Source organism: Mytilus californianus, unplaced genomic scaffold, assembly GCF_021869535.1.
Source record: "Mytilus californianus isolate M0D057914Y unplaced genomic scaffold, xbMytCali1.0.p SCAF_7, whole genome shotgun sequence".
Classification (NCBI taxonomy): Eukaryota; Metazoa; Mollusca; class Bivalvia; order Mytilida; family Mytilidae; genus Mytilus; species Mytilus californianus.
In genome coordinates this window covers 63,795,792-63,867,880 of record NW_026262723.1, presented here as the reverse complement: position 1 = coordinate 63,867,880, position 72,089 = coordinate 63,795,792, and the positions used below count along the sequence as shown (strand labels likewise).

The following is a 72,089-nucleotide window of genomic DNA, read 5'->3' as shown; positions in this document are numbered from 1 at the left end:
TTTGATTGGACAAACAGTAAGTTATTACCGGTTTAGGTAATATTAATCATGATAACTTCATGCTAGAATTTAAGCGCTAAATTATAGTATTATAGTCTAGAATTGTCATTCGAGGTTCGCCTATCCGACAGTACAGTATCGTTTTCGTAAATTGTCAACTGGTAAAATGTCCGAATCCTCTCCACGTCTAGAATTGAACGAAGACCTACTACTTGAAGGAGATATACCGCAACCTAAGATTCCTACAGCAGCTGATAAGTCGTCTGATTTGGTTGATACCGTAGAGCTTTTCAAGACTATCTTAGACAGCAAATTAGGTGAGTTGAAGTCAGAACTCATCCAAGAGCAAGACAGCCTTAAGAAAAAGATTAAGGAAGACGTCACTTTAATGTTCAAGGGTGATGGTAACAGAATCCAATACACTTTTAATGAGGAAGTATTAGAAACTGTAAACAAACTGTCCAAATTCATCCCTTCCCCTAATACGCAAGCCTATAGATTAGTTCTTGATCTTACAGATAAGCTTAGAGGCCGTAATAAGAAAATTCGCATAGCTGATTCTTCCCCTGCTGGGTGGGGAACCGTAAAGGAATATGAAGCCAATGCCATGGCTTCAGATTCTGAAGATGAGAGAAAGATACGCCAAGCTGAGACCAGAGCTTTCCGTACCTCTAAGGAGAAGTCTAAATCTCGCCAGCAACCTTACCCTAAGAATCCGCCTCGTCAACAACCTGCAGAATCTTATGGTAACCCTGCTTATGCTCAGCATTATCAACGTACTCAACAGCCGCCCTTTCGTGGGAGCTTCGCAAGGTGTGAGCCTTGCTCACTCGACCTGTGCCACTACTGCAAGCAGCAAGGCCACCGGAGAAAGAACTGTCCTCTTCTCGCCAGCTTCAGGTCATCCAACAGCAACTCCACAACCTACCAAAAGTCGTAAAGTAGAGCCTGCACTTCATTCTTCAGCCATCGTGAATGATAAGTATTTATATAATGACCAATTTTCAATATGTTTTCACGATAACGATCATATAGAATCTTTTCTAGAACAAGTTCAATATTTTGAAAATTGTCAGTCATACGACAATTTTAAAGGGGTGAAAGGTAGATTAGCAAGTCATGTAAAGTATTGGGAAAATATAGGCGCTTGTCCTTTTGTGCTTGATACAATCAAGAATGGTTATGTTATCCCATTTATAGATACACCTTTTAATATGTATCACACTAATAATAGATCAGCAAGGCAGAATAATGAATTTGTCACAAAGTCAATTGAAGATTTAGTTCAAATAGGTTGCGTAATAAAAGTGCCTTTCCAACCATATGTGGTAAATCCATTGAGTGTTGCTACTCAAAAGTCCGGTAAGAAACGACTTATTTTAGATATGAGTCAATTGAATAAACACATAAAGCGCGAAAAAATAAAATTCGAGGATTGGAAGATAGCTATACAATATTTTGACAAAAATATGTATCTGTTTAAATTTGACCTTAAATCTGGTTATTTTCACATCGACATCTGCCCAAAGCAACAGACTTTCTTAGGTTTTCAGTGGGAAGGTCAATTTTATTGTTACACTGTTTTAGCCTTCGGAATTACTACTGGTCCGTACATTTTTACCAAATGTTTAAGGCCACAAGTAAAATTTTGGCGTGATAACGGTATAAAAGTTGTTTTGTATTTAGATGATGGATTTGGCATGAGTCCAGATGAAAATACATGTAATGAGCAGTCGTCCTTCGCGAAAAGGTCTTTGGTTGATGCTGGTTTCCTTATAAACGAGGAAAAGTCTGTATTTAAACCTGTTACTGAGTTAGAATGGTTGGGAATAGTATGGAACTCGAAAAAATACAAATTGTCTATTACTCAACGTCGAGTTGGCGATTTAATTTCCTCATTGAATGTCATTTCGACTAATTTTCCTTATATTAAAGCTAGATCTTTAGCTCAGGTCGTAGGCAGAATTATTTCTATGGCTCCCGTAATCGGAAATGTGGCTAGAATCATGTCAAAGTTCTGTTACATGGAAATTGAAAGTAGAATCGGGTGGGATAATCCCATTTCAGGGTATAAACCCGTCGAAGTTTTATCAGAGTTAAAGTTCTGGTTAGAAAATGTCACTCTGATTAACTGTCGTTAATTAAGTCATTACAGTAAATCGTCTGCTGTTATATACTCAGATGCTAGTAATATTGCCGCCGGTGCATATACCGTTGAATTAGAAAATAAGATTTTCCATAAGATGTGGACATGTAGTGAAATGGTGCAAAGCTCCACCTGGATAGAGTTAGCCCTATTTTCTTTTAAAAATAGTTTCACGGGAAAAACTATAAAGTGGTTTACTGACAATCAAAATTGCGTCAAAATTGTTAATTCGGGAAGTATGAAAGAAAATCCTCATATTATAGCAAAATCGATTTTTTCATTTTGCATTCAGAAAGGAATATCAATTGATATTCAATGGATTCCAAGAATAGAAAATGAAAAGGCTGATTATATCAGTAAAATGGTTGATTTCGAGGACTGGGGAGTCACACATATATTTTTCAATTTTTTAAATGATATGTGGGGCCCTTATTCGATTGACAGATTTGCTAGTGTCGAAAATAGAAAAGTTTTCAGATTTAATTCCTTATTTTAGCAACTTGATTCTGAAGCAGTTGATGCGTTCTCTCAAGTTTGGACCAATGAAAATAATTGGCTGGTTCCACCAATTAATCTTGTGATTAGATCGATTAAACACATTATAGCTTGTAAAGCTCGAGGCACGTTAGTTGTGCCTAAGTGGACTTCTGCTGCATTCTGGCCATTGATATTCGATAAACATTTGATTTATCAAGATTACGTAAAAGATGTTATTATGTTTAAAAATACTGATGGTATTTATGAACAAGGTTCTAATAAGAATACGATATTCGGAGTTGAATCGTTTGGTTCGCCAGTTTTGGCTGTTTTGCTAGATGCGTCTTAGACATGGCCCTAATATATGTAAATATATTTTAGCAGGCATGGTCTCTTTGTTACATGGCCCTAGTATATGTATATATATATATTGTAGCAGGCATGGTTTTTTATGTTGACATGGCCCTAGTATCGGTAATGATATTGTAGCAGGCATGGTCAGTTGTTTTACAGTACGTGGCCCTAGTATCTATAATGATATTGTAGCTGGCGTGGTAATATTGAATATATATATTATATTTTACTCTGTGTATAGATATTTGAAATATGCGAATTATTCGTTCTCTGTATATGTATATAAAATGTTATTGCAATTTTACGTTTTTCAGATATTTTTTCAGTAGGACAGTGGTCAGAGTTTAATTTACAAGTTGCCTCTAATAATGAGCTGAGCAGTTTGTTCAACCAGTTACCAGATTTCCTTCTTTCATCCAAGGCTGAGAGTACTCAGAAGAAATATAGATATGCCTTCAATTCATGGTGTAAGTGGACTAAGTCAATATTCTTTTTCACCATTGCCGGCATCTCATTTGCATATTTCTTTATATTTAATTCATTTGTCTGAAACTGCAAAATCTGTTTCTAAATTAAATGATGCTTTTTACGCCATAAAATGGGCACACAAATTAGCTGGCGTTGCTGATTCCAGTGAAAATAATCTAGTTGCATCTGTTCTCGAAGGGGCTCATAGAAAAATAGGTCATTCAGTTATTAAAAAAGAACCTATCACACCACATATTTTGAAAAATATTGTATGTAAATATGCTAATAATACTTGTAAATTAAAAGATGTAAGAATAGCATGTATGTGTTTATTAGCCTATGCTGGTTTTTTAAGATTCTCCGAGTTAGCTAACTTGAGAAGGTCTGATATACAGTTTTTCCCTGCTTACCTTACACTTTATTTAGTCAAGAGTAAAACTGATGTATATAGGGAAGGGAGAGATGTTGTCATTTCAAAAACAGGGAATGTTACATGCCCGGTAGATGTACTTCAGCGTTATCTAAAGTTAGCTAACATTCCGGAAGAATCTAATGAATTCATTTTTAGATCAATTTGTTATTGTAAATCTTTGAACATATACAAACTTAGAAAGACTAGTCATATTTCCTACACTAGAGCCAGAGAGTTATTGTTATCAGCACTTGGCAGTTTAGGTCTTGATAAAAGACAGTTTGGCTTACATAATTTGAGGTCAGGAGGAGCTACTGCCGCGGCAGAAGCTGGAATAGATGATCGATTGTTTAAGAAACACGGGAGATGGAAAAGTGATAAAGCCAAAGATGGCTATGTTAAAGAGAGTATACAAAATAGATTGTCAGTCTCAAAACATTTAGGCTTGTAATATTTTCTTACTATTTTCTATTTTCATTTATTTATTTATATATATTTTTTTCTATTTTCTATTTGTCCCTTTCTTTATCATTCGAAGCTTTCTGTGCTGTCGGGGCGAGCTGATAACCAAATAACGGTGTTGAGTTTTTCTTTATAAATGATTTATGTTCGTTTGAAGTATTGAATAAGAACATAATAATAAATAACTACACAATATTTGTCTCATTTAATTTGTTACTAATCAAGAACACTTTCCACAGGAAAATCATGCTTGCAATATTTAAAAAAGTTTGGAATATATCTTTGATTTAATACGAATATAATTCTATATAGGCATTGTGTGTTATGAAAAATTCGAGTTTTCCTTTGTTGGTAGCGAAAAACCATTCTTGTTTAATATTGGTGCAGGTACATACAGGGATTTAAGTTGGTAAAATAGTTTGGGACGAAAATTTAAAAAAAACTTTGATTTTCAATTTTCGCAAGTATCAGCACAGTTGAACAAAATACATTTACGTTTTTACTTATATGCTTGTTGTGTTCTTTGTGACTGGTAAACATAAACACAATCTGAAACATGTGAAACAAAAATAACTAAAAAAGTGAATTCCTGTATGGTATTTAAAATCATTGAAAAGGAGGAGAATGGTACAGTTTGAAAAGTAATTTAGTATTTTTGTGCAGACAGCTTTTTATTAACATTATTTTGATATTATTTTTTGATTTTTGTTTGGAAAGTTAGTGCCTATCAAAAGACATGTTATGTTGTAGTGAAGTCACTGGATTCCCCTCTCTTTTTTTTTGAGAGAGAGAGAGAGAGAGAGAGAGAGAGAGAGAGAGAGAGAGAGAGAGAGAGAAGTATCTCGTGTCATGTTGATGACAGCTTATTGATGGTCTATATTGAATTATACTTTTCTAAACTTTGGGCTATTAAGAGCCTTTTACATTTCGTGAGTGTTTGTCGTTTTAATGACGACCACATGCGTACATATTGATGAACATTGGGTATCTGTCTCATTGAAGATGACATTTCATCTCGATAAATTCATATATATATATATATAAGTGGTACTTTCTTACTTTTTTTATATAATTTTCGGATTTAGAGTTCTTGAGTTTCAATGGTAAAAATAAGGAGGCTTAACGTATGATGTTGTCATTTACTATGCAGTATTTTATACAGTACATCTTAAAAGTATGTAGATTAAAACGCTGCGGAAGAAAATGTTGACTTTCAAATCAATGCATACATGTAAACAATTGGTAAAATGTAAAATCTGCAAACTAAATTTTTTAAGCGGTGTGTATATCTACATACTTTTAACCAATTACAATCCTTAAATATACAAAAACAAAATGTTGAATCAATTACAACCCATGGCCAGTGTCAGATTGGTTCATATTGATCATTTCTCTGAAAAGAGCTAGAGGGAATGAAATACCCAGACGTATCCACGTGTTATATTTGATATATGTTCTGTTGATCAGTTGTTCGATACCCTGAGGCAGACATTTCAGCTAATGGCAAAATCTCAAAATATTGGCCTGCAGCAGATAAATGATGTGTTGTTTCGTTGTAAGTATTTTGATCTCGACGTACTGTCAGACATGTGTAGGAAGCCTTTCTCAATTTTCGCCTTAGAATGAAAACACTAAAAATTGATATTATTCATTAATATGTTAACCGAGTATGATGCCTCTATAGCAAACCTGTCCAGTAGTCATAAAGCTGAAATAAATCCTTTTGTCTTTAGAAAACCAAACAAAAAATTGGCATTTAACTCAGTTTTTCCCGAAAGGGTATGCAAGATAGATATTATAAAAAATTTTATCGTTCTGGTTGAAAGAATTTTCCAGACGATTTAGGCATTTTATCTTGTGTTACTATTTTTGTTGTCAGAGGTTACATTATCTTGATACATTCAAATAAGCTACTGCGAACTTACAGCAGTAATAATTATTTGTCAGTAGGAAAAATTTGATCGAACTGATTGACCACATACTAGTAATCACATTTAGTATGCAACTGTTAAACAACTTAAAATCAAATTGAATGATATATTAATCTACATTTTAGTGTTAACAAAACTTTCAATTGGTCGAAATATTAAAAACTTTCTACTCCAGGAAAATATAACCTTAGCTGTATTTAACAAAACCTTTTGCAATTTTGAGTGCTCATTTCTATTGAACTTCGTACTGCATTAGGCCTTTTAACGTTTTTGATTCGAGCGTCACTGATTAGTCTTTTGTAGATGAAACGCGCGCACCTGGCATACAAAATTATAAGCCAGGTATCTTTGGTGATTTGTTTTTGCATTAGCTACAAAAGGAAACATTTATATATTTAGCATTACACCTTCTTCATTCAATACCTAAATATTGTGTTAAACTTACACAACTAAAAGAACAACAGTAATGGATCCTAGGATAGCAGCTACTCCAACAGTAAGTCTGATGCACAAATCTATAATATTAATGTAATTCGTAAGTATAAAACAATGAAATTTGCAAAAGAGATGCGAAGGATACCAAAGGGACATTCAAACTCATAAGTCGAAAATAAACTGATAACGCCATGGCTAAAAGAGAAAGAGACCAACAGACAAACAAAAGTACACAAATCACAACATAGAAAATTAAGGCTTGAGCAACACGAACCCCACCAAAAACTAGGGGTGATCTCAGATGCTTCGGAAGGGTAAGCAGATCCTGCTTCACATGTGGCACCCGTCGTGTTGCTCATGTTAATACAAACCCGGTAATAAGTCTAACTCAGTAGGTCAAATTTGGGGAAAAGGAGACGGGATTGTAGTTACGACATTTGGAACATATCCGCTATCATCTGTAAAACGGATATTCCATAACGGTCAACCAACTCGTGATGGCGTTGTGAAATTTACGAAGTGATGATTTCAACTTCACCACTTGGAACTCATGGTTTAATAGCTTCCTTGTGAGCAGCAACCCTCTATCAAGGAAATCATGATAGGAAATACAAGCCCTGGAATATCTTATCAACTGGGATATATATCAGGCAGACTTAACTGTATCTGTTGTATCCTTAATATCAAGTTTGATGGGATAGATGCGTTCAACATAGCACCAAATTTAGATTTATTTAGTGAGAGAAATTCAAATATATAGCGGAAAGTAAAGTTAAAGAATACTGCTAACTTCTTTTGTTTCTTCCTAAGAAGTTTCTGTATGAAGTCAGCCTCATACGAATAAAGGAACAAGTCGGCAAGAAGAGGGGCATAGTTGGTTCCCATGGAAATGCCGATTGTTTGTTGAGAAACACGTCCTCCAAACGTAAGAAATATGTTGGCAATCAAGAAATCAAGCATCTTGATAAAGTCAGTTTCAGATAATTTTTTGTTTGAATCAGAGTGATTTTTTTACAAAGTAGGATATATCCCTCCCTAAGACAAGATACTTGTATTTACGTTCGCCATTCTTTTTTTATGAAACAAAGCAGGACCAACTCCTTCAATTTGTCTTTTGGTTTGGAATGGGGAATACTTGTGTAAAGTATAGAAAAGTCAAATAATTTAATGCTATTGCAAGATGAAATAGTCTTACATTGTATGTACTCTAAAAGATCCTTGGAATTTTCAAGTATCCACATCTGATTCACGCCACCTCTAGAATAGGTAGTTTCATAATAACTTTGAAGCCCGGCTTTTGATTGCTGATAAAATTGATGTTAATAATTTAAAAAGAGGTTTCGTGGAGTACTTGGAAGACCCAGCAATATACCGTTCTTTGTAAGGACACTTATGTAGTTTAGGTATCCAATACAGTGATTGAAGATCCAGTTTTTCATCTTTGGTTGAAATTCCAAAGAAACATAGAATAGACCTATGATTATCCAGGATTTCCTCTTTAGTAAGTGTCGTGGGGGTATATGTTGAGTTTCCAAGTGAATTGGCAAAGTGCATCTTGACAGACACTAACTGTTACTTGTATTCCAAAGTTTAAATTGTTCGGTGTGTTATATGTAAAAATTTTTTTTTTATAAATTTGATGCGTTCAACTTTGTTACTAAAGAGAGATAAATACACTAATTTTTTTTTATGAAAAAAGCTTTATTTAAAAAAAAAAAGTACAGTGCAGTATTATTTTAAATAATATTACGTTAAATGAAAATATATTTGTCCAATATAATTTACATTTAAGTTGAAGTCATATGTAAAGTGCCAAAACGATGTTTGATCGACCAGGCGTCGGTATTGCACAAACAGATATATCAATAAAACATACAGAATTCATCCCGAAGAATAAACACCATGAAGAACAATATCCCGGCTTTTGACACAGTAAATGAAAATTCGAATGTCCACTTGGCAAAGCAAATGTTTTTCTATGAAGAATCCGAGATAACATTTCCCTGTATACGAAAATAGGAGAAAATAAATTAGCTTTTTGTTATTTTGAATAAAAAAATATAACGTTAACGTCAATAAGTCAGCAATCAATCAATTAAACAAAAAACGACATATAGAAGTTAATATACCATTTTTAAATATAGTCTAATTCTTTTAGCCGAAAGGACACTGACACCAACATGGGAAAAACCGAAAGTACGACGAAAAGACAAACAAGTCTACAAAACAAACTAAAAACTGGGCAACTCGGATCCACCTATCTCAGATCTCAGGTGCTCGGACGGGTAAGCTCCTGCTCTACTAGTAGCAGCCGTCGTGTAGCTTGTACAAAACTTGTGATTAGTCTTATTTTGTGATTTTGAGGAAATGAGGATGGGATTGTCGTTACGACGATTGGGAAATATCAATGGTCAAACTATAAATTGACCCCGTTCCCTGCAATATGTAAAATAATTCAACACAGATCTATATTCATATTTTATTCAAATTCTTATGGTTCTGGACAAAAATCTATATTAAACAGCCCATTTGGTTCCTAAATTTGAACGAACACATTAACATGCCGCGGAATATAACTTGTTTGAGAAAATGTATTTATCTTTGAATTTGTTTAATAGTATTAATGTCTTCCAAATAAATATAATCAGCAAAGTCATGAATTATGAAATTTGACCGACGATGCAGCCTATAAAATACATTGCAATTCATTTACTATTTTTGTTCAGGTTTGGCTGTGAATGATGATGTTAACCAGCATAACAAGTGTCCGAATATTAAACTGACATTATTTACGACAATATATATTTTCTTCATAAGGAGAATGCACAGTGAGTATTAGTTCATAAAACATACAGCTCTCAACCTAGCCCGTCACTCATTGTCTGTCGATATTGAAACATGAATCATATCATGCTTATTAAAAGCTTCCAAGAAGATTAAAACTAATGTTACAGTTAACATAAGTGTCCCTACCAACAAACTTTGAAATAACATAATAATTCTTCTCGGAAGGTCTTGTTCCAACCATAAATGATTGCATGCGACTTGTCATTAATACATGATCAAGATTGGCAATCTGGCATAATTCCTATTCCTAGAACGGAGGAAGTCGTTTTGCACATTAAATCGGACGCAACTTTGTTTACTTGAAGTATGATGAATTGTAAATCGTTTACTTAAATAATTACAAACCTGTAATTAACGTTGCGCTGTATCTCGACGGGGTGCTTGTCATATCTTCGGTGTAATCTGCATATAAAAGAGCAACATTTGATATAAACAAGAAAAAGTGACGATAACCACTTACAATATATTTGTACCCTGATAACAGTTTGATTAGTACAAAACAAATACGGACTCTAATAAGACTATTTTTGAAACTGTTGATTCTATTCTATAATGACTATATTAATTTTCAGGTTCATTATTCTATCCATTAAATTCACAATCATAAAAAAACTGAAAAATTATACATTAATATCAGATAATAAATCATTGTTAAAAATAGATAATTATAAAAACGAGAAAAAATATAAATGAGATAATAAAATATTTTTGTCGTGATTTTCCTCCACAAAACTAGAATCGCACTCACATAATACCACATGAAATGATACTGTACTAACATATAGTCCTGATTATTTGGATATTTAAAGAAAGCAAATTATGTGAGTAACATCAACTGATACTGACGGGCATCCTAACTTGGATGAAACACATCTACACGAGGTGAGATAAAGCGTTTTTGCAAGTTTTAATCCTTTCCAGTATAAGCTCCAGATTACAAACGGATAATACAAATCAGTCCTACAAATAAGTGCATTAGATTTATCAGTTTACAATTGTTCAAATAAAATCAGAAATCAGTTTATATATTTATTATATTTACCAAAGAAAATTTAAACAGACAGAATTATCTATAATTATGTAAAGTTAATGATAATTAGTTCTGTCAGGTTCATTTAATAAGTTAGTTAATTAAGTGATTTCGAGATGAGTTGCTGATTGTCAAATATATTAGGCCGATGTATACCTGCATTAATGCTGTCATGAACGTAATGCAAATTTTTTTGTCAACATGCTCAACTTTTATTTGAAATGTCCTGTGCTTTATGTCTTGTATGTCGTGCGTCAATCGGAAACATGAATCATTTCTAAAAACAAAAACACTCAAGAACCACATTAATTGCACGGTGATTGTACTTGTCAATACCCAGTTTCTAAGTCACATACAAAAATTGTGATATTTTTCTGACATTGACCTAAATATTGTATATGTATAACAACCACGAGTCCTACATTGCACGTAGTCTTTTATAATTGGATAAAACCTAATATGTAACTACCCTTTTACATGTACTTGCAATTTGCAATCTGATATGATAACCAGCATGTAAATATGTTTTACCACACGTTAAACATAACTTAATCGGAACCTTATTTATCAAATAGAACGTATACTGTATCGTGAACTTGAATAATTTCAAAAATGTATGAAACGGTGCACCGTATCTACGGGGTAAATTTGTGGCGTTCCATATGGTATCTTCATATGAAAAAAAAAGCAATTCATGTATGTGTTACAAACATGAAACAATCATTATTAAAACTGTTTGATGCCATTACTGATGCCTCTTATAACATATAGACACTGGTGTTATCTAACAGCTAGATTTGGAACATGTGATTCTTTGTTCATAATAGAACATTTTGCAAGTCTATAATAGTATCAAATGTAGTCATATTGGTATATCCTATTCTTATAATAAAACGGGAATGTTGTTCTACATAAGAAAATGCCTGTACAAAGTCAGGAATATGACAGTTGTTATCCATTCGTTTGATGTGTTTGAGCTTTTGATTTTGACATTTGATTAGGGACTTTCCTTTTTGAATTTTCCTCGGAGTTCAGTATTTCTGTGATTTTACTTTTTGTTTATAGCCATCACAAAACAAGAATGCACGCGTTGTCGTGCTAAGGATACACCTACTCGTAAAAAGTATCAGAAACAGAAAGTGAGTCGCCTAATCAAGTTAAGAAATGCTACTGGCCAAATATGAAGTCTTTCTGTTTAGTAGTTTTTAAGAAAAGTGTGACTAAAATATTTGTTTGCGTTTGATATGTTGAAAAATTCGAAGTATCGGCAAATCGGAAGTATATGTCATAGAGACGAAAAAAACAAAAACTAAAAAAAAAATTTAACGTGGGTCAAAGCCCGGATGAATGACGAGGTGAATGCAATATGGTCCGAGTACACAGTTATCGTCCTTTGATTTTCGTTGTCCACAAATGTAGTCCCTAGTGTGGACAGTGTGTTACTTGCTATTTTTTTTATACCCCTTCCAAATTTATTTCTCTATGTTTTATGACTCAAATAGCAAGTAGGGGGGTGAAATGACACTGTAAAAAAATTTGGGTCATGAATTTTAAAGTAAAGTAGTGATTTGGTCCAGCTGAAAAATGTTAAAAATTAGCACTTCGGAAGCTGTCAAAAGATTTGAAGACCCCCTTAACATAAAATTTTCCATATTTTGAGTTAGAGCCGATGAAGTTTTCTATAATTTTGATATAATTTGTCCCAAAAGTAGAGCTTGGAACATAAAAGTTGAAGTCCATAATAAAGACCTCACTAAATTTATATAAAAAGCACTTAACCATGTCTATTGTACAATGTACCTGTTTCATGTCACATAATATCTTTCTTTTCTTCTGTAGGATAGCAAGTGGTTCAAATATAAGCTTGTTGCGACTAAAATTGCATGCATGTTTTTCACTAAGAAGTGAAAAATCTTTGTATCAGACCATACTGTCAGCAAAAAAAGTTGAATGCAAGAGTCTTTTTGTGCTCAGATTTATTGTATCATGTCACCTGAGTATAGAAATGATAGAAAAGACACAAATTTTTATTTCCTATAGCTTCAATATGCATTTTCAAATGTAAATATGTGCTACGGCCTAAATTGACCCTAAATTATTTTCAGTCTTACTTGGCCTAAGACCCTTTTAAACTAATATGATATGTTATTTGTGAGTTTTCTTTCCATTTAAAGTACATTAAATATATATGTAAGGATTATTTATAACCAAAAAGCTTTACAAATTTAAAATTGCTGGAAAATATTACATCTTCATGTAAGGCCCCCCTTCATTGGAAAACCTCCATTTTTAGGCACAGGCTCATATAAATTTGACTTTTTAATAATTATGATAAGTCTGATAAATCAAATGAGTACTCAATTGCTTTTAATACATAATATTTTATATATTAAGGCATTTCAAAAGTATTTTTTTGCACTATTTAAATTTTTTAAGCCCCAAATGTTGATAGTTGAAATTTTTCAATTTTAACGTCTACATTTAACACGCAAAGTTGAATATAGAATTAGTCATATTGTCTATAATATATATATATATCCTATTGCCATGAAACTTTGTAGGCAGTCTTATAATTTATTAAGCTTTGGTCATACCAAGTTTCATTAAGATTGGTCAACTTTTTCTACCCTATTAGGTCCGAGTACACAGTTATCGTCCTTTGATTTTCGTTGTCCACAAATGTAGTCCCTAGTGTGGACAGTGTGTTACTTGCTATTTTTTTTTATACCCCTTCCAAATTTATTTCTCCATGTTTTATGACTCAAATAGCAAGTAGGGGGGTGAAATGACACTGTAAAAAAATTTGGGTCATGAATTTTAAAGTAAAGTAGTGATTTGGTCCAGCTGAAAAATGTTAAAAATTAGCACTTCGGAAGCTGTCAAAAGATTTGAAGACCCCCTTAACATAAAATTTTCCATATTTTGAGTGAGAGCCGATGAAGTTTTCTATAATTTTGATATAATTTGTCCCAAAAGTAGTACAACACACTATAAAAATATTATTGAGAAAGCGCAGGTGGGAATTTTTTAATTTTCATTTATTGTCTAAAAGAAATGCACTACGAAATAACTGTGTACTCGGACCATATATTCCCAAATTTAAGAGTGAGAATACAGTGAGAATGTGCATTTCTTATTTTCCCACGGTGCATGTTTTCATTAACCAAAATTTTCCATATATTGTACATTGACATACTGCAACATGGTTAACTAGTCCTGTCCTTTGTTATGGTAGTTTGTAAAAAAAATAGACAAATCTGAAAAAAGTAAATTCTGTCAGTTTTCAAGTAACTCATTAACTATTTTCGTGCAGAGCTGTTGATTGGATGAGATATTATACTGATGTACATCTTAATCACTAGATTTTGTGTGTGTCCCAAACGATATGTTTTTCAGCATGATTAACGACAATGACAATCTTTCCTACATTACGTCCACAAATAATGCATATTCACCAATGAAACTCACTTATTGCCTATACTTTATTTCATTACTTCTCGTCCTTCGTCCATTCATCTAAAGTATGAATCATATCATGTTTCGTAGCGACCATTCGAGAAATCAAACTATACTTGTGGTAATACTTAAATTCATTAATATGTTTGCAATTATATTAACTTTATCAACAATCTGGCTGTAATACTAAGTGTCCTAAAGCTGTAACAGTATGTTTGTACTTAACCTATGTATAATTCCTCTTTGAATAATCTCATCTTATTCACATTAAATATGACATATCGTTCCTACATACAAAGGATTAGCAATCTAATATGACCTTCAGAATATGTAACTTACTTAACTTTATTTGAACATGTTCATACGTTTTATATTGTAAATTGTAAATGTCAATAATTTCATACCTGAACGAAAAGTTGTATCGTATCCATCCTTGAGAGTGACAACGTCTGCATAAAAAAATGCATAATGTGCTATAAACATGTAAAAGTTATATACATTTTATATGCTTTTTTGGTAATATTATTTTACATTTTTTTACAATTGTATTTATTAACTGGGATTTTTTTTTTAAACGAGTGATTATATTCATAATGTAATACTCATCTTTTAGAATCTTTTGCAATACGTGTATGCGTTATAACAAGTAAAATTATTTACAAACTATATTGGTTTTAAAACTAATACCAATAGTGATGCTACTTAAAATTTAGACTCTAATATTATTGAACGGCCCATTTTGGAACGAGTGTTTATTTTCAAAATGAACAAAAATTTCAAATCTATTTTTGTATCAGATTTAATAATATTTGTTTATCCTCTCCTAATAACAAAACAGTATATTGTATAAAAAATATAGTTCAATAATCACCAACATTTATTGATATGTGCTTTTTCTGACCTAACTACTTTTTGCAGTTTTCAACATCTGAAGGTAACAGCTACCTTCATTCATGTAGTTTATGATGTGGAGTAAGAATGATCATTGATAAAAGGTTTACAATATATGATTATGTCTGTTTGGGTTGCACACCCTATTTTGTCAAGATAACGGAACTACAACCAACTGTAATACAAGTGGGTGGATTAGCAAGCTTTAAAACCAGGTTTAAACACAATTTTCTTAGAAAGATGCCTGTACCAAGTCATGAATATTGTTTTTCACTTGTTCCGTTGCTTGAAATAATTCAGGATTAGAACAACAAGCTTTTAAACATAGAAAAAAGAAAAATCTACCGTTATTTTTTCGTGATATCACTCTATAGTAGGTTTTACTATAACCACCTTGCGACAGTTTACACGTCCACTCTACAAATAAATTTCCTGTAATATCGATATATTTAAAGTTACTTTTTGATTTTTATTAGTATATTTTGTTCATCTTTATTTGACTAAAATCTTTATTCATTTTTATTTGGATATAAAATAGTGTGTATTTTTAAAAAGTAACCAAGCATTGTATTTGAACCGACTTCAGAATTGGGCACATACACGTTAAACATTAATCAGAATCGTCAAAATCATCTAAAAAGTTGATTATTCAGTCTGCCAGATAGACAAAACATTCCATATTAGAGAATTCTTGATGTCACATGTACTTTATGTTAGACACTAGTCTGATAATACTGTTTTAACCGGTTTACAACTTTCGTTCCGTAACGTATAAACTATATGTCAATTCCCTCCTTAAATATAATGTATTAATTATGTAGCCTGTGATAAATTTTAACTCTTTTCTCCAAACACAATTACAAGCATTATTGCTTTCTTAGAGTAGGTCTCAAATTGCAGAACAGCATCATTGGCCGATTGGTCTAAGTAGTTTGTGTACAGTGATCACTAGTATGTTAACTCCGAGTCTCTTTCCTCTGGCAATACTATTAAAACAATTGAATTTTCTATCCTTTACACAAGTAATGCCCATTTCAACACTAAAAGAAAAATTGAAAGAATTTATTCTGCTTTGTTTCATAAAAACAGAATGGACAACGAAGATACGAAGATACGAATATCTTTATTTAGGGAGGGACTGATCAAACTACCCTGATTCAAACAAAAAAATCTTTGAAACTGATTTAAACAAGATGCTTGATTTGTTGATTGACAACATATTAGTTACGTTCGGAAGACGTGGCTTTGAAAATATAATCGGCATTCCCATGGGAAACAACTGTGCTCCTTTTCTTGTCGATTTGTACCTTTATTCATATGAGAACTTCATACAGGAGCTTCTAAGAAAGAATGAAAAGAAGTCAGCATTATCGTTGAACTTCACTTTCCGCTATAGATGATGTCCTCCTACTAAATAATTCAAAGTTTGGTGACTATGTTGAACGTATCCATCCATTTAAACTTAGAAATAAAGGATACAACAGATACAGTAAAGTGTGCTTCGTATCTTGATCTTCACATAGAAAAATTACAATGAGTGTCAGTTGAGAGCAGAACTTTACGATAAAAGAAATTATTTCAGCCTCCAAATTGTGAACTTTCCATTTCTATGTAGCAACATTCCAGCAGAGCTGCATATTATTCAGTATTTATCTCCCAGTTGATACGATATTCCAGCATTTCCAATCATGATTTCCGAGATAGAGAAATGCTGCTCACAAGGAATCTAATTTGAAAAAGAGTTCAAAATGGTGAAGGTGAAGTCATGATTCTGAAAAAATTATGGACGCCATCACGAATTGGTTGACCGTTATGGAATATTTGTATCACATATGACTACGGTTATGTTTTACTTGTCGTAACCACAATCCCGTCTTCTTTTCCTCGAATGTGATTAACCGAATTAGACTAATCACTTCGTTTGTACCTACATGAGAAATACGCTGAATGCCACATGTAGAGCAGGATTTACTTACCCTGCCAGAGCACATGAGATCACCCTGGGTTTTGGTTTGGTTAGTGTTGCCATGTCTTGAGTTTTCTATGTTGTGTTTTGTAGACTTTCGTTTGTCTATTTTGTCGTTTTCGTTTTTTGCCATGCATTGTAAGTTCGTTTGCGACTTATCCATTTGACTAATCCTTCTCTCTCTTGTCAGCTTGAACCCCGTTAGTGGCGAGAGTTCGACTCCGATCTAAATTGAAAAGGATTGCCAATTTTCCTGCAGAATGTCATATGATATCTCTGGCTTCTGTACTAATTTAAAATAGCCGCAATGATATAGCCAATGTAGCTGAAATTGACGTTATACACAAAACAAACAAAACATCAAATATCACTTGTAAATATATTACAGACAAATCCAATCATTGTCATTTGGTGCTATTTGTCATTACATTTTATTGTTTATTGTAATAAAAGCCAAGTCGATGGTTTTTTTCTTTTAATTCAATGCACATTTGTCATCCCGGGGCCTTTTATATAGCGTTCTGTACTTGATTGGTTTTGATCATTGATGAAGGCCATGTTGTTTTTCACATCTTTGGCATTAGGTCTAAATGGATAATTGTATAATTGACAATCTTACCTCATCTCTTTATTTTTAAAAACAATGTGTCAGTCATTATATTTCAAGAACAAAATTGTGGATAGTAAACGATAGTACTTAAGTCAACTAGCAATACCTAACTTTTCAGTATGCCGAGATTTTACGGGTTTAACAGCCTTATTTTGACTTAGATGAGTGAATGTAAGCTTATATTGCAACTTTTGCATCCCAACAGATTAAAAAATGACGAGTATAGTACTTTCCCGGGAAATGCTTATACTGTAATGAAATTTAGACCGGAATACATTTTACAGGTTGTTACCAAATTTAAATCTTACCGATTCGGAATATGATGCTGTCATCCATGTTATTACACTCAATATTCTTAAGTTTTCGTTCGCAATATTCCATTGTCTTTATATGATGTACACCCTTCGCTATTAGAAGGCAATGCAAAGAGGGCATACTGTTCTCGGATAAATGTCTTCTTTCGTTTGTTTTAGCTAGATAAATGAATTTTATAGAATCAAATGCGTTTAAGCATGAATTGAAAGAATACTGTTTTGTTTGATATTTTGATGACATAGCAAAATTCCAGGACGATGAAATTCGTAAACACTATAACAGAAGAAGCCAAGAATTTTTGTTTTAGATACATTAATAATTTGAATTGTAAAAACTTATCAAAGATACCGGCTCAAACAGTTGTTCAACCAAATCAATTAAGAAATTGAAGAGTTTTGAAAACAAACAAAAACTAAAACATTTGTTCCAATTCTGACTAAGACTGTCTATCTATACATAGGGATAGAAAAACCTTACGTGTTACAAATAGTTTAAATATTTTATGAACAGTACATTTACAGAAAGTGATCGAATCAATGATATTTCATGTCAGAACAGAAGTGTTAATTACTGGACTGGTGATTACCTGGATGACAAAACGCCAAGTAGGAGCGTCTGTACAATTTTTCAAAGAAACAAGGCCTATAAGTAGTACACTAGATGTACGTTTCGTCCACAGAATCATCAGTGACGCTCGATTCAAAACAGTTGTAAAATCAAATTAATTAAGAGACCGAACAGCATAAAATCCAAAACAAATGTACCAAATCTGTACAATGGGATGGGAAACCCATTAGTCCTAGAATAATTAACACATTGTATGACAAGTAAGTTTACTGAAAATAATCGCTTCAAATATATTTATGTCAGAAAAAAGCGCCGAATACCGGTGGTGGTAATATCTTCGGAGATGAAAGTCCATCAGCAGTGACTCTTGTTCATTCGAAATCAATATATAGCTAGATAATAATGGCTTTATCTAATCATGAGTATTTATCAGTTGAAGAAATGATGTTTAACCTTCTTTTGAATACTACTACCTTAATATTTGATATAAAAATGTGTTGTTCCCGATTTTACTGTTGTCATATTTTCAATTGAGATTCCAATTAAAGTTTTTAAGTCAATGTGGAATCTAGCGATCACGAAAACTAATTGAAGAAGTTGCAAAATATATATATTTATATATCTGACAAGCAAGCAGTATACTGACCTATATTTCTTCTATGAAATGCAAAGAATAACAACCCATTTCCACCCTGACAGTAGATATTATAAACCATTGAACATTCGTCCAAACAGAAGTTGCTTGATGTGTCTAGACTAACATTGAGATTACCAACACACTGACAAATCAGTTTCTAAAATGAAATTGTAAAAATAATATTTTACAATGATAAATCAGATGATTCGGTTCGAAATGTGCACCACTGTTAATTATTATATGATATTTGAAAAGACAGATAAATGTGTAATTCAAGCGGCATGAAGGATAAGAATATCACCCAAATATAGTTTTAGATTCGACCTGTTTTTCTGATCTGGTAAAATTTGATCCGTTTATAGAAGTTGTTATACTTACGGCCCATTTCAATGGGAAAATGTCCCTAGAAAGTACATGCACATTTAAAATCGCCACGAATCTAGAAAATTGTGAATTGATTCAACAGAGACTACCACTGGTTTGTTTTGTTTAATCTGTTTAAGACATGGAAATGCTGGTTTTTCTTTAATTTCGACTTGACGTGGATAGTTATACGTGAAGGGACATGGCGCCATAGGCAAAGCAGTATCTAACATGTTTAAGCTTGCTTGATAAATTTAATTTTACAAGAATGCGTTTGGGCAATTGACGTACCTTCTTCTCTTGCTATACAATAACAACATAAGAAATTATTTCCCGATTAACTGGTAATTCTTTCTTTTAGGGCTACATTCTTAAGTGATAGTAACTATTCCTCTTCTCTATACAAAATCACGCTTAAATAGACACACTTGAAACCTGCTTTTTGTTGCTTGCATACTAGAAAATGCTTACCCTGTCGACAGACCCGACCTGGATCCTTTTTGAGGTCATGCGATTCCTTCAGTTTTTTGTCACTTGGAATTTTTTTAAATGATTTATGAGATTTGAACATCGACAAACTACTGTTGCCTATATTGATAAGAAGAATGAAAGTCCAAGTCTATGGTGTTAAACCGAGTTTTTGCTGGACCCTTTATATTTTACAACAATATATCCAAACGGAGTTCACATTAAATAATATTCAAAGAAAATTGTGAATTTCTGACGGCTGCTAGTACTAGACCATATAAATAAGAAGATGTGGTATGAGTACTAATGAGACAACTCTCCATCCAAGTCACAAAGTATAAAAAGTTAACAGTTATAGGTCAAAGTACGGCCTTCAACATGGAGCCTTGGCTCACACCGAACAGCAAGCTATAAAGGGCCCCAAAATGACTAGTATCAAACAATTCAAACAGAAAAACCAACGGTCTATATAAAAAAAACGAGAAACAAGAAACACCTATGAACCACACCAACAAACGACAACCACTGAACAACAGGCTCCTGACGTAGGACAGGTGCATTAAAATGCAGCGGGTTTAAACGTTTTAACACGCGCCAACCTTCACCCTAACCTGAGACAGTAGTGTAACATTACAACATAAAAAGACACACTATAAAATAACAATTGAATAGGCTTAACTCGATCAAAAAAACATTTAAACAAAAACAAGTAAACATACACTGAACGAATAAATTTGATCTATGACACAATATAAATACAATATTAAAACGTAGGTGCCTATATAACATAGACGTTACAGGTACTAACAAAAAAGGTGTAAGAAGAGTGTCAATAAGACAATTCTTTCCTGGGAGAAAATGGCGTTGAATAAAACAACGTACACAGGTAATTTAAATATAATAATTTTGTTGTTAGGAGTAGGGAAGTAAACATGTTTTACAAAATTAATAAATTTGTTGTTCAGAGTACAAGTACAGAAGTGAAAATGTTTCGTCATACTAAATACTTATCAAAGGTGGTACATATTGAAAATAGTGAGACGAGATATAACACAAAATAAGGAAACATTGAATTACAGAAATGCAATACAAAGTGTGTCAACAGGTCAAATTAACACGAAAGTACGATTTTGAAGTACTCGCAGTTACTGAAAGCTAGTTAAAAACCAAAAACAATTAACAATAAAAAAATCATGCATGAGAGACTAAAATCAATTAAAACACATCCCAGGGATTTGGTGTTTTGACGCCATGGACAGTCAAAGAAGACATGACTTGTGCAATGCCAAATAAAAGTATCAACAGGCAGTAGGATCGTTAGAATATAACCTTATAATAAATATGTATCATGTTATATATAGATAAAACAGTCTTTAAATAGAAAATTAACGTGGATGTGTATTTATACATCCCAAAAACCATTCGAAAGAATACAAGTTTAGTTATGTTTTAATTTGTTGATGACAAAATCGATGTTAGTACCAGTATAGATTTACCATCAATACATAAAAAACACTGTCAAGAAAAACATTTAAACAAATATACATTTGTACATATTACAAAACAGCAACAAACGAGTTTTCCTACTTTAGAAAGGGACATTGCTAACATGTGGCGAGGTGAAAAAGTCATTCGAGTACTCAATTCTACCCAAATCTCTAATCTATTATCACGAAAGAAAATCAGAACAACGTATATTTAGAAACATTAGGAAAAACTATATAACAGTCATAATATCGGTATAATGGACGGCAAAAATCAATATAATTACCCAAATACCAAATTACCGTTTCTGAGAATGTTAGCAGTTACTGAAACCAAACTCAAAGCACTTAAAACAAATGCTGCTATCGTTGTCCTGCATAAACAGTATTTCCTCTTGAAATGTGTCCGGATTTTGATGCATTTATTTTTCTTTGTAAATTTGCAATTTTTCATAATTTTGTGTTAATTCATAAAACCATTTAAAAAAATTATGAATAAATACTAGCAAAATTAGATGTAATATTTGATATCACTCACATTTTCATATTGCATAAACTCACCAAAGATACCAGGCTAATAATTTATAACTATCAACCTGCAACAGATTCTGTCTCGAAAATCATTCTTATCCGATATTCAGAGGTCAAACATACACTTTATTTTACGGAGACCAGAATATGTTCATTATGTGTGTCTTTACCAGAATTTCGAACATTTACAGGTCGTAAATACGAGTTATGTGTGACATAATTTATTAACTATAAGATGCTTTGATGATGGATAATTTTGATAACTAATATAACAACAACTTATGTAATATACAAATAATAATTTTAATAATAAAAAAAAATCAGAAAATATAGACACCAAGAAAATTGATAACATATTAATTCAGAATGAAAATGAAGTACCTTTCGGTTTTAACAAATGGCATAAAATGTTCAACCTTGAATACGTTATGAGCCATTCGAGTTATATGTAAAATAATAGATAATAAAGTAAAGTACACAGTTGGAAATTGTTATAGGTTAATCTACCTTGTAAAATTATAATGCAACAGTTAAATATTTGCAATATTTCAAATTGTCATTATTGTAACATGTGTAATACCACTGACTATTTTGATCACATGTTTTTTACATTTGTATTTGAAATTTCTAGATGATTTCTGGAGTAGTTAAAAAAAACTCCTCGAAATTAATAATAATATTCTAACAATGAAAAAATTAAGTATGGGGTTATAAAATAAATTATGAACAATAGTGGTTTGTATTCCAAATTATCGTATACCAATGGAACTTTCTTTGCTCCTCGAATCATTTTCATTTAGAAAAAAAAGAGAGAAGAATGACGTTTTAAACTTACAAAAAAGTTCTTTGTTTTTTTCAAAATCACGAAAATAATAGTGTCATCTTTCATTTTAATTTAACTGAAGACCGGGTGAGGAGGTTTAAAACGATTTTTAATATACTTACAAAGTACACAATATACGTTGCACTTTCAAAATACGAACACTCTAAAACACACTCATAAAAGTTGTTTGTGCGACGAAAATTGGTTTTGAATACTCGACGAAATGCTTCTTCAACCTTTGTCAGTGTATCAAACTTTGAAAAACTTCCATATCCACAACCATTTTATCCAAATATGAAAATAAAGGAATAATACAAACAAGGAGCAGTCCATGTTTTTTTTATAAGCTTTCGTTTAAAGAATTTAAAACATAAATATGTTGCATGTTTGATTTTCGTCATATGTGTGAAGTGATCAAATTCATAATTACATATGACATTATGTAAACGAAAAATTCCGACGAAAATTTGAATTCCTTTACCCCTTTTCTGTTGTTACATAAAGGCGTTTATTTTTATTAGAGTAGAATTATCATGACCAAAGCTTATTTGTTACACTACCTGCAAATGAAATCCAATGAGATACATTCCTTGGATCTGGGAATGGAACTGTATAATTATGTGCCTCATTGGTGTTCTTTTTAATCCAAGTTGAATAATTAGAGATTAAGTTCATATTCTTTACTACTTGTTTGGTTGTTTGACTTTGAGCTGCTGTAAAGAAAAACATTTTTCATATACAAAATAAATTTATTAATATTAATAATAAATCAAGACTATGACATAGCTTCAAAATAAAATTCAAATGTTGCAATTTGTCTATATAATATTCAAAATGGATTTACGTGTTTTTAGCATAGGTAAACTATTGTTTCGTTCTATTGAAGTCGTATATCTGTGACAATTTAAAGAAAAATATCACGATATGAAGCAGACCTGTAGATTCAGTATTTGCATTGATGTCAAGTTTACTTATTAGATATATTATTAGAATTGCAATCACTTGCTGAAATGTTACTTGTTGAATGACAGAACAATATTAGTATATCTGAACTAGAAACTAAAACAATTGACAAGATAGTGTTTCATTTTGTCTTTGAGAAGATTTCCACTTCAAATAATTAGAAAAAAAAAGGAAAAGCTCCTAACAGGGATGTTCATTTAAGATCAATTTGAATACAGATAATCTGTTAATACTTTTGCAAAATCCCCATTTTTTCGATTGAATTATAGATCTTCAGAACTGTTGTTTTATTTTTAAGAATTCCCATCTGATGGAAACCGGTTGTTGAGTATATCTTATCACAATTTTTTAATGCCAGTTTTTGCGCTAAAAGAATGGTAGTAAAAATCCTCGAAATATGTTTCTCATACATACAATTTTGCCATACTACAGGAAATATTCAAACCATCTACATGTACTTAAGATTTGCAAAAATGGTTTTGTAAATGATATGTTTTGCAATTGGAAACTCTTAAAATCAAGTGGGTGGAGAAAAATATATTATATAAATAAAAAGACAATGCCACACAGAATAAGAAGATTAAATTAGTCTCGTTCATTTTTTGCTGATATTATTTTTATATGATTCGCATATCTACAAATACTTGAATGTGATTGGTACGTTAGATATTTTGTCCTTTGTTTAGACTTTGATAGACCATTTAACCGATCTATTTTCGTCACCTATGTAAACACTTTACATATCAATTTTACTATAGTATATTCATGCGCGATACACATGATGGAATACAGGGTTTCCAGATAGGCAAATATGAAAGAAAATAATAAAAACTTGGGTTGAAAACTATATGGATTTAACCCATTTTTTCGAGAGGTTTATAATCACAGAATAATAAACCGACAAATGTGTTTTATTCTATAATTATTATAGTTATCTCCATGTCTTCCCGTTGGAAATTCAAATAATAAGACAAAGAAAAAGATGCACAGCGTCATAGAAAATGGTGGATTCGACAATTTTTTGTTTTGATCAGGTCATCAATGTTTGTATAAGTTTCGGTTTTTCCAATATTTTGACCTCGAGCATCACTGATGAGACAATTATTGTCGAAATGCACATACAATTGGTTTCGTTAATGTTATTACTTCCTCTGTCGATACCTATGCGACATTTAGGTCCCCGAGGGTATCACCAGCCTAGTAGCCAGTACTTCTGTACTGGCAGGACATATGAATATTATTTGAATGAAATTTGATGTTGTGGAATGTTTCAAATGACTTTGAATTTAGAAATATATCTGCCTCATGCAAATCTCGTATTCCTTGTCCGGATTTTGGCACACTTAAGATTCTTTTTGGTTTGACCAGTTCTTCAACGTTTGTATTAGTATCGGTTTTCTAATATTTTGTCCTTGAGCATCACTGAAGACATTTATTGCAGAAATGCGCATCTGGTGCAGTAAAGTTGGTACCGTTAATGTTACACTTCCACTAGGTCGATATCTCTGCTGGTGGACTATTAGTCCAAGAGGGTACATGTATCACCAGCCCAGTAGCCAGTACTTTGGTACTGGCAAGAAAATACGGATGTTTGATTGAAATGCTGTAATCAAATTTTTGAAATCATTTTAAATTAAGGAATAAATTTTCCTCATGCATGGCTCTGATTCGTTATGTAGAGTTTGCTACACTGTATGTCCTTTTTAATTTCATCAGCTCTCCAACGTTTGTATAATAGTTTGAACTGGATTTCATCGAAGAGACATTTCTTGTCGAAATGCGCATCTGGTGCGGTCAACTTAGTATCGTTAGCGTTTTTTTTTTTTATTGAAAACCAGAGCCTGAATAAGGTGATTTTGTAGATACAGAGTGCAGCTAGTCGAAAGATGGTGTACCTGGTATTGATATACATCTCCATGTCACTGAAATGTTATATTTTAAACCTGTTTGCGGTAAAAACAAATAAAGTATTTCAAGCAATATGAAAGGAAATGACGAACCGCAATTGTTTAAATATGAAATTAAAACGCCTAAAAATTATATGTAGAAAATGTCATATCCATTCAAAGAAATACCAATACTTCAACACAATCAGCTGCATACATTATGACAAAGTCTGTAAAGTAAACTATGTATAAATTTCCAGAAGTTGAAATTAAAACTTGTCATTGTTGTTAGATATTCTTTCCCTGATTGTGATATTAGATTGAAATAGTCTATTTAAGATTGTATATAAAATATGCAGACCAATATTACATGTTTGCACCTCTTAACACAGTGTAATGAATTCTATAATAAACTATTAAAAAAAGGTTTAAAAATACGAAATATATTTATCCAATTTATTTATATTGTATTGTTTTTTTTATTTATTAATTTTTCTACACCTTCCGAAGTTAATTGATAAAACAATTTGACCGCCTTTAATGATGGTTTATTTCTTTTATTATTTTCCCTGTCCATGCTTATAATATTAAGAGCTGTTTAAGGAATATACCTGGAAGCATGACCCATGTTCATGATAGCATATATCAATAGACCCGGCACATATGTACTCTTCAGCATATCATATTTGTATTTGTTATATACGGTAAGGAGTATGTGTAGGCAAATAGGTAAGTCCTATAAATTGGCATAATTGATCACTTTATGGTAAAAGCATGAAACTTTGCAGTGTTAATTATGATGCAAATGTAAATTTATGAATATGGAGCCACAAATAAAAAATCCAATATGGTTGCCAAATTAAAGATGGCCGACATAAGATACTGGGACTACAATACCATACACTTAATGAGGTCTACCAATATGCTAGAGTTCACTACATATTCAAGTAGGGTATCAAATGAAAGCCCAGGGTATGAAATTTGTAAATATTATCAGGTTTGTAGCTAAGTTGTTAATGATTATTCCCACAATTGACACATATGCTCCCTAACCCATTCAAAATCGACAAAAATGCCTAAAATATCTATTCCTTGTTCCCAAACACATTACATATAAACATTAATTGAAAAGTTGATGTATTCTGATTGTAATGGTAATAACTGAATATATTTGGTTGCATTTGACCTATTTGAAGTAATATTTGTAGACGGAATACGAGGAACATAGGACATGTTCAGATTTGAAGATTTTCCAATTTATTTACCTCATTTTGCATTTGTTTACCCAAATATTAATTTAATCATTAATTTGATGATTATCATTTTGTAGAATACTGTTTAAGCTTTATAATGAACATCGAAACTGGCTAATTTTAATAGGGTAAAACCTTTAAATATTGAAAATATTACCCCTACGCCAACATATTTCAACTGAAAACTATGAATTTCGAACACTGAACACCTTTTATCATTCAACTAAACAATAACCTGGTATAAATCAGTAGTATTAACATTCAACAGATGTATATTCAATCATTTGGCTCGCCTAATGCCATTTCTGTTGCTTCGGCTTTGAAAAAGAGGAACATTTCGGATAAAAAGATTTTCCTGAAGGTCTCAAGTTTATCATTTTTATCCTTCTGAAATAAAATAAAAAAATATGTTTTGATACAAAAATAATAGGCCTTCTTGCATGCAACTATGTATTTGCCATCTTATTTACCCCAGGGATCTATTATTTTCTTGTACAAAATATTACGGCAATGGAGAATATTACTCCTACCCCTTGCAAATTTGAACAAAAACACAAAAAATTAACAAATGAAGGATACAAATTTCATATCTAGACAATGGTTTGATTCATATTACTTGCATCCAAATTAAGCACAAGCATTATTTACTCTAGATTGTTTAAATATATTTCAGACAATTTCTGATTTTCAAACTTTTCAGATATTTTTCAATCTTGTCATTTTTATCCATCTGAACTCAAAATTCTGATGTTATTCCCAAAACTTATACATTTCTTCAGTGAAATTAGTGTCTTGAAAGGCAAGGTGATTAAGTTTTATGTCAAACAAAAACTTATCAAAATTGAAAACATTACCCCTACCCATGCAAATTTGAGCAAAAATGAAGAAATTGATTGAGAAAAGCTTAAAATCATAAAAATAAGTATGAATTTTTTCAAATATCTTTCATTTATATAAAATACTTATATTCAAAGCATCCCAGATTGTATATAGCCGTTTCTGTGACGACAGACTATAACCAAGAAATCGGACCATTTCAGATTTTCAAAATGTTCAGATTATCTCAATTTTGACTTTTTCACTTATCTGATAGCTAAATACATTTGTTAACATTGCATTTGGTGGTCTCAATGAATCAGTAATTTATTGGAGTTCAATATAACAGAAATCTTAGATTAATTCTGCAGCGTAAATCACTACAAAATTGGAAATAGTACCCCTCCCTCAAAAGTTCCTGATTAAAACATGTATAATGTACATATTATATGTATGGAAGTGGGGTATTGAAGTCCTTTAATCTGCAATTTTATTAGTAGAATTGATCAAAGTTCTGCATACATTTGAAAGCAGATACAATACATTATGTCTTGAGGCCATCAAATTTTATGTTAACATAAGTATTCACTTCCTATAAAGATGAGGGGAAAAAACAAAATGCGAGATAACGGGGGAAAATCCGAAATGTCAATTTTCTCATACCTGACTACAAAAATGGCTTTTGTTAATCTGTATTGCTTAGGATATAAATATTCGAGATTTTGTACGAGAACATATTTGATCTCTAGGGTATAAAAAACGTAAAATACATTGTGGCATTTATAAAAGCCAATAGCTTTTGAGTTAACAAAAGCTTTTTGATGTTAGATGGATATTTATGACATTTTATTTTTAAATCAGAAAAATCTTCGAATCCGAAATTATCCATTTTTATAATTTCTGTTTACAAAAATAACTTTGAACGATCTAGTCTTAAAATATATGCACTTAATATTAAATTCATTCTTCCCTCAGGCAAAGTTGACCTCAGACGGATTTGGCTATTATTTTTGGGTCTTTTTTATCATATAGCTTCGATTTTTATACATTCTTAGCTTTCAAATATTCGACTATGAGCGTTCCTGATGAAGGCAAATAAAGAAAAGCGCTTCGGACGTATGAAATTTATAGTGTTGTTTTCATTTTTTTAAACCACAGTATTCTTCATTGGTTGTATTAAGCCTTTATTTTATGACTTTTATTCTTTTTTGCTCAAATGTGGGATGGGATGGGGTAAAATTTTCCATGTTATATTTCATACTATCAGGAAATAGATCGCTTGCGTTTATAAAATATATATTGTATTCCTCCACATGGGAAAGCCAATAGTTTTGGACATAACATTTTATAGTTCATACTATCAGGAAATAGATCGCTTGGGTTTATAAAATATATATTGTATTCCTCCACATGGGAAAGCCAATAGTTTTGGACATAACATTTTATATTTCATACTATCAGGAAATAGATCGCTTGGGTTTATAAAATATATATTGTATTCCTCTACATGGGAAGGCCAATAGTTTTGGACATAACATACGTATTTTGATTTTAAATGGATAAATATGACAAAATTTAAGAACATCTGAAAAGTCTGAAAATCCGAAATGTTCCCTTTTGCCCAAACTTGGGCTACATAAATAATATTAATCTAGCCAAATGGTTTCCAAATATATCTGTTTGTACATAGTTACTACTAATTTTTGCTAGATTGTACTTCGTTGGAAGTATTTAAGTTGTTCAGTTGTGAATATTCACAGTTTTTAGTTGAAACTTTAGGGAGATAGGGGTAATATTTTTCAATATATGTAGTATTAATCCTATTAAAACTACCAATGTCGGGTTTGATGAAAACTTAAACATTCTTTTTTTTTCAATTGAGATCAACATAACTGTTTAAGCAAATGCAGATTGGTCATCAGAGGCAAAAGAAGGTGAAATTTGACAAATCTGGAAATTTGAAAATATATTTACAATTTCCTCATATTCTGACTACAAATCTTTTTTCAAATCTAAAAGAAAACCCACCAATTATGTCCACTACTTAAATAATTATAAGAATACATCAACTAATGAATTGTTAATATATTTTTGATATTAATTAACAATTAAAAGAACATTTTTAGCATTTTTGCCAATTTTTAAATTGTTTTTTTGGCTCCATATCCAAAAATGTTCATTAGCATCATAACTAACACTGTGCAAAGTTTCATTCTTTTACCATAAAGTGATCAATTATTCTGTTATCCACTAGACTAGTGATGGTAAATGTTAATGCGACAGCACCCAACGACAGTATTAATTTTCTATTGTCTGTTTAAACTGTCAGATTTGTCAAATTTCACCTTCTTTTCCCTCTGATGACCAATCTACATTTGCTAAAATAGTTCTTGCAAAGTTCCCCTTATTAAATTATTTGAATTGCGTGTTTTTTTAAAAACTAATACAAATACATCATGTTAGAAATAAATACAAAATTATCACGGATACCAGGCTTTTATTTGGTATGCCAGACACCCGTTTCGTCTACATAAGATACATCAGTGGTACACGAATCAAAACAGTTGCAATTTAATTACGTCTAGTCCACATTTATCCCCAAAATTCTGCATGGTCTTCCTTATCTACAAATTAATCGACGTTCACTAACGAACTTGTCTGGTGAGCTTATATATTTATATTGTAAAAGGTATGTAAAATGTACACTTACCAGAATTTGAAATAAGATTTATCATAATAAAAATATATGTACACCGGCAAATATTTGAAAGCATGGTCAAACGTTTTTTAAATAAACTTCTGTGAAATGTACATTTAATCAATAACGAGGTACAACAGTATCCGATTAAATGAACTAAATATACCACCTGACTATATTGTATTTAGACGTGCCAACTTCCTAGTATGTGCAATAGGTCAAATAGTACAATATCTAATATTCTACAATAGGCATGTATTTTTATTCAATAAAAATTTCTAATTCAATCACAAACATATTACTTGACAATATCAATATTACTTGAAAAAAAAAATATCAATTTTGTAAAATCAACTACATGTACACAATCTTCGTGAACTTGTTTTTCTAATGTTACAAACATATTAATTCGAAAATAAAATCCAACGATGTTAGATTTTAGTTGTTTTATTCTAAATACCAGTAAAGATACCCATTTCATTTCTTTGTTTTCCTCATCAAAGTTTTTGTTTTATTTCAAATCTTAAATTATTATACGTATCAAATGCTCAATACTTCAAGCGCTGAAAGATAGCTTTGAAAACATGACAAAAGGAAAACACTCTTTCCCACAGAGCATCACAGTCCCAATACTAACATGATAAGACAAACTATGGAGTCTATGACTGTTTAGGTGATCGCATATCATTGCAGGCAGGTGCTTTTGAAGGATAGTTGTATGTCAAGATAAAATTAGAATACATTGTTGTTATCATTCGAATGTTATTGTTATAAGCAACCGTCATAAGTTTAACCTTTGCATTCGGTCTAAATCAATAAATTTATTGGAAATAAAAATATTTTTTGTCTGTTCAGATAATCATTGAGGATTAAGTAATATCTACTGTATAGTAATTTTATCTGGGGATTAGCCACATGGGGTCTAAGGCAGTATTTTACATCATAAGTGTAGAAACTATATCTCCCGCCTGAGGTCAAGGTCTACATGATCAGTGAAAGCTATGCCCAAATAAAGAAGTGGATTAGCCAGCCATTGGGAGGGCCAATTAAGATCATATTATTGCATGAGCTTGGACATGCAGTCATTCAGCTAAATTCTCTCAAAGAAAAAACATCGTTTATTTGAAGCTTAGAAAATATTTTGTAACTTTTTGCAAGAAAGGATGATCGCTGTGTATAGCTGAAGCTGAAATTGTGAGGTTGTAACTTGTTGCAAAAAGAGGTTTACTACTTATTGTATGCAGATTAGTATTTGAGATTCAGAGAGTCGACTGCATTTAAAGACATTTCCAGATCAGATTTCCAACTACTTGTGAAAGGAAGGTCCATCTTTATTGAAAGTACAGCTATATTTCAGGTAAAAGCGAACCTTATTCATTTCAATTTTTGCCTTTGAACCATGATCCGGCGTGCATTAATTTTTGGTCACTCGTTTATTCATAGATTGGAATCATTTGTGTTTAGAAATAGCTATCAGGGATGGTTTAATTTGGGTTTTGATGGTACAAACATTCAAGTCGAGTATTTCGGTTTGGGTTGAAGTACGCTTCGTCTGGGTCCAAAATGTGTTCAACGGCAATAACTTATCAAAATTATTGATGATTATAAGACTCATTGTGTTTTTCCTCAAATCGGCGGCAATGATTTATCCGCTGAATCAAATCCCGCTAGATTAGCGAGAGATATAATGGTTTTTGCCGATTACATAATCAAATGCTATCATGTTCGTCACGTGATTATAGGCCAGTTGCTGCCGAGGTACACCGGGGGACCGGAAGACAACTATAATAACAAGGTTATAGAGGTGAACAAAGAGTTACGAAAAAATGTATATCAACGTTGCGATATTAGCTACTGGCAGCACAGGGGGTTTTGGAAAAACACTTTAGCACTGTTTTCAAATGACAAGGTACATTTAAATGCTACAGGCGTAGACAAATATGCAAAGAGTGTTCGTGCAGCTGTTGGTAGTCCAGCTCGAAGTTAAATATTTCTTTTATCACTTTTATGTTGATATTGATGCAATTATCTACTATACAAAAAAATGATATGTAGAGTCTTGTCATGTGGTAACTAGACAAAGTGTTGAAGGCCGTACCTTGACCTATAATGGTTTACTTTTATAAATTATAACTTGGATGGAGAGTTGTCTCATTGGCACTCATACCACATCTTCCTATATCTAAATATTATGGTTATATACAGAAAATATAGTACTCCATTACTACTTAATTTAATATATGTTTCTTCTGTCTTGCTTTGGTTTATTATGGTTGTGACACAAGAATGGTTGACATTACTATTGTCTTGTTATTGTTACATGGTTCAGTTACATGATATGTTTTACATGTGGATTAACTATTTAATCATTGTACATGTACATACATGTGTATTGACTTTAGTTCAAGCAGAGGAACATACTTAATGGTTTATTACTCTATATGGTTGTGTCACAGTAGGGTAAATTGGTTAGATATAATGATGCATCCCTACCAATGGGGCCATCCTCGTCCTGTCAGTTATTAGAAGCTTTTTCCACGGCACTTCAATGGATTTTTAAAGAGAAATTTCACATTCATGGGGTATCTTACTTGCTTGATGATTTTTTCTTTGTAGGAAAATCTGGTACTAATAATTGTTTGACATCATTGCACACTTTTATGTGCCTTGCAGAGAAGGTGGGGGTTCCCATAACAATTAAAAAAACTCCCAACAACCTGTCTTATAATATATGGAATTGAAATTGATTCCGTATAGATGGTTGCTCGTTTACCTGAGGAAAAAAATCAAAAAATTCACTATTACTCAGTAAATACAAATGTAAACGTAGTGTAACTCTAAGCGAGTTACAGTCATTATCGGGTCTTTTGAATTTTGTCTGCGGGGTTATTATTCCAGGTAGAGCTTTCTTTCGCAGATTTTTTGATTTGACTATAGGTCATACATCTCCACATTATAGAATAAAGTTAAATTCTGAGGCAAGATAAGATCTTAAATTATGGGATATTTTTATTAAGGATTTTAATGGTAAATCATGTTTTTTATATAACGAATGGGTTTCCTCAGATGTTTATTAAGATGCTGCTGGGACACATGATGGGTTTGCTGCTGTTTTTGGCAGTAAATGGTTTGCAGGTGAATGGCCACAGGAGATAGGAAATTTGCCCATTACAATAAAAGAGCTTTCCCGATTGTTTTGGCAATTGATATTTGGGGTGCTTTTTTAGCCAACCATAAAATTTTGTTTTTAACCGATAATGCAGTGGTTGCTGCAATTATAAATAAAACATCTTCAAAAGAAAAGAATATTATGAAATTGGTCCGTAGATCGGTGCTAGCTGCTTTAAAATACAATATTCATTTTCGAGCTAAACATATTCCTGGAAAGATCAATGTAATTTGTGACCTGTTGTCACGTTTTTCTTTTCAGAAAGTTCATCGGATAGCTACATGGCTAAATTCTTTTTCTATGTACATTCCACCTCAATTTTTTAATCTGTAACTGATCAATTCATTACTGCATCCTTATCTTCAAATACAGTTTCATCATATAATAGAATGTTAAATGCGTATCAAGAGTTTTGTACAAACATTTTTCCTAGTAGTCAATTACTTCCATCTACTCATGTCATGCTCGCTAATTTTATTTCGTATCTTTTTATTAAAAATTATCAACCCTTTACGATTGCTTCATACATTTCTGCTATAAGCCATGTGATTTTTACAAGACCCGACAGATACCTTTTTTTGTAAAAAAAAATGCTAAAAGGTTTCAAACACTTACGTAGTTCAGTTGATACAACGTTGCCTATAACCTACGATATTCTTTAGAAATTAATTCAATTTATTCCAAAAGTGATAGTAGGATATTATAATCAATTTCTTTTGAAAGCTATGATGTCATTGATATATTTCTGCTTCTTACTGATTGGAGAAATAGCCATTACAAGTGATAAAGAATTATTTAAAGTCATTCAGAGATCAGATGTGAGTTTTGAACAAGTGGACAATAACACAAGTCATATGACAGTTGTTTTGAAACATTACAAACACAGTAATATGCAACAAAAGACTTTATCAATTCCTATGGTTAAAGGAAATATATCTTGTCCTGTAACTCCTATTTTGGAGTATTTACGGTTGTCAAATCATGCACTAGGTCCTCTATTTAGATTTCAGTGTTGGAAGCCTGTTTCATCATTTCGCTTTAATTCCTCTTTAAAAAGTTTATTATTGTTTGCTGGTTTGGGTGCAAATCTTTATAAGGGTCACAGTTTTAGAATTGGGGCTGCAACTTCAGCAGCTGCTAGAGGAGTGTCCTTAGCTATGATTCAAAACATGGGTAGATGGAAGTCTAATGCCTTTCAGCATTACATAAGACTTAATAATTTTTGTATGTAAGTAAATAACCTTCTTTCCTCTTGGTAGTAAATATTTGTTTTTATTTTGTCGAACATTCTAGACTAACTAGTAGAGGTCAATATGGTTTGCTCTACAGTTGTTCGTACATTTAAGTATATTTGGGTAGAGGTCAACATGTCTTGCTCTACATTTGTTTTTCATTCAACATGCCCAATACATTGTGTTTTGTGAAATACTGTTATTTGTTTGTTTTTTCTTTTTATATTTTAGAATTTTTAAGTGAACATTTTCAAATGACTATTATTAACTATTTGTTTTTATTTTCACATGTATTTTTGTCTATATAGACTGTAGAAGTCAACATGGCTTGCTCTGCATTTTGGTTGTCATAAATGGCATTTTCCCAAGATTAATATACCGTACAATTATGAACAAGTCATATTTGTCTTCCCCAGTTCTGGACAGGAAGTCCTCGGGTGGGGATCCCCTTAGGGGATTTTTGGCATTTTCTAAACCCCACCTTTAATTTTTAATGTCATTGTCATTTATTTGCTACTATTAATATTGTTAATATGTCATTCTCAATTAATGACAAATTTTGAATAAATGGCATTTTGCTCAACTTGTATATTAACAGCAAACTTAGCTCAGCCTCCCTATAGGTTTGTTGAATATGGAGGAAACAAGGACTTACCTTTATGCCTTCACGTAGAATAACATCAGTAGGAAGAGTTTATATCGCTATACACTTGTTGATCTTTACTGTGTTTTATCCCACAGATGGTACATATAAATATGATATTATAATCTAAAACGTTTCTAGTATTTTGAATTCTTCTTCATCAATTTAGATAATTAATTTTGGGTTGTACATAGCTCTTTGGTGGTTTTGCATTTAAATGACCAATTAGAAACAGCTATCACTGAAACCAATTTGCATTAAAAAAAACAAGTACTCGAATGTGCGCATAGAATATTTTTTGTAGGAAAAAGTAGTTATACAAGCACTATACTAATTATGAATACTGATTTTATTTTTCCCTCCTTTTTCCAGTATCCTTTTTGGTGTTTTAGTGGGGTACCTGCTTTTTTTAAAATTAATATTTTAGAAATATAAGCCACTGGATGTTCTGTCTTTTCGTTCAGTTAACGGTCTTTCTCTGTGAACTGTGTATGCTTTAAGTAGTTGTCACTAGACTTTACGCAGTTGATACAACAATCAATCAATTAGTCAATATTTTCCTATTAATGGGACGAGGAAATGCATTCAAAATAATTTTTCTAATGATTTCATTATCTTATTGTTATTACATGTCCTTTCTGTAACATCGTACACATTTCCCTTTTATCCCTACTACTCTGAAACTGCACGGTCAGTTGGGTTTGAAAGCAAGCAACATGGTATACATGTCCATCGAACGAGTTTTTGCAGCTACCTCTCAAGAATTTTCTGGGAGATAACACTTTCAATTTGATATATTTCAATTCATACAAATACTTTTTTTTTGGCGGGGCGGGGGGTTCTGCAACCGAATAATTTGCTTTCGTTATATGCTTTCATTTTGAATAAAAGCAACCCATGTCATATGAAAGCAAAAGCAACCCAAGACTATAGAAATAATAGCTCCGGCTTGCAAATTTCTAATTAACATTTTTTTTGCATTGTTCGTGTACTTCGTGCAAACGATTATGCTTAAAAAAACACAAACTTGATTGATTTGGTGAAAAAAATAGTTCACAACATACCTTTTAAATACTGATAAAAGGCATAAATAAATAACAATAATTATTATCCCATGTACAATTATAATGATTGAAATTGTCATCGCCCGTGAGTATCATAAATCATATAAAGCAATGCCTTACTAGTTAACATATTCAATTTTCGTCTTTTCGTGCAGATTAGATACATTGATTCCTAAACAGTGTGTAATAAATATACAACAGTAGTGTTTTACAGAATATTTCATCATTGCAACAGATTATCACATGCAACCGATATAAGACGATCTCAACCTGGCTTACTTTAGAATATAAGCTTACACAAAGAAGTGTTACCAGTTAGAAATATTGTATAAGTAGAATACAAAATTATTGTGATATCGTTTCTGTAGCTCTATTGATGGTATAATTGTTATTTTCAGTAATTGCATATGCTGGCCGCACTTACATGAAACGTCAACCAACCATTTATTTTGTAATTCATTCTACCATGAAAACAAAACTAGCTCAAAATTTCGGTTGATATTTCATGATTTACCTTACGTGACCCCCTATTATATATACACATGTACGAAGATGAATGACTTGGAGCATGATGTCTGAAATATCAACAGTATGAAATTATATTTTGCCAATGAGACTCGTTTTGAAAATAGTCAAATACATCTCATATTGTATGTAGCACAGACACATATGACAAATATTATTTTACTCTAAATGCATTGTGTAAAAAGGATGTGCATGTAAATGTACGTGAAACATCAGTCTTAAAAAACACATGCGTCACTATACGTTTCGTTGGTAATATGAAATGGACGTGAAATGGTAACTTCACTTATTTGTTCGTAATTTGATATCCTTGGTGACTGGCTGGTTGATGACGTCTGTACCTGTCTAGTGGATGACGTCTGTTCCTGCCTGGTGGATGATGTCCTCTTATTGCGCTTAGAAACTTGTTTTCTTTGCCTAACAAATTAGGAAATTAAGCATTGTTAGTGTTTTGCACGGAATTAACTTTCAAATATTTAAGAGGTTTACAAAAAAAGAACCATAAAAGCCAGGACAGCACTGTCTGATTGGAAGTTTTTATTAATACTACCAAAAGTAAATTATTTGACATCTAACAAACCTGTTCGTGCATTTTTATTGTTATTCAATGCAAAATAATTATCTAAGATACCTGGGACGATCTCATTTCATAAAGAATCTCTTTTGTTTACTTATTGAACCTCAAACTTATTAACCCGGTATAGGTCTTTAAGTTCCTGATCCTTTTGTTGTCTCTAGACTTTACGCAGTTCATACAACAATCAATCAATTAATCAATCTTTTCCTATTGATGGGGTGAGGGATGCCTTCAATTTATTTTTTTTAATGTTGTCATACCTTATTGTTATTGCCTGTAATTTCTGTAACATCGTACACATTTCCCTTTTATCACTTCTGCTCTGAAACTGCACGGCCAGTTGGGTTTGAAAGCAAACAACATGGTATACATGTCCATCGAACGTTTTTTTGCAGCTAGCAAACAAACAAAAGCAACCCAAGACTATAAAAATAATATCTCCGCCTTGCATATTTCTAAATAACATTTTTTTTGAATTGTTCGTGTACTTCACGTTTGTGCTTAAAAAAACACCAAATTTGATTGATTTGGAGAAATAAGTAGTTCACAACATATCTTATAAGTACGGATAAAAAGCATACATGACAGGTTAATCAACTGTCCATTTATTTTGTAATTTATTGTACCATGAAAACAAAGCAAGAAATCCCAGTAAAAAGCAAAAGTTGAGGTTCAATTTACTAAAAGTTAATCGGGCATGACTAATTAGACACGCCCTCTTAGAATCAGGGGGTCCGAAATAGGATCAGAAAAAAAAACAGCCAGAGAAATACCATAATTTACAATTTCAGAGAATCCAAGAGCTTTTGGTTGATTATCTGCGATCAATAATCAGACGTTATTTGAGTGGAGGGGGAGGGGTAAGAGCTTAACTTAAGATTTTGATCATGGTTCATTTTTATTCTAGTATGGCATACGTTTTACCTCTAGCCAACGCTCTATCTTATTAAAGTGTCGCTCTAAAATTGTTATCATTTGCGTCATGGCGATCCACTTTGCATCTCGTCGTGAATATGCATGACATATTTGCGACTGGACATTAAGGGAGCAATCAATTAATCAGCTTCATTTAGTGATGTTTAATCATTATTCTCCTCATTTTTCTCTTTGCATTTAATTTTTTTTAACATTAAATAACATAATTGAATGTCCACATCAGGGGTTACATTGTATCCTATCCAGCCAAACTAGGAGGAAGGGAGTAGAACAGAAAAAAATCTTCATTGAGTGGCAAAAACTCATATCTTGAAGCGTACAACGACGGCAGTCTCGTCTAGGCGACAAAATTGTCATAAAAGCAAAAAATGAATAAAAAAATGTTGGCAACAATTTATAGAAGGATTCAACTTATTTTGGCCGTTTTATTTATTCTTTAGATTTTGTCTTACTGGTCGGTTTTGATATTTTTAAGTTTTTTTTTTATCTACAATTGCCCTTGCAAAAGTCGCAAACAATGTGTTAAAATCAGCCATGCGACTTATTTGAAGATTTAGCTGATCTTTGTTGTTGTTTAGAGATTTCAATCATATAACTTGTACGTAGATCGTATTTCCCCCTCAAAGAGTTATTCAAATGGTTCTTTAACGTATAGATAGCGTGAAACTCTCACTACACCAGGCAATGGATATACGACATTTCTATTTTGACCGGACAAAGGTGCGTATTTATACATCCGAACAGCCAAACGGACACACCCCTGTAGCAAGGGTGGATATTTCTTTATCCAAGTCAATCCTTTGATTTTGAATAAAAGGAGATAAAGGTATACATTAATGCGACGGCAACTCAACGACACAGACAAATCAAAACATTAAGAGTCAATATACGGTCTTTTGTATAGAAAGATGCCTATACAGAATAATAAGCTCAAAACCGCCCCATGACTAGAAAATACGGAGTTAATTTAATAATATTTACCGTCAAAGATATCCCAACTGGCACAAGTGTTTGGTTGAAAAATATAACCTGCCCTTTTTTTAATTTTGATCGGTGGAAATTAAAGAAGATGTAATATAAACCAGTAGAAGAAAAACATTTCACTGTTTAGTAACGGTAAAATAAATGATGATAATAGATGACGTCCAGCGGCAAATTAAATGCATATTCAGGACGAAAACGTGTAAATGTTATATGAATATAATCCTGCTTTGTACAAGACGACACGCTGAGCCGGACTGTTAACGTGTAAGTTCACAAGCTAACAGTTCAGGACAGGACAGTACAGGAAGAAAAGTCATCCTACCCGGACAAATTTCTAACTCACAGCCGACCAGTCCGTGCTCTTACTCTTAAATGCCGCGTGTTTAGCGTTGAAACAACAAATACCAATTTTAACGTCTTTGTTTGACCCTATGTGGGTTCAAACCAACGACCGCCTGCTCTCGAGGCGATCACACTCCAACGAGACCAACGAGGCGAGCGGTAGTATAGAGTATCATACCAAAAACTCAAGTACAATAAACAATACAGTTTCACAGAATTGTCACAGTTACTAAAGCGATCTAAAAGTATCTAACCTAAATTAGATGCCTTAAATGATATTGGAAACTACTTGTAAATACTGATGGCCGACTTCAGAGTAGATTTCATTGATCAACGCTCTCTGCAAATTAAAAAATCTTGTACCAATTATTTGAGAGGTTCGGATGTGGCCAGCTGTTGCAAGGCTAATTTCTGCCCTTATTCAATATATCCTCATTTTCCAGTGATATTGCAAGTTTCACGTCCAACCTCACTGTCGACCTCCTATTGCAAGACCTACTTGTTGTATTTAAAATTTATGTGTTCTCGTCATGAACATGCATGAAATATTTGCCACTGGGCGTTAGGCAAACAACAATCAATCAACTTCATAAATTATTCATTGTACATAGTACACGAAGACCGTGAAGAGCTTGTAAATCGCTATAATGTAAAATTCCCATTTAAATCACTCAATAATGGTGCAAAATTTGTTATGGTATTTTTTGTTTGCCAATTTTTGCAATTTACTACATAACTGAAAATTTATAATTATTTTTTTTTAATATTTTTTTACTGTGGTTCTTATCTTCTGTTTTATTACGGTATATTACATATGGTCTGATGTTTCTTGTTTCTCATTGGTATATTTGTTCACGTGTTTCCCATTATATCTTTTGTATTTTTTCACTATTTTGACTCGACGTTCCTTTTTTTAAATGACATTGACTCCATGTTACAAAGAATAGTAACATCGAGTCAATAGAATTTCCAAAGAATATGAACATCGAGTCAATATCAAATTCAAACTTACACTATTTACATATGTAATATATAACTTAAGAACTTTCACTCAGTCAATACGTTATATATGGACCTGTTAGATTATATTGAATCTCAGACTTCGTCCTCTGTCAATATAATCTGACCAAGTCCATATATAACGTATCGACCTCGTAAAAAGCCAATAATTGATAATTATAATATATGATTATGTCGCGATTATAAAACTAAGCAAGGTAAAAGTTTTTTTTCAAGGTGTTTATGCTCCATTTAGACGTGAAAAGGAAATGGTGGACGACTAAAAAAAAGTATTTGTTTTCATATAATACACTGTATTTCAATTTAAGAATGATGATCAACCTTGCGAAAATATCTCATCTATACACGTTTTGGTCGAGCCTCTCAAGCCAACATAACTTGATGCTGAAGGTGTTACATTTAGGCTATGTAATACGATTTTGTTTCATTTAGGTTTACAGGCATAGTTTTTTATAAAAAAAAAAAACAAACAAAACAAAATTGATTAATTAATTGGACTGAACAGACTACCCTAATTATTTTTCGTTTGCATGTAACGTAGTACAGGAAAATTACAGAATCAAAACCAAAATTAACATTTACCTGAATATTGTGAAGGACCTTATGCATCTAGGTCTGTTCGAATAGAAGTTTTGAAGCAAGCTATTTAAAAAACTATAGTTGTTGGAAGAGTTTACTTATTGTTTTCATATGGTCTGGTCTTTACGAATCTATTTCATGATTACTGACAGATTAAGAACATCAAATATATATAACAAGAAGTTTTTGTAGAACATTCATTGGTCAGTTACAAATGAGGTATGTATAGGGTTTTGATTTACTCATTTATAAAATAAAAATCGTTATTTTAAAAAGTTGGAATTCAAAAATATAAATTATTCCCTTAATTTTATAAAACTACCCTATGGTGTTATTTTGTTGCTAAAAAATTATAATAAATAAATAACTAAATGATGTACTGCCATTTAATCGGTCCGTTTCCAATGCAATTTGGTAACTGTTACTTGAATATATCAGTCTGAGTACTGTTTAACTATTATTTAAATTGAATATATTTAAACTCGTCCAATTCATGGGAAGTAGGCTTCTGCAAGTGCTTTTTACGTACTTTTCTTGTGTTTTTTATGGTGTGTAAGTCAGTAAAAGTTCAATGATTAAGTTAATATTGACATTAAAAGACCTTCTTACAAAAAGGGCTGTTCAAATCCCCTCGCCCTTCAGGCGCGGGGATCTCAACATCCCTTTTTGTTCGAAGGTCTTTTAATGTCAATATTAACTTATCATTGAACTTTTACTATTACGAATTCTCTAATAATGGTCAATCATTTATATATTTCGTTCTATTTTTCGTTGGTTAAATTCTAGTTTTTGCTCTAATATTATATACAGACAGGAAGAAATGGATCATCTTTATCTTATCGGAACAATTAATGCACTTGTAACTATTAAAGTAAATAACCATAAACTATAGCAATTGTAAAACTGTTACAGTAACTTGAAAATTATACATTTTTACAACAAGGTTGTCAGTGGACTTTAAATCTGGAAAATGTAGAGGTGTCAAATACATTTAAGTACTAGTACATTTCAAACATATGATATTAATTTTGGTACTGACACTAACGTTTATATAAATAAGTAATTTGAGACTAAAATATAGGCAGCCAAATGAAAATAATTAATGTTTGGGAGCATTATAATCTATGGGACATAAACAGTACATATTAAGCGGTCTACGAACACGATTATATCGTCAAATCCCACACTATAATAGGATGAAATGTATCACCTCCACATTCAATGGGAGGTCCTTTTACCAAAGTTATAGAATTGTGTTTTTGTCGGATTCTTTTTAAGGTTGTCTTAATTATAAATTCTAAATCCCTATAATCATACGTTATGAATTAATAATGAAGATTTATCATATAAGTATACCTATGATGCCTCAAGTATAATACAACCCAGACCAGAAGTACTAGCATAAATAGAACGCAGTTGCAAATTATCATGGCGTAGTTATCTGTAATGAAAATATACTTTTATTATACCGTACATTGACATAAAACGCATTCTAAAATATAAAGGCAGAAGAAATTATAATATGTGTTGCAATAAGCAAGAAGCATACATGTACATATATGTTTGAGCATGTATACTTTCACCTAAAATAACGTGTGGACCGAAATGAGTGTGATTGAATGAATGAGGGTCTGGATGGGGTTTAGCGAATCCATATTGACTTCATGTATTCAGTACGTTATGATTAGTCAAAACTCATACTCGTCAACATCTTTTTAAAGAAACAGGTTCATATTACCTCTAACACGAAATGAAATATGTACAAGAAAACCTTATAAAAATATTTGCCAAAAATGGGAATACAATTTTAAAACCAAATTATTCAAGACCAACACAACCGTATGTATTCTAGAAAAAACGATTATACCAACACAAAATGAATTTAATCATTACACACTTGTCTATGTGTAGCTACGATTAATGGTCATGGATACCATTAACTTGCAGTAGTTTTATATAATTATTGGCACATGCATTACTACACGTTAATGATTTAAATGTGATTATTTTCATACGGAGCTAATTTCAGGGCAACGAAGTACAAAAAAGTTTGTCATACCACAAGGGTCCATGCATATGTGTTTATCCTGACCTTTGACTTCTGAATTTTGTATACTTTCTGCTACTCTTTACGTGTATGTATCGTTCTACCATGAATGGTTATTTTGGTAGTATATAAAAGGAGTGAATGTAAATAAAGGATTAAAATACAACAGGCGGATTTTATGGTGACTTGTCACTTACCTTTCTAACAGTGGCAATTTGAATACACATAAAAGTAGTATGCTCATATTTTATACCTATATCCCCGTTTAGGAATCTCGTCTGTGTTTGACGTGATATTTCCATGACATTAATTTTTATCAAAATTGTTCCCTTTCTTGTTTGTTTCTGTTGTAAATATTTACAGCTAATATATTTTGGCGTGATCTAAGGATAGTTGTATAGACATTTGTCAACCGATGAAATTTGCCTTTTGACCTGTACATTTTAGTTATGGAAAAAGTATATTTTTGAAACTCTTATTTTCGTAGGCACTTTCTTCCCATTTGTAATTATGCACAAAGTCAAAAGTACAATTATTCAACCTTTTGAGATAGAACTAAATAAATAAATCATTACGCAACCATGTACAAACTCAAAGCATCCCCGCAAATGCTTGTCTATATTAAATTTGAATTACCGAAAATCGTGTTCTGTGAAGAGAATCATTTTCATACTTTTGCAGTGCCGACTTGCAGACCAACTTTCGCTCTATTGTCTGCTTAAAATTTACATTTCGAATATCAGGTTTACATTAAACGTAAAACCAGATTGATAATTAATACACTAAAATTCATTTTAACTTTGAATAATTCAAGATCAATAAGGAATCTGTTCTATCATTCACTTACCTGCTCTAGTTACCTTCGAATGTACAGGTGTTGTTGTTGCAGTGTATGTTATGCTGTTTCTAATAGCAAACGTAGTGGTTGTATTTTCTACAAAACAGAAAAAAAGTTTTACCGAAATAAATTTTTTCAGCTTGTCACACTTAAGGAGTTCTTTGAAATGTATCACTACTATCATATTCATTGCCGATAGTTACAAGGACAATATACACTTCTTCTAATGTTTTTCCTTGGTGTGTCTTAGGTGTATGTAATTTATTAATTATAACGCTTACATGAAAACGAAAATTTTGCCCTTTTTACGATTTTTGAAACAATGAAAGATTGATCACACTGCTTGTTTTCATTCGAGTAAAATTAATTTTCGTAAGGTTGCACTTCTCTAGTAAAAATGAACCAAAAAACATAAAACCACCACTTTATAAATTTCATGCGTTCGAAGCGCTTTCCTGGATTTACCTTCATAAAAAACGCTTAAAAGCCGAATATTGAAAGCCAAATATGTATAAGAACCGAAACAGTTAAAGAGCTATATGATCAACAAGATAGACACGACTGCGCCATATAAAAGGTTATCTAACATAAGACTTAGAATTAGAGGTAGACAATTGTGCATATCTTTGACGTCACGACAACACATCAAATTAAATAACATTAATGCATTTTTTAAAAGCAAACAGCATATTTATTGTCAGTTTGTTGCATTTTAACTGCAGCAACCAGTTTATTCAGAATCTGCAATATACGACAAGTAAATTAACTCAGGGTTGGAGACCACAGATGGTGGCTGTCATTCCCCGAGGGTATCACCAGCCCAGTAGTCAGCACTTCTGTGTTGACATGAATTATCATTGATATGGTCATAATTATAAATTAACTGTTCAAAACTTTGAATAATTTTTGAAATACTAAGGCTTTTCTACCTCAGGAATAGATTACCTAAGCAGTATTTGGCAAAACTTTTAGGAATTTTTGGTCCTCAATGCTCTTCAACTTCGTACTTTATTTGGCCTTTTTAACTTTTTTTGATTCAAGCGTCACTGATGAGTCTTTCGTAGACGAAACGCGCGTCTGGCGCAAATACTAAATTTCAATCCTGGTATCTATGATGAGTTTATTTCTAGATATTTACGAAAACTTGTACTGTTAGCTGATTTCATGAAGCTTAAATAGTGCCTAACTTCAAAGAATTAAACGACAGTATTCATAAAGGTGTTTATAAACTAATCATAAGTACCGGGGTTAAAATTTTGTACGCCAGACGCGCGTTTCGTCTACAAAAGACTCATCAGTTACCCTCGAATAAAAAAAGTTAGAAAGGCCAAATGAAGTACGAATTTGAAAGGCATTGTAAGTGATCTGTTTGATGAAAATTGAAATACAAGTATATAATGTGGTGTAGGAAAGATCTTTTGAGATATTTTGTAGAAATAAAATCGAAAGTGTAGGTCCCAAGTTTATTTTTACATCATTTTTCATCGTGTTTAGTCTAAGTCAAATGTGTTTTTTCCCATTCCACTATCTAGTAGCATTATGTTTAATCTTATATGTACATGTAGGCTTGGACAGCTACTCGATCATTCACAACGAGAGATATGCCAGTTAGAGTAATATAAAAACCCAAATTAAAACAAACCTAACCAAATAATAAATACACACCGTTAATTGTTCGTGATATCCCTCTAAAGTATTTTTTCCCACTAACATCTTGCTCCTTACTACAAGTCCATTGTAAATACTTATTCCCTGAAATAAGATTGTATTTAAGGATATTTCATTATCGGAAGTTAGAATGTTTTTAAATTTTTTTATTGAGATTAACCTCTTTACAATATACAGTTTGCATTTACACATATTTATTGAAGAAATTGTAGTTGCTTTTTTAAGTGTTAAACGTTGTATCGGAAACGATTTCAAAAGGTGTTGTACTTTATCATGTTCATTGAGAATCGTCACTTGCGTCTAAGTTCTCATGCGATAGATTACTGCCGGAAGTACGAAAACCTTGCACAACGCAAAGCACAGTTACACGTACAATTGCTTTATTTTCTGAATAATTTGTCTTGATAAGCACATTTGTAAATTGCAAACACAATAAAGACAGATGTAATTGGATCACAATGAAAAATATACATAGTAAATCATTTATTACTTCAGAACAAACATATCAGTAACTAACGATATTTGAGTTTACTTACGTTACTAACCTATCGACTATGCCTGGTAGTCTTCTAAGATTTAATAGTCTTAACTGAGATAAACAACGGTGCATACAGAAACTTGCATGATGATATGAACAATCGTATCTGAATGAATTAACAAATTCGACTAGTATTTTCGCGGTAATTACAAATTATAAAATACAGGTAATTATACATGTTGATACGGAATACGAATACTTACTAATTCGGAATATGATGCTGTTATCAATACCATCACAATAAATATTCCTCATTTTACGTTTGCAATATGCCATCTGCTTTGTTTTATATATACCTTTCGCTATGGCAAGGCAATTCAAAGATGTCAAATTATACACATCAAACACAGACACATTAAGTCTTTCTACCGTTTCAACTAAGTAAATAGAATTTAACAAATCAGCTGCTGTTCAGTATATGGTACATTCAAACAATACCAATATCATAGACATTATGAGTTTATAGTAATAATAGAATAGAAAACTGTAATAACTTAGATAATAAATCAAAAACTCGTAGAAGTTTAATATAAAACGTCTAACTATCTGCATAAGACTTGCAAGGTGGCACAGTAGTATTTACTTTTCGGGAACTAGGTTGTTCTTTTGAGTACCCTACTTAGGTCAATGTGTCTGAACAATTTGATTGGACAAAATATACAGCATCTACTGAACTATTTTCCCACGCTGAGGGACGAATCGGGTGTACACAAATATGAAATGATTTTACATACAGGTGAAAACGAAGTTTTGAGAATTGTTTTAAATTTTGTATTCACTGCTTGACAAAAGACCTAAAAGCACTAGTCACCTTAGGGTTATCAATATAGCAGAAAAAGTAAACGGTCTTCATACATATTCCGAATATTATAATGAAAGTACTTCGGTTAATTGTGTGTGTAGCTTCTGGGTCGGTGTTTGAAAGTGGCGAAATTTCTAAAAAGGCTACATGTATCAAGATCCCATTGCCTAGGAAATACTACCGTCTCACCTTTAACATCCAGATAACAACATAACATAGCTCTCCATCAACACGACTTTTTATCAATTAAATTGAAATTTTCCTTCGTTTGAGTTATTCTTCTCTTATATGTGATGCTAAGCGTCAATATTATTGATTTCTATTTGACCTTCTTTTTCTCCTTTTAAAAATGAAATTCAAAATAAGTTAATTATTTATTTAACATGGAAACTAATGTTTATAAAAAATAATTGAAAAGATTGCACATTTTTTTGTATTTTACAAGCAATCAGACTGATTATAAGTATTATTACCAAGCTTATAAAGCGTTATTTTCTTATACTACAAAGACATACGTGTCTTGCCTGTATTTTTTCTTTCAATTGCAAAGAATAACAATCCAGGATCACCCTGACAGTAAAGGTCATAAAACAATGTACACTCCTCTAAGCAGTAGTTGGTTGTTGTGTCCAGATTTGTAGTCAGATTAACAATACACTGACAAATCGTTTTCTAAAAAGAGAGTTGCAAAGACTTATAATTAGAAATGTGACGGTGTATCTCGAAATTTAATCCACATTATATTATACTTGAATCTAGAGATTAATGTCTTTTTTAGTTAAATCAACACCGAAACTTACATTATTTCTCGTATTTTAAATTTTGAACTACAACATTTGTAACTGGTCATAGGGAGTGCCAAAAAGCAATACATTGATTGCAACATCGACAATGTTGTTACATCTATCAAATGACTCACTGGATAACGCACTAGATGCAAGCATCTGAAGTAAACAACTATCCATTTATCCTTTATGTATTATTACCATTTTGGCGTGGAAGCGTATACTGGAGTCGATTTAAAAAAAAAATATATAGTTTTGGAAAATATTTTTAGAAAACTACTTTTTCGTTTTTAATTCAGAGATCGTTCAATATCGTTATATAGAGAAAAAATATGTAATTCCGGTGATCTTTAAAAACGAATTAACACATTTTAATGATTTTAAATGCAATGTCCTGGTTTACTTTTTATTTACAATTGTAATTTCAGTGATCATTCATGTTATATTCAATATGTATGCCATTTTTATTGAATAAAAATAATAGCGCTGCATATCCACTGTTTAAAATGATTTTCATCGGTAACTAAGAGTGTAAACAGAAATCCTTTCCTATTGAGGAGAAAAAACGTGCAATAGTTTTATCCTATATATGAGCTTCGAACACCTACATGTCTTAATTGCAGCGAGACTTGTGATCGATGGTATTTACTGAAGCCTGTGAGATGTTCTGATTGATATATAATACAAATTAAAACAAAGTAATATAGACAATAAGGCCCATAGTTAGTCCACTTGATTTTAGAGAATTTGATATCGTTTGAAATCAGACGCAATTAATGAATTTCAATATAAAAATAAACGAATCTTTTGGTCATTGTTGAATGTCGTACGGTGAACTATAGTTGTGAACTTCTATGTCATTTGGACACTGCTGGAGAGTTGTCTCATTGGCAATCATACTACATCTTCTTATTTTTATATCTTTGACGATTCTTATTTCAAGTAATCGTTTCCCCTTGGACATGGTTATGCTCCCTTCATCTTTATCCATAAAATATATAAAGGTATTAAAAAAAAAAAAAACGTTCGCAACTCTCAAAAAAAAAAAATCCCCAGAAATGGCGCCTTAAACTACCGATCATTCAGTAATATGATTTAATAACTAATAAGGACAAAAGGGGTAAATGAGATCAAAATTGAGAGAAGTACAGATTTTAGGTGATTTTTCTATATACTCACAAAGTATACACTATAATTAGCACCTTCATATGATGAACACTTGAGAGCACAGTCATACTTGTTTTCTGCGCGAAGTGAATCGTTTTGAAACAATCGTCGAAAAGTTTCTTTAACCTTTGTCTGTGTGTAATATCTGTCAAAACTTCCATATCCACAACCATAGTATTTACAATATGAAAATATAATAAAAACAAAAACAAGAAATAGTCAACAGATATGGTATTTTATCAGTCTTTGCCATAATGCAATTAGTATACCTAATAATATTCTAATTTTTAGTTTAAAAATTGAATGATGAGATATACATAACATATCATGAACAAGATTATCATATTGTATATGAAAATTCAAGCAACAATTACTTTTATGTCCTTTTTTGGTTATTAACCTATTTAAGCTAATGGAATGATAACACAGATTGTATTTCATTATTGATACATGTACACCAAAGCAACACATTATAAATGTTTAGATTTTTGCTGAACAAGTTATTTTTTAATATCGTTCTATCAACATTACTTTAAATACCAGTTTGATAACAAAAAAACACTCTATTTGTTTGACTATCTATTTTTTTCCTATGGTACGATATATTACTTAATAGAGATAACATTACGTCTTTCAGACAAGTGGAAAGATGTAATGATATACAAATGAGTTAACTTTCTGTAAATTATTTTTTATTATTTTATGACTAAATCACAAGTTTCAGTTACTATTTGGACGCTTCTTTTTTAATTGTTTGGTTTTAATAAGTAAAATAAGTTTTGTTGTTAGAAAGGTTAACCACGTTTTACAATAGCATAAAAACCACTGCTGTTCTTTCAGTTTGCCAAAGTCATGAAGGCGTTCTACCTCTATTGTTTTAACTGTCGCATTGATCTAGTTTTATCAGAGTAATATTATTATGACCAAAGCCGAGTTGGTGTGATACCTGCAAAAGTAATCCAGGGAGATACATCTATTTTTTTTCGGGATGGAACTGCATTCACGTTTGTAGAATCTGGAATTTTTATGTTTTTGGTCCAAGATGAATATTCCGAGATGGCATTCGGGTACCTTACTATGTTTCTGGTTGTTTGTATTTCGGCTGCTATAAAGATACAACTTAACTAAAAATATGTTCATTATACAATACAAAACAAACAAAATGATAAGTATGACTTTCAAAGAATTGTAATATCACCTCTTTTATTTACGTTATAATTAAATATACAAATACATGTTAGAGATTGTTTTATTTTGGTTAACGGTTCACAATCAGTGCGACAGGATATATATATCAACCACATCAACACATAACGTGAAAAACCGTATACACCTAATGTCCTTTTAAGTCGTTTAAACCAGTTTCTGGTGATTATAATTTTTCGAAACCATTGAACCAAGGTATCCATATATACTAAACTACTTCCCATGTGCATGTTTTACATTTGCATTATGAACTATAAATTCATATCATAAAATCGACAAAAATGTTTCATTCGGTGATTGTTGATCAAAAACTTGGCTGCTTATTAACTTGATGTTTTTGTATCAAGTTTCCCGATCGTGACATTGATACACAATCAACACATACTCATGGAGCACGTATAGTTAGATGATAGGGCGGTGTTTATTTCTTGTTTTATAGTTCCATGCGTTCTAATGTGTTATTTAAACTTTGAATACCGGTTGTGAAATGATTTGGTTTATCAAATTTGTTCACTCAGAATCGGTTAATACGATCTTCCTTCCATGCTAAAACTTGCAGTGAAATGAGAGTTGTTTTGCTCTGTGTTGAAGGCCTCAAGTGACTTTGAGATGAAGAACAGTTATAAAAGCGCTCTTCCTTTGCTTTATGTGTGTTTTTGCTGTGCATGTACTGATTTTGTCTCATGGATGGATACCGCATATCCTTTGTTTTTCTATTGTTTACTTTTACTTCTATCAGAATTTCCCCCTTTACACGTGCGCTGTCCGATTGCAGAATGTCTAATGAGAGGTGGGTCTGGTCACTTCATACGGAAAAGCTGTCGGCGAATAGGAGTATGGGAAGATAATGATATAATAGCAGTACATTTCGAAAGATTTGGATAAGACAAAGGACTTTCTATTAAAAGAAAGTCTATTTACACATTTTATAGTAACAATTAAGCATTTAAGTATTTAAAACATATTCATCTAATTTTATAAATGTGAAGGATCATGTGACTTTTAATATACATTGCAATGATTGTGACAGTTCGTGTAGTTGTTCTAACTTTAAGGACGGTTTTATGCTTTGAATTAATCATGTTAATTGATGACTATCAGATAAAGTCTTTTTAAGTCACTCTCCTTGAATCATGATCCATGTGTATGACAGCTGAAAAGGGAGAGGACACTTTGCATAAAAATGATAACAGGAATTAACAGATATATTTGATAGAACAACAGTTAACCCATCAATACACGACTCTTCTGAAACAAAGACCTTCAAAACGAATACAAAATAACAATGAAGGCACAACATGTGGCTAGATTTAACCTTTTTACATGCGCACTATTAATTTCACCAGTAGTTAAACGCTCATCTCACTGAAGTAAACAATGCAATATACACAGTGATAACGAAAACATAAATAACCCTTTGAAAGTCATTTTCCTTGATTCCGTGCTGTTTCATGTACATCCCTTGAATTTTCTTAATAAATCATTGTATTTTAACGCTTATGGTCTATGTATGAGTTGCATGTCAATTAGACAACAACCTAACGACAGTTTAATGTTTTACTGTCCTAAGGATCCTTTATGAACCTTTCTTAAAATTATCCTTAATGAAGAGTGACTTTTTTATTTAACAAAATGTTTTTCACAATTGAAAAAAAGAAGACACAAAAAAGTAAAATAACAAAAATACCGATTCCAAGGAAAATGCTAAACGGAAAGTCCTTTATCAAATGGCAAAATTAAAAGCTCAAACACACGTACATCAAACGAAGGGAAAACAACTGTCATATTCCTGACTTGGTACGGGCATTTCCTTATGTAGAAAATGGTGGATTAAACCTGATTTATCGCTAGCTAAACAACTCACTTATATGACAGACGTATAGAGTTTCATTATATTGGATACGGAAAAGTGTTCTTACCATAAAAACATGAAAAATCAAATCAATACGGCAGCAATATATCGACAAAATAAACTCACTTTCAAATCAAGAAGTGATAGAGTTTTTCTCACACTATAAAGAAATATATATTCAAAAACGAAAATTTTACTCATCCGAAAAAAAAAAATGTCTGCCTGATTCTTCTTCAACACTTTATCCCTTCTAAACGCCAACGATAGACAAAAGTTAACATTTATAGGTCAAAGTACGGCCTTCAACACGGAGCCTTGGCTCACACCGAACAGCAAGCTATAAAGGGCCCCCAAATGACTAGTGTCCATTGAATGAAGAATTTAAAGGAAGTTGTTGTGTAAGTAAAAGTATTAGAAGTAAGTATTTTTACAGTGTAAATATATATTGCATTCCCCAAAGTTATCTATACTAAAGCTTGTCCCTTTCAAATCCTCTTTATATCTCATCCAACGATCTGATATAACAATCAAAAACGGTATGTTACATGCACACTTACCGGGATTCAAAAGAAGATTTCGCATCATAAGAACGAAACAAAAGCGGCAAATGTATGAAAGCATGGTCGAGACTAATTGAAAAAAATTACGTGCGGAGTACATTTTATGAAATCGAATTAGAACTGTTTCCGATTAAATGATGTGTGTAAACCACTTGAGGATATTGTTTATAGAAGTGTCAACTTCCACTGTTCAAAAGGTCATAACAATATTTAACACGCAGTTTATGCGTGTGTATGTTTTGGAAAAATTTCCTCCTTTAATCATTAACATATTATTAAGCTATCACTTTTACTTTTTCAGTTTTCAATTTAACCGATATTATGGTATAGAGAAAGTCCAAATAACTGGCCATTCCTGGTAAATAATGGGCGACGCCCATTATTTCCCAGGAATGGACAGTTATTTTGACTTTCGCTAACTTAAAATACACCTGAAATATTAAAAACGAATCTTCAGATTATAACATTTTAAAGAATTTTATTTAATTTTGTAATGATTTTCTTTTCATTTTCCCCGTGTTGTACCAAAGAATCCGCAGGCAAAATTTAAGATCAAGCTGACCATCTACTCACTTAACGAAGTATTTATGAACAGTAGAATAATTACTATAAAAAGATCTTGAATAAAGTTCATTCAGATTTATATTTAAAGTCATTGGATACGCACGTCTTTCTTGTAGTGGGATTGAAAGGATATTTATTTGTGTCTTTAAGTGGTATTTCGGGAGAGTTAAAAAAAAATCTAGTATTTATGCATATATGTTAATGGATTATATGTGTGTTTTTCGTTTGATAAATATTGGATGTAGAATCGTCTGTGAAAAGTGAAATGGTACAACTAGAATGAATTTCCAGGTATGTAACACTCTAGTATAGGTTATTTAACTAATAACGGTGTGCTCGATTTTAAGTCATATCGAAAACAAAATGTGACTCTATATTTCAAACCATTTTATTCGATGAAATAAAATGGAGCAAGAAAACAGTATTTCATGCATAACCCAATATTTCGTCTTTCTCTTTGCGAATTACAACGAACAAAACTTTTATGCATTTTTTTGAATAGCAATACAAGCAAACTGAAAGTATTTTTCATTCTTCCCTATATTATCAGAAAGGAAGCAAAAAAGTTTTAGAAACAAAAATCCGCATGATTAAAAGCATTTCTGGATTCCGTTTTGTATGTATTTAACTTTAGTGGACAACTACCTTTTAATTTCATTTAAACATTTATTTCAAGATTAACTCCGTTTATTTGCACTGCCGATATAACTGTTATATTTGCCACTGGACATATAACAACAGTGAATGAATTCGATTATGTTACGCGTTTCTGTTGAAAATTGAATAAAAACGCCGCCCAATATTTAACACAAACTTTATTCAAATGGTATACATACCCCCTCAAATTGTATTCATTAGTACTATATTTAAATTATAACAACGAACACTCAAAAATTTTAATTTACATATATATAAAAATGCAACAAACGAATTTTGCTGTACAAAATCCAAATATTTCAAGGAAATGATATTCTAAACGGTAAAATTAAAATCAAATTTTTATGTGAAATATATTTTTCTCTTACTTTCATTATTGAATCATGTTATTGTGTTCAATATTACAATAGAATTCACTGACTCACACACAGTTAACACATTTGCTATTTTGTAGATGCACAGTCGAGTACCCACTTGGATACTATCCGTGACAAAAGTTCAACCAAAATTTGCATCGGAAAACATATTGTGGATTATATTGTTGAATTTTAGTGAATACGATACTTTATTTACACGATGGAATTACGACTCGCAAATAAAAGCTGTTTGTTAATAATGAGATATTTAGTGTTCATTGTATTACTACGATCCCAATTTACAAAAATCCAGTATCAGTCGTTTTAGTAAGATTTCATCTTCATTCAATATCGCGTTACGTCCTCTAGAATTATTCCCATGGGTGAACACTTTTTAAGAAAGTGCCATGGAAATATCCTAAGGGCCAAACGTCCGGATGAATGAAGACGAAAAATAGAAAATAACTCTCCATTCCGGAAAAATAATGGAGAGTTTGAACAAAAGATTTACGTCACAGGTGTATTTTAATTTCACTTCATAGGTGGTCCTCCTTGTATTTACATATTTTATCATGACTTATATATATCATACCTTTAGCGCTGGGAGATGAATTTGAAAAAAATATAAATGGAAGAACAACTTTAGCACAGAGCACATCATGCCTAAGATTTAAATTTTCAGGCAAATTTTTGCTCTATACAGTTGAAGAGAGATCAGTTTGATAAAATGATAATGGTATTCCCAAAGATATTGGACAGTACACAGACTGCAACAATTAATACACCAACACACGACTGCTCTTAAAATAAGACTTACAGACAAAGAAAGAAAAGCGCGTGGTTCAGATAGCCTGATGAGGGTTGATTAAACTTATTTGGCATGGAACTAGGAATTTTATCAGAAATTAACTCTTATTCTTACATAGCATTGTGAGCAGGTGGTTTTGATGACGGTTGTTTTTCAAGATCAAAGTTTTCATATGACCGCATGTAATAAGAGTTCATTAACGTTTGAACATTATATTCAATGATTCTAAACAAATGGTGGTATCAATTACAAAGTTTCGTCCTTCTTGTATCTATAAGAAACCCAAGAGAGCTAAATCACAGTACTACATGTAGTATCTGGCACCCTCCTACGGATCCAACGAAACGCCAGTTGATGAAAAATCTCTCACAATGCCTGCACACATTAGGACGATATATTCTCTGTAAACAAACCAGATATTCTAAATATGTATATATTCGAAATGTGTCCACTTTAACATACTCTTACCAAATACCCATTATATATTATTAATAGTGAACGAAGTTTTTATTTTTTGGATTATGATATACTGATTTCTCGTGGTTATCTTCATACCAAAATTGAAGTCGTCAATTTGTAAGTTTTACAGACACCTTTATGATTTGGTTGACCATTATGGAATATAAAAGAGAATTTAGTTTAAACAATATTTATTCAGATAAATCAACATTAAACCATATTATACAAATGAAATAAATATTAAGGATTCAGAAACAAGCAATTTGCTTTTACAAATCTGTTTGCTTTTACAAAAATAATACACTTATTGAACAATACATAAATATAATTACTGGCATGCTCTGTAATAAATATATGAATATGAAAAAAGTGGAAAATACTTAAGAGAAGAAGAAAAAAAAAAGAAAAAAAGAAACATGAATTTTTGTAATGTATACAGTGTGAAATGCTTGGGTTCCTATTGAATGATGAAGCATTAACATCAAGGGTTAAAACGTTTACTTTTAATAATATATTTCTGCACCAAACTAAAAAAAAGACTATTTTGCTCATCTGAGAGTACCGTTGATCCAAAAAGCAAAGTTTTTGTGTCAACTTGGACAGGAAGAACTGAAACAGAATCTAATAGTTCATGTCTTAAATCAGTGTATATGGGACAAGATAACAGGAAGTGAGAACATCACCACAACGACAATTAGAGGTTTCTCAACATCTTACGAACGAACGAAAATTGACCTAACTTGACGTAACTTGCCGTAACAAGAAAAGAGGGAGCATTCATTTATTTCATTATTTTGGACTATCGGCTGTGATCTTCTTCCCTTTGAAATGTCTTTTACATAAAAACAAATATATACATTCTGGATTTTGTAAGACCATTTTGAGTCGTAGACAAATTATATTGACTTGCCATGATATATATAAAAGAGGGGCGAACGATACCAGAGGGACAATCAAACTCATAGATTGAAAACAAACCGACAACGTCATGGCTAAAAAATAAAGACACACACAGACAAATAATAACACTCAACACACAACATAGAAAACTAAAGACTAAGCAACAAGAACCCCACCAAAAACTGGGGGTGATCTCAGGTGCTCCGGAAGGGTAAGCAGATCCTGCTCCACATGTGGCACCCGTCGTGTTGCTTATGTTATTACAAATCCGGTAAATAGTCCAATTCGGTAGTAGGTCACATTCGTGAAAAGGGAAGGGTATTGTAGATACGACATAAGGAACATATCTGATATCGTCTGTGAAACGGTTATTCCATAACGGTCAACCAACTCGTGATTGCGTCCGTAAAATTTACGAAAGGATGATTTATGATATCATATATAATATATGAAATACAATTTACGGTTTAATCAAAACAGTTGAAAATCTAATTGATCAATAAATTATGGCGAAGAATATAAAATATTTAGACCCAGGACAGCAATCGTACAAGAGATTTTGATAAACATGACAACATCATTTCGAATTTTTTAGTACATAGCTGAAAAAGGGTAAATATAGAACTTTGGAATGGAAGGGGATAGAAATCTTTTTAAATCTTATCAAGGATCAGATCAATGGAAGAAGGTCTTTCGCAAACATGAGATAACACTAATCTAGGCGTGAACGCCTCTAGTTTTTAATTTGAAAAAAAACATCCTCGGGATAACTTCATTGCCCCAACTCTAAAATCCAAATGATCACTTCTTGAACTTAAATGATTATAACTGATTCATATTCTAGCTAAACTGATAAACTCAAGAAGATAACTAAAGGGAAACATTGAAATAAATATTTGAAAAAAAACAGTTAACACTTTAAAAAGATGTTCTGTAATGTATTTAGGTTTTTTTTTATTTGTTTTGTTTTCATGGCAGTTCTTATTCTCTTTGTGTATGTTTTATAATCGTACACATTTTAGTATACATATAATTATTTTTTTTTTTTGTGGAGTTTTTATGGCATACATAAATAAGGCCGTTAGTTTTCTCGTTTGAATTGTTTTACATTGTCATGTCGGGGCCTTTTATAACTGACTATACGGTATGGGCTTTGCTCATTGTTGAAGTCCGTACGGTGACCTATAGTTGTTAATTTCTGTGTTATTTGGTCTCTTGTGGAGAGTTGTCTCATTGGCAATCATACCACATCTTCTTTTTTATATGTATGTTTTCGTCGGTTTTTATTTTTCTCATTTTTTCTTTTTACTTTGGGAATGGAATTTAAAGAAAATGTACCTTTTAAAAACTATGTAACTATCAGTTTGTTGGTGCTGTAGCACTCATACTTTCAACAAGAATACACAAAACTCTATAACTTTACGATTGATCGAGAGCACCTCTATATTTCTGTAACTTATTTCCAAAAATAATTTAACAGCAAGTCGGACCAATTGGATCTAGCGCACATTGAGACTTTCCTGTTGGGTGCATTATTCAAAGAGGCAGAATTTACCCAAACTGACCCTACTTTATTCGTTCCATATTTATATAGGTGTGGATATAATAAATGAAAAATACTAAACTTGTGTAATCTCAATCACTTTTCAATTCCTTTTACAAACGCTAATCTCGTCGTGAAAAGCATGGAATACTTGCCACAGAACGTTAAACATCCAACAATCAATCAAATGAAATGCAAACCAGACGCACCGATTGTTTTTCACAACATTACAAACTGACAATGTTCTTTTTTAATGGATAAGGGAGATAAATCGAACGCATATATTCGACATGTAAACAAACGAAACTCAACGTAAGAATACGTAACATTCAACAACAGAAAATAAATTGGAACACCGATGTTCAACCACAAAAATAAAATTCAAGGTTGCAAAAAGACTATGCAAGTGTTAACTGTTGTCTTTAAACACACTGCAATATCGGTAGACACCTATCGTGGATTTTATTATAACAAAATTACTGCTCCTTAACGATACGTTCGTACAGTTTCGTCCGTTCGTAAGATGTTGAGAAACCTCTATTTGGAGAGTCTACTAAATTACGAAGGAATAGGTGATAATTCAATGAACTTGAATCCATTCTTAAGCGAGCATGAAGAATTTGACCAAAACGATATCCTATATATAATAATACGTTGGGGCCTTAATATTTTGGGTACGAATTTGTTTTTTGAATAATGATAGAGATTCACATTTTCTTATGTTTAAGTTAAGAGTGTTCCATAGTTTAGTTGTTGCTGGGATGAAATATTCAGAATATAAACGGGTCCGTGTGTTGACTTGTGTAATATTATTTCTTTGTCTTGTGTTGTGATCATGTCTTCATCCTACTGAATCGGGCAATAAGTCTCTTAAATACTCTGGAGTTTTATTATTCAAAATTTTGTGATAATGAATTAGTCAATGATTGCGTCGTCTTTCAGATAATTTTTCCCATCGAGTTTCAACATATAAATTGTTAATACTGGTTGGTAAGTTTAGTACCCCCCGTGACGATACGCGCTGCGTCAAGCTGAATATTTTCAAGTTTAGCAATCAAATTCTGATTTTGAGAGTCCCAAACGACATCGGCATATTCAAGAATTTGGCGAACAAATGACATGTAAATTTTTTCAAGTGTAAACCTATCAAGAACATTTTTCATTTTTCTCATTATATTTATTCTTGTAAGATTTAGAAATTATATATTCCAGGATCCGTTGTTAGAAAAAAAGACACCTAGATGTTTGTGTTTACTTACTGTTTGTAGCTCTTGGGTATTCATGGAGGATGAAAGGGTCTATTTTTTTTTTAAATTATCATACTTTCAGTCTTTTGGGCATTTAAATTCACAAGCCATTTGTTTGACCAATTATACATCTTATCTAGATCGTTATTTAAAATTGTAACTGTTTCTGTTGGATTGTCAACCATAATATATAATGAAGTGTCATCTGCGAATAGCTTAATTTGAGCTTCAATGTCTTCTACAATATCGTTAATAAATATCAAAAAAAGGAGAGGTCCCAGAATGGACCCTTGTGGGACGCCTGCATTTACAGGTAACCGTTCAGAACTTGAACCGTTAATAACCACCCGCTGGACTCTACTTGTAAGATAATTTTCAAACCAATAATAAAGAACCCGATATGCCCGTTTGTTGAAGTTTAAATAGCAGTCCCTTATACCAGACTCGATCAAAAGTTTTACTTATATCACAGAATACTACCCTTATTTCTTTACCGCTATCTAAAGCCTTCCCAAAATCATTTGAGATATTAATTAATTGATTAACCGCTGAATCCCCCCTGTAAAGCCTGACTGATTTTTTTGTTAAAATATTATTACGCTTGAAGTGATTGTAAAATTGAGAATGGAAATGGGGAATGTGTCAAAGAGACAACAACCCGACCATAGAACAGACAACAGCAGAAGGTCACCAACAGGTCTTCAATGCAGCGAGAAATTCCCGCACCCGGAGGCGTCCTTCAGCTGGCCCCTAAACAAATATATATACTAGTTCAGTGATAGTGAACGCCATACTAAACTCCAAATTGTACACAAGAAACTAAAATTAAAAATAATACAAGACTGATAAAGGCTAGAGGCTCCTGACTTGGGACAGGCGCAAAAATGCGGCGGGGTTAAACATGTTTATGAGATCTCAAACATGTTTATATACACAGCGTTCCATACACTTTGAAATTACACTCAACAAAGAAATAGGTCTATAGTTTTTCACGTCATTCGGTTTACTATTTTTATAAACTGGGGTAACATTTGCTCTTTTCCATTGATCTGGAAAAGTAGACGTACTTAACGATAAGTTAAATAACTTACATAATGGATACTTTGAAACAGAAGATGCTTCTTTTAACAATTTGAGATTTATGAGGTCTGGACCAGAAGCTTTTGTGGGATTAACAATTTTCAATATATCTTCAACTTCAGTAACAGTAAGTTCTATATAACTAATGTCATCACTAATATTATGAAGTTCTTCAGGTAACATAGCACTTGAATCATCAATATTTGACTGGGAAGAAAAAAAAACCGACTAAATTCATTTACCTTTTCGATTTCATCAAATATTAAGTTGTTATTAACCATGAATGGAGGTACACTTGCGTCGTTTGTTTTTAACCCGGATATTTGTTTGACCGTTTTCCACCAATTAGTAATGGACGGGTTACTGTTCATGATTTTTTGTCGAGCCTGCGATTTTGTCGCAGAAAGCTCGACATAGGGATAGTGATCCGGCGGCGGCGGCGGCGGCGTTAGCTAACTTCTTAATAGCTTTATATTTTAGAAGCTAGAAGACCTGGATGCTTCATACTTTGTATATAGATGCCTTATGTTACAGAGTTTCCGTCTGTCATATGTCCATTGTCCTTGACCTCATTTTTATGGTTCAGTGACTACTTGAAAAAAAAGTCAACATTTTTTGTAATGTTAATTTCTTTCTTATTATGAGTAATAGGATAACTATATTTAGTATGTGCGTACCTTGCAAGGTCCTCATGCCCGTCAGACAATTTTCATTTGACCTCGACCTCATTTCATGGATAAGTGAACAAGGTTAAGTTTTCGTGGTCAAGTCCATATATCAGATACTATAAGCAGTAGGTCTACTATATTTGGTAAATGGGATGATTGTAAGGTGTATATGTCCAACTGGTAGGTGTCATCTGACCTTGACCTCATTTTCATGGTTCAGTGGTCAAAGTTAAGTTTTTGAGTTTTGGTCTTTTTTTCTAATACTATATGCAATAGGTCAACTGTAAATGTGTATGGAAATATTTTATGATGTACATGTCAGTCTCACAGGTTTTATTTGACCTTGACCTCATTTTCACGGTTCATTTCTCAGTGTTAAGTTTTTGTGTTTTGGTCTGTTTTTCTTCAACTATGAGCAACTATATTTGATGTATGGGAGGATTGTAAGGTGTATATGTCTGTCTGGCAGGTATCATCTGACCTTGACCTCATTTTCATGGTTCATTGGTCAATGTTCAGTTTTCATGGTTAAGTTTGTTTCTTAGATACTTTAAGCAATAGGTCAACTATATTTAATGCCTAAATTGATTGTAAGGTGTACATGACTGTCTGGCATGGTTCATCTGACCTTGACCCCATTTTCATGGTTCATTGGTCAATGTTAAGTTTTCTTGTTTAAGACTGTTTCTTAGAAACAATAAGCAATAGGTCAACTATGTTTGGTTTATTGAATGATTGTAAGGTGTACATGTATTTCTCGTTTGGTTTATCTGACCTTGACCTCATTTTCTTGGATCATGTTAAGTTTATGTGTTACTTGTAGTAAAGCTTTGTATTTAGGACTATCAACATAAAAACAATGGATAGTAAAGAAGGCGAGACATTTCAGCGTGTGCACTCTTGTTTAATTAAATTGTTGTTAAAAACATCCTTTGATTTTCTTATTAAACTGGTAGCTTCATTTCGTATTTTCTTAAATTTTTGTCCAATGCGATAGGTTATTATATTTTTTTAGCCTTTCTGTGGATTCTATTTTTTTTCCTTATCTTTTTTTAATATCATTTGTTAGCCATGAAGGTTCATTTTTACGAACAGTTATTATTTTATTTGGAATACATTTTTCAGCGGCTTCTATGATAGTTTTTGTTATTTCGGTTGTAAATTGTTCAACGTTATTTGAGTTTATTACGGAATCCCAATTTTTTCGGATAAGATGTTACGATATCTGTCATAATCTCCGGGATCATATAGCAAAATTTTTCGCTTAAAAGTTTTTTGACGACATTTTGGAAAATTCCAAAAACTAATTATAGGACAGTGAAAACGTTTTTGGTCTAATGAAGGTGGGCCAACTCCACAGTATGTTATTATGTGAGCATCGTTTGTTATAAAAAGATCTAGCAATGATGACGACGATTCAGTAAAATGAGTAGGTTGTCTATCATTTGAGTAAGACTAAATTGGCTTAACAAAGATGTAATTTTTGAATTAACAGGGACTAGTTGGTTATCGTTAAAATCGCCTGTGGCAATTATGTAATTAATAGTATTATCATTGAACGCCATATCAAGAGAATATTCCATTTTTTCCCAGATATCTGATCCACTATTAGGAGGTATATAAAAGGTTCCGAGTAAAGCCTTTTTATTTTTAAATTTTAGTTCTAACCATATTGCTTCCAAACTTGAGCTTTCGAGGTCAGTTCGACGTTGAACATGTATATCATTTTTACATAAACAATTATCCCCCCTCCAATCTTGTGTGGACCTCTGTCACGACAGAAGGGGTGCTGGTAATTTAAGATTATAATTGATTCGTCTGTATGATTATTGTTTAACCAGGTTTCACTAAACGCTAAAATGTCGAAATCAGAGTATTCATCTTGAATCAGATCTATTTTAGGGTTAGGCTTTGTACATTTAAGAGAAGAATTGAGACTGATTTTGAAAAAAAAGTTCACCGAAATCCGACATGTCAGTTGAGTCAATTGAACTTCGAGAAGAATCCATATCGTCACTTGGACCTGGATTTACCTCTATTCCTGCTAGGATTAGCAAAAGTTGTATAACAAATAGTACAAATGAAATAATAAATAGAATCATGTGCAAAACAGTGTAGCCGAGACCATTGATTGGCGCGCTAAAATATCCCATTGACTGGGTCAGATTAGGTGAACGTTCGTCTGTAACGCCCACAACTCACGACGTATTTATTATAGACATTTAAAATGTGGGGTCACCAAAGGGTCTCAACGCCTAAATAAAATAATTCGAAAAACTAATCAGAAATAACCTTTGTGTTTTGATTTATATTGAATACTTAAACGTTCTTAACTTGTGTTTTTGTTATGTTTTGATAATGAATTTTTATGATATCGGACGTTCTTTCAGCAAAAAAGGATTTAACTCGCTTTAAAAGTTACAATGGATGTGTTGATTATTATCTTTTTTTCGGACGTCAAAGCGATTTAACAATTGCGGTTGTCCAATTATGTCATCTTTTAACTTTTATCTGGTCAAAATTTTATTTTAGAACGAATGCATGATCAACTTTAAAAAGTGTGCAAACACAAAACATATAGACAAAATATACTTCTTTCCTGTCTTTTTCGTACTTGCAAGTTATTAGACAGTAAAAAGGCTATTTGGATCAAGCCTTGTGAAATTTGCATTTACGTTTTTGAATAGGTACACTGAAATGCAGTAAAGTTTAGCGATTGATAATTCATTGATAACATTTTGGCGTATTACAAACAAACAACTTGTAACGTCTCATTTCATTGGCCGAAAGATTTAAATACAACTGTTACAACAATTGTAGTGTGCACGTGAATTGACACAGGTGACCGACAATTGAATGTACTACGTTACTACGAACGTAAAAAACAATGATTTTTGGTCGAAATAATTAAATAAGTATTTTGTGAATTTCAAATAGTGGGGTCGAAATATTATACTAATAATTTGTGTTAAGTAATATTCTTTATGCATGCAGCACTTGTACCGCACTATGAAAAATATAAGGATAAAATAAAATACATGTGCCGCTTTTATACGGATGAATGTATGAACCACTTTAATTTCTTTCATATTGACGCTAGGTTATTATCCTGACAATGTCGTAGTTACTTATAATAAGGATCTCATAATACTAATCCATTTCAAATTTATGATGGGTTGCACATTCCTCTTTTATTGTTTTCATGCTATAAAACGAAAATAAAGGAGCTAAGCGTTTGGTCATTCAGAAATGACGTGTCATAAACGAGCAAATTGTCCCCGAAAGATCGTATCATGTGTGCACGTGAATATAGATGTACTATGCAATGTACTATCATGGTCACCACGAAATTCAAATGAATTCAGTGAAGGCATGTTGGTGTAAAAAGGTTTGAAATGTTTCATCGGCGAAGATTTTATCTTTGCATGTGTGGAACTAAAAAATAAATAAATACTTGTGAGAAATGTCGTAGTTTATAAGGAACTATATAAATGTACTGTTTTCGTTTTTAATTGGTTGAAAATTTATCCTTTAATTTCATACCGTAAGAATAGAGCTTTGCATAACATTGTTGAACTATCCGCCAAAGTAACGTGTGGCATGCGTGCGTATTAAAATGAAATACAAAATCATACATGCATGATAAACTTATAAACGAAATATTAAGAAATTAAGGATGACTACTGTAAAAGTATGTAAAAAAAATGGAGTCACCTTTTATCAATACATTTAGTGAATAACCACACTGTTTAAAACTGATTGTTTTCTATGCAACTGTTTAAATATTTACAATATATAATTTTCAACCGAGGATAGCAAAACAGTTAATTATAAATTAAGAAAGTATATCGCTGGAGTTTATAAAGTACATTTCCTTCCACTGTGCTATGGTTTGCCATCTCCATTTTTTCTCTAAACAAATCATGGCTGGTTACATGTTCTGAATTTTACTTAGAATTTCGGGATTTTTTTTTCAAAATCAAGTAAACTAAATCAGAAAAAAAATCACACTATCCTAAAACTTATGAAAGAATATGAATAATGAACATGACAGTTTATAACACAAACCCATTTACTATAAAAATCGAGCAATATCTTTATTATGTAATTTGGTTATTTTTGTAGTTAAGTACGGTTTCATTTCAAGTACAACGTTAATTCATCAAGTCCATTGAATAAAAGATAAGGCAGGGTGAGCAATTTGACAAAAAAAAAGGCAGGATGACGATTTATGTAAAAAAATCAGGATAAACTAGTAAATATAGTCAGGACCTAACAGACTGAAAAAATAGAAAGATAGGACAGAGATAACAACTAAAAAAATGCAAGACAAAATGTTTCATCCAAGTCCCCCACCCCCAATCAAAATAAAATGGTAGCTCCCTTAATCCAGAACCAATTGAGAGGAGACAGTTGAATTAAATATTTCGACGTGACTGTTAAGATTAAAGTTTAAAATTTTACATGCACATGTATAAAAGCTAGAATTGCCATGGGATAATCAAGAACACAATCATGTACGTGAATACGACGATGGAAGTTTTTAACGACCTTGACCGGCTACGTGAATACTGATCAGTCCATTCAGCTTTATAGTACGCGTGTTCTATTTTCGCAGGTGTGAGGTCGAAGGTTTGAATTGACCAATGAAAACGATCGTTCCTTAACGAGTTAATCTAATAAAGTTTGTTTGACTGATTATGTTGCACGACCTTTCGCTAAGCTTGGCCGCAGTTCAGTATAAAATGTATAGTTTGGTGATCTTTTCTGCTAACTACTATACTTGTGAAAAACCCTTGGCAACAGAAACATATTCAGCTTTTTTTTTAATCGACCCAATTTACATAGTAATGGACGACTTCGTACATTTTATGATCGCAAATAAAATATGTATATAATATACTGTGCACTGTAGTTCGTATATATACTGAGACCCTTTGGCAACCCCACAGTTTAAATGTTTATAATAAATACGTCGTGAGCGTTACAGACGAACGTTCACCTAATCGGACCCAGTCAATGGGATATTTTAGCGCGCCAATCAATGGTCTCGGCTACACTGTTTTGCACATGATTCTAGTCTAAGATTCACATTTACACTGGTTGTTTTTTGTACATTTGAGTCTACATGTTTCGTCTCTGAAGGTTTAAGGCACACGCCTAGTTGATGCGACAACGTGAAGATTGATATTGATAACACCAATGCCTGTGAGACACTTTTACAAGCGAGAAATAAGTTGATACAGTTAAAATCAATATATTAATCAGTCTTTGTTTGAAGTTTTTGCCTGGTGAGTATTGGCCAACTCTCATACGATATAACTCGATTCCTACCCCCATGAATTATGTTACATCTGGCTGAAATTGGTCAAACTGAGAGCGGCCGTAAACAAAGTTAAATAAACCATAGCATTTCATCTGTATTGTGAAAAAAGTGCAAGTTAAAAATATGAAAAAAATGTGAGAACAAAAATTGAAAAACAACATGTTATATGCATGAAGCAAAAGAGAAAGGATGCACATGTACAACGCAATACAAGAATCAAAATTTGTCCAACTACAAGTCGAAGAAGCAGAGCTATTGACATTATTCTAGCACCAAGACGAAAATACTGTAGTAAAGGGTTTAGGTGAGTTTATCTTATCAGTCTTTACTACACCGTATCAATACAGAGTCAAACTAGAATATATTCAGTAAATAACACCTGCATTAAATATCAACTTCAACTTTCATAATGAGGTTTATCACAATTTTTATCATCATTGCCAGCACCATCATGAACATGAAAAATGCAGCTATGGCAAACATTGAAGATACAGAGGTTCAAATAAAACAGGACACAACACAGTATATAGCTTGTTAACAACAGTAAATAGACTAAAATCACCAAGAGCTTATCCTTATAAATGTAAATCAGTAACATCATATTTACTGCTCATACTATTAGCAAATGCAAATGATGTAAATCCAAACCCAGGACCAACACATAACGACAGCACTATATACCCATGTGGAACTTGTGACCAGCCTGTGACATGGGACGACAGAGCCATAAGATGCGATACCTGTGACCAATGGTTTCATATCAACTGCCAAGATATTCACAGTAAAACCTATAGCTACCTTGTGGATGATAAAAACATCTCTGTGCGATGGGATTGTATCATTTGCGATAATCCGAACTACAATTCCTTATGCTATGGTTCAACAGCTATCTCAACAAACAATAGCTTTAACTTATTACTAGATGGTACACTTGATATGAGTACAGCATCCCAACAAGAATGTGTAAAACCAAAACACACATCAACTCCAAAGACAGAAAAACAAGAAACTAGGAATAAACCATTTACACCATTAAGGATCCTAAATGTGAATTGTCAGTCCATCAGAAACAAAAAAACCAAGTCCAAAATCTTATAGATAGTACAAAACCAGACGTAATGATAATGACAGAAACTTGGTTGGATTCATCAATCACCAACAGCCAAATATTCCCTCCAAAATATAACATATATCGCAAGGACAGAAAGGAAAATAAAACTGGGGGTGGAGTCCTTATCGCCATACACAACAAGTTTCTAAGCACTGAAATACCAGAACTAGACACTAACTGTGAAATAATATGGGCACGAATACAACAAAAAGGCACAAAAGACCTATACATACGCTCATATTATAATCCAAAAACATCTAACAAAGAGAGCCTCTCAGAATTTGAAACAGTTGTAACTAGAGCCTCACAAAACAATGCATGCTTAATGATTGGGGGTGACTTCAACCTACCAGGATGGAATTGGACAAACAAAACAGTCCGCCAAGGAACTCAACATGCAGAACAACATTACCAGCTTACAGATATCCTTGATGACAATGGATTAACTCAATTAGTACAAAAGCCAACTAGAAATAAAAACACTTTGGACCTTCTTATAACCAACTGTCCTAGTAAAATGATTAGACTTGATGTCATTCTAGGCATTTCAGACCATGATATTATGTATGCAGAAATGAACACCAATCCAACGACAAACAATCAAAAGCCAAGAAAAATCCAACTGTATAGAAGAGCTAAATGGGACAGCATAAAAGAGGATATAAATTTGCTTTATATCAAAATTCAAGAAGAAAGCATGAACAAGAAGACAAACATCAATATACTCTGGAACATGTTCAAAGAAGGACTAGAAAGCAGTACTAACCAGCATATACCTTCCAAAGTATGCAAGACTAAGGACAAAAACCCATGGATAACCCAGGAAATCAAAAAACTTATGAGGCGAAGAGACCGAGCCTATAAAAAGAAAAAGAAATCAAACCATGCTACTGATGTTAAAAGATTTAAACAACTGAAACAAACCATCCAAAGAAAATCAAGACAAGCCTATTGGAAGTATATAGAAGACATAATAACTCCAGAAGATAACGAGGACATCCGTTCACCAACAAAAAGATTCTGGACCTATATCAAACACAAGAAAAGTGATAAAAATGAAGTAGCACCACTTAGAAGAAATGGGAAATTAGAAACTGACCCAATAAATAAAGCAAATATTCTAAATGATCAATTTCAATCAGTCTTCTCTGCTGCATGTTCAATCAGTAAACGAGATTTTGAAAAGAAAAAACTCATGTCAGATCTACCAGAAAATTATCCAGACAGCGAACAAATAATCATCACAAATAATGGAGTGGAAAAACAGCTGAAAAATCTAAAACCACACAAGGCTGCTGGACCAGACAACATCAAGCCAATGATTCTGAAAGAACTAGCCAGTGAAATTGCTCCAATCTTAACCAACAAATGGATAAAGGAATTTCTCACCAATAGAACCCAGGTAGTAGTTGTTGAAGGCGAAACATCTGACAAAGTAAAAGTAGAATCCGGAGTACCGCAAGGATCAGTATTAGGACCCAGTCTTTTTCTGTTTTACAGCAACGACCTACCAGAAGGCTTACACTCCACAGTGAGACTGTTTGCGGACGATACTGTGGTCTATTTGACAATTTCATCAGACAGCGACTGCCATACACTCCAAGAAGACCTGGACAAACTGGCAAAATGGGAAGAACTCTGGTAAATGGAGTTCCATCCTGAAAAATGCAGTGTCCTCACAGTTACAAAAAAGAAAAAGCCAATCAAGTGGGACTACAAACTCCACGGACATACTCTGGTGCATGAAACATCAACTAAATACTTAGGCTGCACCATCGCAAATGATCTAGATTGGGGAGAACATATAAACAACATCACAGGAAAAGCCAGCCGAAGCCTTGGTTTCCTACATCGAAACCTCCTTATTAGCTCAAAATCCATCAAAGAGCATGCCTATAAAATATTAGTAAGATCGCAAATGGAATACGCCACGACAGTATGGGACCCGTACCAGTAAAACCACATAGATAAAATTGAAAAGGTACAAAGACGAGCTGCACGATATGTAACCAGCAGACATAGAAATAGATCAAGTGTCAGCAACATGATAAATGAATTAGGATGGAAAAGCTTACAAACAAGACGAAAAGAAGCACGACTTATCATGTGTTACAAAATAACAAACGACCTTGTAGCCATAGACAAGAATAAATATCTACAAAAACCAACAAGAAGCTCAAACCGGACAGGACAACATACTTACCTATTACAGCCAGCCACCAAAGACTAGGAAATGGTCCTTTTTCATAAACACCGTCAAGGATTGAAACAAACTGCCACCTGATACCGCCACAGCAAAGTCTCTTGAGATATTCAAGTCTCAAGTGACCAAAACCACAAACTAAATCAACGGAACATTTTGGTTTTATCCTGTTTTTAACCTGTTTTTAATCATGCGCAACTTGCCAGAATATTCATCATGTTGAATGTGGGCAGTATTTGGAAGAAGAAGAAGATGTACATGGATTGAACAAGTAGTTTGGAGGAATGAGTATACACCTGTATAACAATAATTGATGAATGATACAACTTTATCTACGTATTAATTCAAAACAAATGTTAATACCAGCCGTGTAAAATCATTTCGATTTAGTTATGATTGCCTAATTGATTGTTAAAAACTTTGATCACTAAATTGACAAGATCTGTCTATACAATATACAATATATAGTAAGCATACACGTTTAAGCAGTGCAATTCGCTGTACGTGTTGTTTAAAGTTCGCTTGTATACGATAAAATTTACAAATGGAATGTGATATCTCCTTTTAAAAGTCGATTTAGGAGCGTGAAATTAACCATGGATATTTCCTTACCAAGGATTTTAACATCATGTAAAAACAACCGTTATACTTTTATCATTTTCATGCATGATTAATTAATTTTACTATGAGAGTTTGTGTTGTGAACTTCAATACGTTTAAATTTGTCACGTGACAATTCAGCGATCAAGGTAAGTATTCGCGTGTTATTAACAGGACTGTGAAAAATTTACAAATCAGATATATGTACAAGAATTGTGTAACAAGTAACAGTAAAATAAACAAAGAAACAAAAGAAACAAAAAAACCAAAAAGTCAATTGCAGACTATTTGACAACACTATGTTTAGTCAGTGTACAGTTGTTTTTGAGAAATTCTGAAGCAAGACTGTCAAATAGTCTGAATACATGTAGAAATATGTACAAAAGAATGTAGTCATTAGATGCAGTTTTATTCAAAGTTAAATCAAGACATTCGGACACACGTGTTTTCAGCCGATGTATTTGATGATGCTCTCTCTGCTAATTCTGCCGCTCGTGCCTCCGCATATGTTATGAGTTTTGGTGGTGTGTACTCGCGTCTGTTTTGTTTGTTGTTGTAGTCTAGCCTATCAAGGAAGTCCATGGAACCAGGACAGCAGTATATCGATACAAAACGTAGGAACGCTGGCATTGTGTTGACAACATGGACTTGCATTTGATTGTCCTTTACATAAATTTTCCCATCAACTGTCCACGTGTCTTTTAGATGATGCTCAATACTGAGCTGTCTGGCTTTGTGTGCAATGGCGTTCTTCGGCTTGGTCAGGTCCTCATTCATTCTGACGTACTTGTATTTCATTTTCCCTTTTAGGAATTTTCTGCATCTGAGGATCCTCTTTTTAACATTATGATCCTTAATCTTGACAATAATTTGTCTAGGAGGCTGAAACTTGTTGTTAACTCGGCTGTCTCCATTGTCTTCCCTTGTGCGTGGTTTACCAATTCTGTCTGATCGAATGATATCTTCGGGCGTAAGTTCTTCATCGATGGTTTTGATAAGTTTCTTCACTAACCCATTTGTTTGAAGGGAAGATTCATCTATCCCACCTTCAGGAATGCCATTAGCACGAATTAGGTCACGTCGACTATATTATTCTAGCGCATCCATGTCCTCACGCAGCGATTGGTTTTCTTTATTAAGCCTCTCGATTTCGAATTTGTACTGGTCTATTGTGGCTTTGATTGTGTAATCGATCTCACAACGTATCATCTCTTTTAATTGCAAGGCTATTTGAATGATATCTGACTGGGCTAAAGTGCATGTAATTGGCTGTGGTAAAATTTCAGATGTAGTTTCAGTCGTTGGCTGGTATTGCAGAGAACTGATGCCTGCAGGGACAGAAGCATGATGAATAGCGTTAGGGTCAACATGAACGGGTGAGGAACCCGGAGAAGACATTGCGAATTTTTTACTTGAATCTTGTTCAGGTGGTGTAGGCTTGCTGTGATGACGGAGCCTGTTTGTGTTTTCTGGACAGTTAACAAAACACAACATTGAGAACTAAAGACTGAGCAACACGAACCCTGTGAATATCTGTGTCACAAATTACAACGGATATGTTCGAACCACAAACCCCGTTCTGTTTTTTTTTTGAATGTGACTAAATCAGACTTTTCCAAGAATTTGTATTTGTCACAAACCAAACGACAGGTGCCGTATCACCTTTCGAGATCACCTGATTGATTCCGGTTTTTAATGGACTCAGTCTTAGGTTTTTCTATGTAGTGTTGTGAAGCTGTTGTTT

General features: G+C 32.5%; 1 protein-coding gene across 1 annotated transcript; it reads right to left on the bottom strand.

The window, feature by feature from the left end:
• Positions 1–36,368: 36,368 nt before the first annotated feature.
• Positions 36,369–49,392, bottom strand: LOC127707789 (uncharacterized). The gene is made up of 7 exons (XM_052212555.1): positions 49,218–49,392; positions 47,769–47,925; positions 46,655–46,828; positions 45,911–45,997; positions 44,255–44,341; positions 42,717–42,801; positions 36,369–37,339 (listed from the first exon to the last, which is right to left on the bottom strand). The coding sequence occupies exons 3-7, from the start codon at positions 46,725–46,727 to the stop codon at positions 37,141–37,143; spliced, it is 531 nt and encodes a 176-aa protein (XP_052068515.1). The 5' UTR covers positions 46,728–46,828; positions 47,769–47,925; positions 49,218–49,392; the 3' UTR covers positions 36,369–37,140.
• Between the last annotated feature and the right edge of the window lie 22,697 nt (positions 49,393–72,089).

Bases quoted from the DNA above. Each gene is read 5' to 3' on its own strand.
- LOC127707789 (XM_052212555.1), bottom strand. From the start codon at position 46,727: ATGGCATATTGCAAACGTAAAATGAGGAATATTTATTGTGATGGTATT. The intron at 44,342-45,910 runs GTGTGTATTTAT...TCTGTTTTGTAG, and splicing joins GATATCACGAACAATTAACG to AAAATACAACCACTACGTTT. The intron at 42,802-44,254 runs GTAAGTGAATGA...TTTTCATTACAG, and splicing joins TTCGAAGGTAACTAGAGCAG to ATAACTACGCCATGATAATT.